This window comes from Lygodium microphyllum, chromosome 4, assembly GCF_053477565.2.
Source record: "Lygodium microphyllum isolate KBCC chromosome 4, Lygodium_microphyllum_v1.1.10, whole genome shotgun sequence".
NCBI classification, from domain to species: Eukaryota; Viridiplantae; Streptophyta; class Polypodiopsida; order Schizaeales; family Lygodiaceae; genus Lygodium; species Lygodium microphyllum.
In genome coordinates this window covers 73,714,733-73,786,821 of record NC_141138.1, presented here as the reverse complement: position 1 = coordinate 73,786,821, position 72,089 = coordinate 73,714,733, and the positions used below count along the sequence as shown (strand labels likewise).

The following is a 72,089-nucleotide window of genomic DNA, read 5'->3' as shown; positions in this document are numbered from 1 at the left end:
AGGCCAATCTGGAGGCCGTGGTAGAAATCAAAATATGCAGCAAACTCAAGAAAACCAGTCCTATGGAGGAGGACATGGTAACTCTAGAGGCAGGGGGAGCCAAAGAGGTCGTGGTGGATGGCAAAGAGGCCAAAATGCAAACAACAATGTTGAATGCTACTACTGTGGTAAAATGGGTCATATGGCTAAGGACTGCTATAAAAAGCAGAATGGCATCATGAATGGAAAATTGCAACAAGGGAATTATGCATCTTCTAGTAGACAGGGTGATGACATAAATGAGCATTTGTTTATGGTGCAGCACATGAACAATTCTGTGACAAGTGTAGAAGAAAGCAACGATGTATGGTATGTTGACTCGGGTGCATCAAACCACATGACAGGTCATGCAGAATGGATGGAGGATGCAAGAAAAATGGAAAAACCAGGATTTGTGGAGACTGGTGATGATACTGCACATCCTATTGTGCAGATTGGAAAAATTCATTTGTCTATGCATGATGGGAAAAAGAAATATCTGTCTGAGGTATTTCATGTCCCGAATATCACCAAGAATCTGGTTTCAATTGGTCAAATGGTTGAGCAGGGATTGCAGGTCAGATTTAATCCTCATGGATGCTTTGTTGAGGATATGAAAAATAAAGGTCGCTTGATAACAAAAGGAAAGAAGAAGGGCAGAATGTTTACGTTGGATGCAGACATGCCTGAATTGAGTGCAGCAATGTTTGCACATGGGACCGGTGTAGTTGCAGATATTGATATCTGGCATAAACGCATTGGTCATGTTAATGTACAACGACTTAAATCAATGCAGGCCCAAAATATTGTTGCAGGATTGCCTAAATTCAAGGTTGCAGAAATGCATAAGATATTTGAAGCCGGTCAATTTGGAAAACAGGCAAGGAAACCATTTCCTAGACATGTTCAAGAGAGTAAGAAGCCATTGGAATTAATCCACTCTGATGTGTGGACTACTAAAGCTACATCTCTTGGAGGCTGTCATTATTTTGTCACTTTTATTGATGACTATAGCAGAAAAGTTTGGGTGTATTTTATGAAAAAGAAAAGTGAAGTTTTTGGGCATTTCAAAACTCTTAAAGCTATGGTTGAAAAAGAAACAGGCTTGCAAATAAAATGCCTAAGGTCAGATGGAGGGGGAGAGTATCTCTCAAATGAGTTTGCAAGGTTCCTGCACGAGCATGGCATAAAGAAGCAATATTCATGCAGTCATACCCCACAACAAAATGGAATTGCAGAAAGGAAAAACAGGCATATTGGAGAGGTATCTCGTGCCATGCTCAACGAAAAAGGCTTGCCAGATTTTTACTGGGCTGAAGCAGTTGCTACAGCAGTCTACATAATGAACAGGATTCCCACTGCAGCAATACATGGAATGACTCCAGAGGAGAGGTATACTGGTAGGAAACTCGATATTTCTCATTTGAAGATTTTTGGTTGCATTACCTATGTTCATGTGCTAGATGAGTTGAGATCCAAGTTGGATCCAAAAGCTGAGAAGTGCATCTTTATTGGTTACTCTCTACAACAGCAGAAAGGGTATAAATGCTATAACCCTTCTACTCGTAAGTTTACAGTGAGCAGAGATGTTGTTTTTTATGAGATGAGTAGTTGGTATAAACTAGTAAATGTGATTGATGATGTAGATGCACAAAATGGTAATGCTACACAGAATTCACAGCAGCAGTCACAAAATATTAGTGGACCTGGAGTGTCCTCTAGCAGTGGTTCACATTCTTTGCCATGGACAGGCAGATTGAGATTAGAAGAATCTCCTCAAAACAATGTAGATAGTGGTATGCAGGTTTCACGAAAAGGAAAAAAGAAGGTAGATCAGCCCATGTTTGATGTGAATGCAGGTCACTCTTATGTAGATGGTGAATCCAGTGGCTCAAAACATAGCATTGATGATGAGTTGGGTATTCCTTCTATTGTTACACCTGGAGTAAGGAAGACCAGGGATGTTTTGAGAGCACCTGGGAGTGAACCTACTTTGCGCAGGTCTACCGGAGCTAGGTATCCTATGGATAGGTTGAAATATGATGGATTTACAGCCATTCACTATGCATATATGGTCAAAGTGATACAGGAACCAGAACCCACTTCTTTTAAGCAAGCCATGGGAAAAGAAAAATGGGAGAAAGCCATGGATGAAGAAATGGATGCCTTGGAAGCAAATGCTACATGGGAATTGGTACATTTCCCTAAAGATAAGCATGCAATTGGTTGTAAGTGGGTTTATAAGGTGAAACACAATGCAGATGGTTCTGTGAATAGATACAAGGCAAGATTAGTAGTCAAGGGGTATGCACAAACATATGGCATTGATTATGAAGAAACATTCAGTCCGGTTGCAAGGATGGCAACCGTAAGAGCAGTCATTGCTATGGATGCATCAAAGGAATGGTCTTTACATCAGATGGATGTAAAGAATGCCTTCTTGCATGGTGATTTGCAAGAAGAGGTATATATGGAGCAGCCACCAGGTTATGTGCATGTTGTTCATCCTGAGTTTGTTTGCAAGTTGAAGAAAGCATTGTATGGCTTGAAGCAAGCACCTAGAGCATGGTCTGACAAGATAGGACAGTATCTTGTCACTATTGGCTTTCAGATTTCCAAGGCAGATTTCTCACTTTATTTGAGAAAAACAGAGAAATGTATTATGCTACTTGTCATTTATGTTGATGATTTGATTATGACAGGTGACAGTGATGAAGATATCCTTCATGTGAAAATGCTATTGAAGCAGAAGTTTGAGATGAAGGATTTGGGAGAGCTGCGTTATTTCTTGGGCATTGAGGTGATTAGATCACCAAGTGGGATATGGCTCTTGCAGAGGCAGTATGGATTGGACATGCTGTCCAAATATGGGATGACATGCTGTAAGCCTATTTCAGTTCCTTTGGAGCAGAATGTGAAGCTGAGCACAGATGCAGGTGAGCTTCTGGAAGACCCTACTATGTACAGACGCATAGTAGGAAGTTTGATTTATATGACTATTACCAGGCTATATTTGAGCTATGCTGTTGGATTGGTAAGTCAGTTTATGCAGGCTCCAAGGAAACCGCATTTGGATGCGGCTAGACGCATACTCAGGTATGTGAAGTCCACATTGCAGTATGGACTATTTTATGAGACTGGGGTTCAGATACAGTTGCATGGATACACTGATGCTCATTGGGCTGATAGTATTTCTGATAGACGATCTACCAGTGGATATGTATTCTCTTTTGGGAGTGCTACAGTCACTTGGAGCAGCAAGAAACAGCCTACAGTTGCCTTGTCAAGCACAGATGCCGAGTACAGGGGTGCAGCAATGGTTGCATGTGAGGTAGCTTGGTTGCATAAGCTACTTTATGATATGCATCAGCCTACAAATGGGCCAGTTGTCATTTATTGTGACAACATGAGCAGTATACACTTGGCAAATAACCCAGTCTATCATGCTAGAACAAAGCACATTGAGGTGTATTATTACTATGTGCGAGAGAGGGTTTTACTAGGTCTTATTGATCTAGTTTATGTCAGCACAGAGGATCAGGTAGCTGACATATTTACGAAGGCATTGGGCGCAGAGAAGCTGTGCAAGTTTAGAGACCTGCTTGGTATGCACGAATTGGGATTGAGCTCGAGGGGGAGTGTTGAGATATCGAGCTCCACTCGTGATATGCCAGGGTGACCGTTGTGCATTTATGTCACCGACTTGTCAGTTGCAGATGCGGTTGGCACACCGCCCATGAATAATAGCTAGATGACAGCTATCCTTATCTACTCTAGTTCGTGGCTCAGTTAGTATGCCACCTTAGTTAGTTGAGTTTGGTTTGAGACCCATATATAGGGTTCTTCTATTTCTATGTACTTGTGTTCCCCCATTGTGCAAGCAAGAAAGCTACAAGTGAGACTCCTTCCTTCTCTCCCACAATCTTGACATATGAAACCCTATCTATTTCAATGTATTTCTAAAAAAATTTGGGATAATCATAAGTATTAAGTTTCACATATGGAAGAAATGGAGTAATAATTGCCTTTTCCCTCCATATTAAATTGTTGCAAGATTTTGCTAACATAATCGTTTTGACAGAGATAAAGCAATCTCTTTGTTTTATCCTTGACTATGCGTATGCTAAGAATATGATTTTCATATCCCAAATCCTTAACTTCAAGGTTTTCGTTAACATTTTTTTCAAGGCATTAATCTCATACTTGTTTTTCCTGGCTATCAATATATCATCCACATCAAGAATTAACACTATCAAGCTATAATGCTAATATATCACTATTCCGTAGAGGGGGGACTTGCTTAAGCTATTGCACCAAACTAAATACACATAAAACATACAAGAATAAACTCACTCAAGAATACAAGAGAGATTAAGGGTAAAACATTTTCTTGCTAATTTTTCATCCTTATTCCTTACACAATACAATGTGTACAAAGTATAGATAAGATACAATACAAAGGAAAGTGGCCTATTAAGTCAAATAGTGCATAATTGATTATCCTAACTAATTGCTTTTATAACTATATTAGCTATAGGTAGGTGTATTTAACCAAATATTATAACTGACAAGTCAATGGCCACATGAGGATCATAATACTAATGTACTAAGTGTAGATGTATGAACCCATCTAACTAGCCATTGCATCATCAATGTCCACATCTATTGAGTGTGGCATCTCAATACTCCCTCTTAAGCTCAATTGTATCTCTATAACTCTAAGTAACCTTCAAAATCCTTTTCTATACCCAATGCCTTTATGAAAATTTCACTATCTAGTCCTGTGTGCTAATGTATACCAAGTCAATCTCACTTGCAAATACCTTCTCTCTCACAAAATGGTACCTTAATGTGTTTTGTCCTGATATGGAACATTGGGTTCCTAGCCAGTTGTATATTGGTCATGTTGTCACAATGAATTATAAATTGGCCATCTCCTTACACATTTAGTCACCTATTAACTCTTGTAGCTATACAATCTCTCATATTGCCATATTACATCTCTATACTTAGTCTTTGTACTCAATAAAGCAAATATTGATTCCTTTTTGCTACTTTAAGTAACCACTACACTACCAAGAGAAAATATGAATATGCTAGTAGACTTATTAGGCATGCCCAATTTGCATCTATATTGAAACGCATGTATATCCTTACTTATCTCATAAAGAAGTCCACAATGCAAGGTGAACTTTATATATCTCAATATACATCTAATTGTATCTAAATTAGGCTTCCTAGATATCTACATAAACTAACTCAAAAGTCTAGTCTTATGATAGTCATATAGATCAAACTCCCTAGGTTCTTCTATCGCATCCCCAACATCAGTAATCATACATGCTATCATACAATACTTTGATAATATATCTAAGCCATACTCCCCTTGAGACAATCATATACCATCAATACATATGATCAACTCAATACTAAGAAAGTACCTCAACTTACCCAAATCTTTCATCTCAAACTTTTGCTTCAAAATTCCCTTATGTTAATAATTCCACTATCGCTACCATTTGTAATAATCAAGGCAACTAAACCTACATCAACCTTTCTCAAGTAAAGTGAGTAATTTGCATCAAAAACATAAAATCCAATGTTGACAAGATACTCTTTGATCTTATCATACCATACTCTAAGTGCTTATTTTAGCCCATAGAGCTCCTTCTTTAACTTGCATGCATATGTGGAATGCTCTAAATTCTCATAACCTAGTAGCTACTTCATATATACCTCTTCTTGCAAACCACCATGTAGAAAGATATTATTAACATCCATCTATTGTAAATTTCAATCTTTGGCTGTTGCCAAAGCAATTACACATTTGATCATTGTCATCCTAGCAATCAAATGGAATGTCTCTTCATAGTCTATGCCATATGTCTATGTATAGTCTTTCACAACTAGCTTGGCCTTATATATACTACTAAAACTATCTGCATTATGCTTTATTCTATAGACCCACTTATACCCAATAGATTTCTTGCCTTTAGCCAATGATACTAGATCCCAAGTCTTATTGGCCTCTAATGTTGCCATCTCCTCATCCATTGTTGCATCCCAATAAGTATGACCAAGAACCTCCTCCTCAAAACAAGTAGGCTTAACATCCTCAACTACCTTTACCATATAGGCATAATGGTGAATTACATAACCCTCAAAACCAAATCTTCTAATAGGGTATCTCACCTTGCTAGATGTGTGTACCACTAGATCACTCAATGGGTCTTTACATTACCATGTACTCTCTATACAACTAATGTTCTAACTGAAGAAATAAAGCTTGTCATCTAAAGTCTTTGACTCACTAAAGTCTCCATCATTCATTATCATCTAATGCTTTCTTATTTTCTTTGTTATTATCTACATCACTAGTAGATATTGCTCATCTAAAAAAAATAACATCCCTGCTCACTTCAAACTCACCCTTGATAAGGTTATAACAATGATACCCTTTCTATGCAATACATTATCCAATGAAGATACATCTTTTAGTCATTGGTCTAATTTCTTCCTCAACTCATCACACACATGAACCTATGTAATACAACTAAACACTTTCAAGTGTGATGCAATACGTTTCTTGCTTGTAAACATTCTTCAGGTATCATACCATGAATTATAGTTGTTGGAGTTTTACTTATAATATAGACAGTTGTATGGACAACCTTAGATAAAAAATAATTGGATATATTCTTTTCAACCACCATCAATACCCATGCAAATTCTACAATATGCCTATTTTTCATTTTTACAGACCCATTTTGTTGTGGGATATGTTTGCGTCTAAATTACCACTTTATCACATGAGACTTTAAAAATTAACAAACTCATTAGATAGATATTATGCCCCTCCATCTAGCCTCAAGCACTTAACTTTGAAGCCTATTTTATTTCAACAACAGCCTTGAAAGTTTTAAAGCACTCAAACACTTTACTCTTTTCCTTCATGAAATATACACGTAACTTTCTAGAGTGATCATCAATAAAGGTAATAAAATACTTACTACCGACAAGAGATACATCCTGTGTAGGCCTCGAAACATCTATATGTACAACGTCAAGTATATTCCTACTTACATCTCTATTATATGTAAAAGAGGTTTACCTAATTTTTAAATTGACATGCTTCACAAAACTTATGTAATTCTAAATGCAAGCAAACCTATAACCAATTATTAGGATTGCATTAATTTCAACCTTTGCACATTTTCATATCCAATATGTTTGTGCCATATTTTAATGTTTGTCAAATGCACCTTTACTTTCCTTTAGTATATCTAGCAACATCTATAATAGAATATTCTGCATCCAAAGTAAACATGTGGCCAAATCTACTTCTTTTTCTAGAGTTAGCTTGCACTTATTGTTAAAATATTCAACAAAATAACTTGTTGCATTAAATCTAACCTATAACCCTTGCTCTTCCATTTGATCAACAGATGCCATATTCTTTGTGATTGATAGCACACATAATAGATCTGATAATAAACACTTTATCTCACCATTATGCAAGGATAAAGAAACTTTCCCAATATGTAAGACTAAGTGGCATAAATCATCACCTATCTTTAGATAAGTTAGAGTTTGCAAATCATACATTTCTCCAAACCAGTCAGCATGGCTGCCATATGAATAGATACATCTGAATTAACATATTAGGCATCATCAAAGGCCCTCTTTTCTATAACAATATTCATCATATACTATTGCATAAATAAATAATCATTTTTTACATTATTCTATCTAGAGGATAATGCATAATTTCCTTGCTATAATTTACACTACGAATACCATCCTTCTTATCATAACTATGAGTTGTAATATGGTCTTTTTTTCACAATAATATTAAATAATAACAGATTTTGAAACCTTTGTTTTACCATCTATCTTTTTGTCTAAATCTCTCCTTGCCCCTCCAGAATTACCATGGCCTCTTGAAATCTATATATCATCAAAATTTTGATTTAACCTATTTTGTTGGTTACTACTAGTACGACCCATACCATGGCCGCTTGAAGAGGATCTATCATGTCCACTTTCTAAGCTTGAGTAAAATGTTTGGATATGCTCATCACTTTTTTCAGATGATTCACCCTACAGATTGATTTGTTCATTGATCATGAGAGAGACCAACTCATCAAAATCTAGAAATGACTCTCACACATGCACAGAAGTAATAAATATTTTCCTATGCCTCTTATTATTAACGCCATCCAAAGTAGAAGAATCCAAATCATCATTTGGTATTGTGTTAATAACTCCTAAGCATTTATAATACTCCTCACCTTCAAAACATACTCATTTATATACATCTTTCCTTTTTTCAAAGTATTCAACTCTTGCTTGAGTTGAATCCTTTGTACCTTTACATTTATTGAAAATATATTTTCAAATGTTATCCTAGCTATATGTGAATTCTATGCATTTTTTGTATATTCCAACATAGTGTTATAAATAAATACAGAGATAACTAATACAATACTTTTTTATCATTTATATTCCATTCTTTTCATACCTTTAATTCATTTGTAGTCACATAAGATCACTTAGCTTTGGTTTCTTTTCTCTACATAAAACAAACTCATAGAAATCTTTTCTAATAAGAAAGTTTATCACACTGAACTTCTATGATGGGTAGTTGTTCTTGTCTAGCTTATCAATTATAGAATTTTCACTATTCTCAACCATTATGAAAAAACTTAATATCAGTAGCAAGCAAGTATTCTACAATCTTTAATAAGATATGCATAAGAATAAACTAGGAAGCCTTTTTCACTAATTACTAAAATATATATGCAATTTGCAACCAATTTGTAGATAAATCTTGTGTTTGCTTCTTGATAAATACCTTGGAACTTATAGATTTGAAATCTATAACCTATGTTTTTAAGAATGGCTAATATAGCAAAATTACAATATGTCTTAAAAAGTACTATCCAAAATTATAGTGTACCAAATCTTATAGCAATCTAAGTTTTTGATTTGTATTGCTCCTAATGCCTTCACAGCAGGTACTATCCAAGGGGAAAAGTGAGAGAATGAAAGAGCTCCTTACAAATTGCTTGCTTGTTTAAATCCTTACTCCTTCTCCTTCACTTGAACCTCCAAAATCAATTTATCTCAATGGTGACACTCTAATATCATATAACAAATCGTGTGGTAAGGGAACTTGCTTAAGCTATTATATCAAACCTGTGTAATACTTGCAATAAGAATCTTCATGAATATATAAAGAGAGATGGAGTGAAAAATGTTATCTTTTTTGTTTTACTTTCTTCTTTCTTATACAATACAATATACTCAAAGTATAAATAAGATATAATATAAAGAAAAGTGGTCTACTAACTCAAACTGTGCATAACTAACTATATGAATATATTAGTACCATAACTATGCTAGCTATAGGTGAGTGTAATTGACCAAATATAATAAGTAATAAGTTAGTGGCCATGTGAGAATCATGATAATAATCAATATGCTAAGTGTAGATGTGTGGACCCATCTAAGTAGGTGGACCATCATCAAAATTGGCATGTATTGGGCTTGCCATCTCAATATAATATACACATACCCAATCTAACCCTAAACCCCATGTTAGAAACTTTACAAGTTAACACCTTCTCGAAGGGAATAGAGATGCACAAAATTCTCCTCATCATTGCATTTTGGTGACATACTCAACAAGGAATTACTGAGATGGGGATAGCATAGGGATAGAAGTTAGCATTCTTAGCTATAAAATTTTGCAAGCTTGGGATAATCCGCATATAGAAACTACATATTTTAATGTTACATTGGCCAATGGAACAAAATCCAAGTCTTTTGGAATACTCAAATATTTTCCAATCAAGATTTTAGGATTTCAATTCTTAGTGAACTTCATTGTCATAAAGGAAGTGGATTGTGATATCTTGCTTAGATGTCCATGGATGAGAAACACGTGCAATCGAGGATTGGAGCAACATCCTTATATTCTTTGGCAATGGTATAGAGGTAGTCCTAACACATGGGACTCACCTATCGACCTAGATGCCATTTCCACTCTATTGAAAGGTGGTAGCAAAATTGTATCAAACTATAGCCCACTCACAAAATACATCCCTTGTCTAGACGATGAGCAAGATTGTATGCATATTCTTGCAATCATAAACTTATTGTTATCAAACAACGAGGATGACTATAAACAAGCAACCTAAGCAATGCAAAAAAGTAAACAAATATTATGGAATCCATTACTCAAGCCCTACCCTCAATCCCAATTTGTATGATGGTAAGAAGTATAGAAGTAGCCCCTTACATGACCTATTATGTGCCTACAAACAGATTGAAGCTGATAAAGACTTTAAAATTTCTAAAACACAAAATATGAAACAAACTTGATGCAAACTTGAAATTTCTTGAGGAGCTCTTGGAAACTTGTTGGTGGAAGTTAACCAAACTATATAATCTAATCCTGCTCTATAGCTAGCCCTTCTAGAAAGGAGTCTATTAAGAAACCTCAGTTATACAATCAACTATGACACTGATGGACACATAATAGAGCAAATTATTATTCACTTCAAGCCTAGGGGGACATATATTTGCTCAAAGATAGTGTAATCAAAATGATTAATATAAAATCTAACTATAATACCTTAAAGTATTAGATTATGAGTGAATAAAAATCAAACAATCAGATACATAGGCATTGTTGAAATTGGGGTCGAATCTAAGCTGCGACCATTGGGATAAATATCCTTCTCTAGTTGGGAAAGAAACTTCAACTCTAAATCAAAGATCATCTTTGATAGCAACCCCAAAATTCCATCCCCACCTAAGATCCAATGTAGCAAAGGGGATCTTTCAATCCACCTATAACACAAAAGGTTGAAGGAGGAATGAAAATAACTACCAAGAATTCAAACATTAAATGACAAAAAAAAAAAACTCGAAGATATCCCTAAATGTATTGCATGATAAATTATAAAAATTGGCATGAATGTCGTATTGATAAATGATACTATTACATGAATAGTAGACAATTGCGAGGAAATGTTAGTCAAAGTACTTCCATAAAGGGTCTACTAGAACCCTACCTCTCCTTATCCTACCAAATTATACTATCTCAAATAATTGTTAAGAATTGCATCCAAGGATATTGGGCTCACAATATTAAAATTAAGCACTTATTGAGTGAATTCTAAGATAAAGACATGAGTTATCTTTGTCAAGTCTTTGACTAAGGGGAAAGAAAGTATTGTTAATCCTATCTAGATCTTAGTAAGGAAGAGGAAACAAATCTTGTGATTTCTTAATAGGATTCAAAGACATATCTATTTGGTCAATAGAAGAGCTCAAAGGAATAGATCCTAGCATCATCCCATAATATTCCCATAGTGCCAAATTCAATACCAATAAGACAATGCCCTTATATAATGAATCCTATTGCATGCACATGCTATCAAAGGGGAAATAGATAAACTCATAAATACAAGATTTATTTATGAAACCAAGCACATGGATTGGGTTTCACATATCATCATTGCATTGAAGAAAAATGAAAAAACAAGTGTGCATGAACTACAAAAAGGTACATGCAACAACAAAGAGAGCCAATTATCCCCTAATGCCCTACATGGAACACATGTTGAAAAGGGTTGCAAGAAAGGAAGCTTATAATTTCCTTGATGATTTTTTGGGCTACAACCAAGTGCAAGTTCATCCAAACAATAGGTAAAATATGCAATTGAATGGGGAGTGTTTTGCATACATAGTCATGCCCTTTAGCCTACTAATCAACACTCTTGCCACTTTGTAACCTGATTGATGTGAAATATCTTCAAGGACATGTTCTAAAAGTGATTGCAAGTGTTAGTGGATAATCTCAGTATATGCACCAATTGGATTGAAAATATGGAAAAGCTTTAAGTTGTATTTGAACTTTGTAGACAATATGGTCTCTCCCCAAATCCCTTGAAGTGCTAGTTCTAGGTAAACTATGGATCTAACCTAGGACATGTGGTTTCTAAGAATGGAATTACAACTAACTTCTCAAATGTTAGAGTTATTGTTGATTGTCCACCATCGATGAAATACAATGGAATTCAACGTTTACTTGGTCATATGAGATATTATCGACAATTTGTACTAAAGTAGACACTAAATCTCTCGACCTTTGTATAAGTTGCTAATTGTTTTTTGGTGGACCAAGGAATGCTAACATGCCTACAAGTCACTAAAAATGTTAGCACTAATTTTACAATCCCTAGGTTAGAATGTGACCTTCCATGTGCACATTCACGCCTCAAATTTTGCTTTATTGGGAGTAGTGCTATGCCAACATGGAGAGGAGAATTTTGATTACTTGATGAGCTTCACTAGTCAACCACAAATGTGGAGATGAACTACTCAAAAGGACTAGCAATGGTGTTTATCGTTAAGAAGTTTTACAATTACTTATTAGCAACACCATTCACTTTATGGACAACCAAACTCTACCGTATCTAGTGAGCAAGCCATGCACAACAGGATGCATGGCCCATTTGCCACTATTTTTATTCAAATTTTATTTCTTAATGGTTGTGATGTAAGGGAAACAACACTACATTGTTGATCACTTATCTTAGACACTCAATGGAGAAACCTACATAAAATGTCATTGTTGACAAACTTCCTCATACATAATTGCTTCAAAATTTCTAGAGAGGAGGATCTTATAAAGCAAACCTTGCCCCATATTGGGCTAATGACATTGCAAAGTTTTAGAAAAGAAATATTGGATTGCCCAATAGAGAAGGCTTGATTTCATCACCTCATAATCAAAGTGCAACCCTATCAGTTGATTATTGGGCGGTTATTCTAGCTAGGCCAAGATAGCTTATTGATAAGGTGCATCTAAAAGCATGAGATGCATGGATTTTTAGCCTACATGAGGTCATTTTAATGGAGGCCCATTCTCTTTTGCAATGCTACTAAATTTGTGAAACATTGCAATGAGTGCCAACACACGAAAGTGTGAGTGAGGAAAGACAAAATATGAAATGTACACCAATAATAATAGCATGCCAACCTTTTGAAAGGAGGGGAATTAAATTTGTTGGATTGAGAATCTTACAACTCAGTATGCACATGCTAAGTCTATCATTGTTGCAACCAATTACCTGACCAAGTGGACTGAGGCCAGATCTACTCAAAAGAATGGCGCTCAGATGACAATGAAATTCTTGTGGGAGAAGGTAATCTCCCGATTCAACTATCCCATTGAGATTGTGAGTAACCATGGCACACATTTTATCAATGAGGTTGTTGAGACCTAAAATGGGCCCGACACTGGCTCTCTAGCACTAGCCGAACCTCTAAAACATACAAGACACCCCACATGGCCTCGTGGCTAGGAGTGTCTAGGGCTCACACTACACTAACTGCTAATATCGATTTTGCATTTGTAATAGGACATAGTCCAACATTTACCTTCCCCTACTCCTCGGAGGGAGATCCCATAACATATAGGTGTAATACCTCGTATCACATGCACAGGAGGCAACCTCTTGACTAAAACATTGTTGCCTCACTGCAACTCTCCTGCATCTCGGGGATTGGCCCCAAGATGCGTTGCCTCAACATAAAGAAAAAGTGTACAAGCTCTACTCTTTGATTTATCGAACGATCCAGGAGTTGATGTTTCCTCACTGAACTTATCCTAAGGAACCGCTCGTCTAGCCTACAACAATGACCTCCTCACACTCTTAGTGTTGGTCAATATTAGCATACAGATGCTATGCATCCAGGATTTTATACCATGTGGCATGCAAAGTGCAGAGGTGGATGCTTATTGTGCACAAACATTTTAATTTAAAACAAATAAGCAAAGTGGAGTGAAAAAAACAGCCCTTCGTGATTTTCAATCTATTCGTTATTGCTGTGTTGCTAGAGACTAGCACCGAAACTTAATCCTGCTACTAGTTTCTTTTGACTTAAACAAAAGATCATCCTATATGACGTGCACAAACAAAAGATCAGCCTTTACTTCATGTTTTGCACTTAAACGCTTCCACAACTCATTTTTTCCCCTAGCGCTTATGTGTTACATCCTTGCATAGGCGTAGGGTTTTATTTTTTGCCATTTTCAATGTATAAAGCAATAAAAATGCATAAAACATACAAACAAAGGTGAGCTGAGGCTATACCTCATGCCTCAACCTTGCCAAACATGCACACACCTTATCCATATTTTTTGCATTTTTATATCTCAAAACCCCTTATTTCCCCCTTTTTTCTATTTTTCACTATTTATTTATCAAGAAAATAGAGCATTTATTGGTCATTCTATTTTTTCTGATTATGAAAACTGAGAATCACTCATTTTCCACATTTCATCCCTCATGCATCATTTTTATCTAACCCAAAATGACAAAAATCCCATTTTCTTTGTAAAATGCTTGTTTTTCGGGTTTTAAGTAATTAGTTATGACCATAAAATATTATGGGTTCTACATTTTCCCATGTGCAACTCTCAAACATGATGCAAGCAAGGCTGAAACAAATTTCTAGCCCATGTGCACATTTTTTTCTCACCTCAAACATGCAAAATTCCATTTTTCCTTTTTAAAATGCAGTTTTCGAGTTTTAGAAAATTATTTTCAGCATTATGGCAGTATGTATTCTGATTTTTCTGACATAGAATCATCAAACATATAGCAAACAAAATTCCTACCAATTTTCATCCAATATGAACATCATTTGGCCAACCAAACTTGAAAAATAAGTATTTTCCCTTTATAAAATAAAATTACCAATTTTTTTGTGGTTGCAGGTTTCTAAAAACAGATTCAAGACAGGAGAACAGTCCACCATTAATGCTCAACCCATCTCCAATCATCCATCTCTAGCGCCAAGTCAACTCAGAAGAAATCAAGTACCACGCTGGACAAGCATTCACCACCCGGGTTTCATCTCCCTTCACACACAGGAACTGCCCCTTGCAGGAGAGAGAAAGACTAAAAATTTAGATTTCTCATTTCTCAATCATATAATACGTGGTGCTTACAATTAAAACGGAGAGTTCTCTGTGTGGATGAGTAATCCATCTTCATCTCTCTCACCCAGCCAGCCAACAGAGAGACACCAATCATCGGAGCGTCATGAAAAAATGTGTCCCCTTCTATCTTGACAGTTTCATGAGTTTTTTTCCTTTTTAATCCTTCATTAAGGTTTAAAGATTAAAATAACCGGTTCAGCCTTTCTTTTTCACACTGCTCGGCGATTTTGAAGGCCCAAATAAGCTCCGATTTGCAATCCAACTGGACAGCGGCTTCATGGCATCAAACTCCATCAACCTGGCCTCTCCCACGTACTTTATAGCTTACCGATCCGGTAGCTACTTTATAACGTCGAACCTGGCAAGGATTAAATGAGGGGTCAAATGACCTCCGATTGACAAACCGAGACTTGCATTGGGTTCCTAATGTCGAAATGCATCGAAGAAAACTCTAGCTTGGCCATCCACCACTATTTGATTTCTCATGAAAATTGGCTCTTTAACACCTCTCGGGCACTTTCCAACACCAAAACGGGTCCAGCGCTTCAAAAACAGGTCCAAATTGGGTCCTAAAATCTAGCTCTCATTAGCAACCACGGGATAGAGCAACTCAGCCCGTCGAATTGCACGAACAGATATACACATGCACAATCATAAAGAGCATTAAGCTGATACAAAATAGATACATAACAAAACACATCACAGCTCTCACCCTACCCTGTATCAAAACCAAGGCATGAAATCCACAAGGAGTAGGCCTAGCATAATCGGATAGAAATCCCAAAGCTAGTTACTAACCAATTGCTCCAACACAACCAAGCTAAAAAGAACTATCAAAGAGGTGATCCTAAGTGGTGGTATGAACTACCTTCTGAACTGAGGATAACTCAATCAAGAGCTCCTATTAGGCAAGGACTCCTATAGCCTAATCAAGAAATATTATCTTTTAGCACATTCTCCTTTTAGGCTTTAATTGTTCCACACTCGAGCATGTAAAAAGGAGGGAGATGAGCATAGTGACCCAAGGAGAACAGGGCATCGGCCTCAGGTCCTGTCTCAGTATCCAAGAGCCTACCAAGCCCTCACAAGGCGACACTTAATCCTTTTTTAACGCTCACTTTTCTTTTCGCTCCAATCTTCTCTTATTCTTATTCTTTCAGCTAGATGCTACCCCTAGGAAGACAAGGCATGGACTCATCCCAAGGAACCTACCAGGCCTTCATAAGGCAATGAACAACTGCTCAAGGATTTTTCTTTCTTTCCTTTTCTATTTTTATAGGGGTTAGAACCCCTTTTTACACACCTCTGTATATTTTCTTCTTTCAGACATTCATGGTTTTTATCCTGGTTATTTTTAGCAGGCTTCTCTAACTGCCTCACAACTAATAGAAACTCCTAGAACGGTCGCCTAGCAGGTCAGCAGAACATGGTCACTAGGATTGCCTTCTAGAACAGGTCTTTCAGTGCTTGACAATGCCTTTGCAAGAGGCAACAACTACTCAGACCTCCCTCAAACATACCTAACCTAAACTTGGGACTTCATGCCTTGATTGCCGGTCCCCAACAAAAAAAGAAATCCCTCACAAGTAACCAGACATATATAGTATTAAAACAAGGTACTCATAAAGGAAAGGTATCACCTAGATTGGTGGGCCATGAGAAGCACCAGCACAACAAAGGCTCCCCCCTAGGTTCCATGTAATCTATCTAGCACAACACTAAAACAAAACCCATAAAATGCATCTGCACTAAATAGACACATGGCCCTCTTGGCCTAAAATGGATAGGTCATTCTAATCCATGCAATACATGGTCTTCTTGGCATATACACCACATCCTATCAAACTAACCAAGGTACCAAAGATAACATAAAATATGAGGACTAGCCTCATGCTGCTCATGTGAGTCAGCTAAAAGCTTGATCTACGCCCTTTGTAGATCCACTAGCCCAAGCCTTTCTACTAATATCTCAGTAATAATGGCCATCTCTTCTTGGGTACTATGGGCTGAATGAATGACATCATTAGGTTGATATATCTCATCTTCTTGGTCATCATTCAAACAGATCGCTTGTCCCAACTTTCCAGTAACTCCTCCTACAGGGAGAATCATGGATTTATGATCATTCAACTCTTCTCTAATTGGACCCTTACATATGTCAATGATACGATCCAAACTAGATAGAGCTTCAGGCCTAGACCCATCACATAGATGCATCTCAGGGCGGTCCCTATTGTCAAATGTAGCATTATGGCCTTTAGTCACATCCTCTTGGGAATCTATCAAAGCATGTCCACATGCAATTCCTGGCCCTTCATCTGACACACCAATAGTATTTTTAAGGGTTTTGGGCCTCTAAACCCATCTTACATTTCTCGTTATACGCTTATACATTCTCAATTTGCCACATTGGTCTAATGGACTCAATGTGGACTTATTGCTATAGCCAAATGGCCTCACATCCTTAGGGCTTCTACTCAGCATAGGTGGACCTTGGGCATGGTACATCTTCTTCATATGAGATGCCTTCCCTTTCCTTTGTCCACTCTGTAACTTTTTAGCCATAGGAACCATGCTTTTACTAAAAGGAATAACATCTACTCGAAAGCATGATTCATCCATAAATTGAAAAGGCTTCTCAAGAGCCTTACTTGCATCACAACTAGAACCACTCATAGCATGCTTATCCATACTCATAGGCCTGATGGTCCTATCAATGCCGCCATTGCAACTACCTCTCATGGAACTGTTGCAAGCCTTGATGGGACTTGGTGGGCATGGAATCTTTTTATCCCCAAGAGGCATCTTATCACTGGTCATAGGATTTTCCCTTCCTACTTGGAGATTTTGACCACCAAGATCTCCCCCTAAGGTTGTCTTGGTATTAACGAAAGGATTTTCTATTTGCAAAATTGGCTAGATATTTGGATGCACTTGCAACAAGTGGGGGAAACTCCAAAATTTTTCCCAATACCTTTGAATATGCTACTCATTGTCAATTGCGTGCCTCTTAGCCTCATTTAATGACTTAGGATCTCACATCCTCACTTGGTTTTGTATATTAACCTCTAAACCGCTCATAAAGAGCTCACATAGCATATCCTAATGCAACATAGTAGCTCTTCTTGGCCAAAGTCTCAGGATATCATCAAAGGCTCTAGCGTTTTCTTTAGGAGAAGGGTATGACTCTTGTCTTATCTGCATAAGTTGCCCTAAGACTGGGTCATAGGCACCTTGTTTTCATATTCATCTAACAATTTATCGTGTAGCTCCTCGAATGATTTAATTGACCCTCTTGGGAGGCTCCAATACCATTCCCTAGCTTCTCCCTTCAAGGTACTTGAGAATATGAGTATCTGATGAATATTATCGAACCCACTTGCAAGGCAAGCTAGGCCATATTCTTTTACGTGCAACATCATGTCCTCATTTACCAACCCATGAAATACTATGAGATCCCTATAAGGAGGAGGGGATTTAGTCCTCTTTCTTGGGATCAACATTGGATCATTAAAATCTTCATATTTTTCATGACCTAGTTCTAGCCTTTTAGGGTCTCTGACCTCTTCCGTTTCCACCTCTACTAGTGTAGGAAGGTTAACACTATCCTTAATGTCCCTTTCTACCAACTCATAAAGTGGTCTAGGGAGGCCTATAGCTCTTAGCATGTCATTCAGATCCTTTCTTAGAGGATCTTCCATATCTTGCCCCTTCTTAGGAAGTTCCATGATGCCTTTATCTAGGAGATTTTGCCCCTTATCAAAAGAAAACTTATCCTTAGAACTTAGGACATGGGGACTATGTTTTTTAAGCAACAGTTTTGTCCAAAAATATTAGATTTTGGGCAAAACTAATATACTTTAAATATTTTAGATATTATCCTAAAAAGATATGGAGATTTCTAGAACTGGATGTCATTTTAAAAAAAGACAAGTGACGTTTTAGTTAGTTTTGGATATTTTATAAAAAGAAAAATAAAGAAAAGTGACTGGTAAAATCGTGTGCGTCGTGATCGCAATCTACAGACAGAAAACAACACTTCGAACAGAGAAAAGAAGAAGGAGTGAACTAAGAGCTTTCTAAACAAGTGTCTTGGAGTTTTACCCCCCTTTCGGGGCCAATGGAACCATCAGATTTATGATCTGAGCGTCAAATAACTTATCTTTCCAAGATCCCCCTCCACAAAGAGCTCCACTTCTCAGCCACAAGCCCTCTTCTCTAATTCACTATAAATATGTGACATGGGGAGGCACAATAAAGCATAAGGAGACCCCGAGAGGCTACGAGAGAGAGAATGATACCCCTCCAAGAGATTGTGAAAGAAAGCTTGAGAGAGAGAGAGAGAGAGAGAGAGAGAGAGAGAGTAGTTACCCTGAGAGGATGCAAGGGAAAGAGTTTGCTCAATTCCCTCTATCTCGATCCTCGACTTAACCATCTTCTCTTACACTCTCCCATCTCGAATCTATTCTTCCTTCTTTATCTCTTGAATCTACTTGCGGATGATGGCCCCCCAAGCGAAGAATGTCACGTGCAGATGGCAATCCCACAACCAGAAATGAAGCTTTGGGCAAAGACATCACTGTCAATCCAACTGCAGTTCTGGTCGTAAGTAATGTATTTCCAAATTGATAGATGCTTGTTTTGATTCTCGTATGAGATACGTTAGGCCCCATACTGTGATGCATACGTATAGGTCATCGAAAGGGATAAATTTCATCTCACGTATTCAAAAGATCAAACTTGCAAAGTGCATGTATTAAGGAAAGTTAATTGCACCTAGTTGCATATGGCTTATTCGTTGATAGAGCAATTACACGGAGGAATCAGTCAAGGATTATGAATGGCATAATCATGACATTAAAAATTGTGCATACAAGAGTTAAGTAAATTTTACATAGAATCGCACTTTGATCCTAAGGGGAAGAACATATATGCGATGATAATGTTATCATGACTATTATTGCATTGTTTAGCAAGAATACAATTGGTTTTTTTTTTGTTGATCTAACAACATCCTAAATGCTTTTACATTCAACTGGTCGGTAGTTTGTTGTTTTGATGATTGTTCCAAGTGCTTGTGATTTATGCTAAATGCATGGCAAGGGTCTGTGATGACAAGTCGCCATGGTAATAAAGGAATGTTTTATTAGAAAATGATATTAGGGTTGAATGCCTTGTTTGTGCTTGATTATTAAAGGATTTATTAAGGAAGGATATATTGCATGGGTGGATCTCCTCCATGATCGCACCGCGGATTAACCCAAAGAGGGCACTGATCGATTCATGGGCCGAAGGTCGAGTGGTGAGAAGGCCAACAACAAGAATGATGTTTTACTCCTAGACAACTTGTGAGTCAGGTGGAGCTCTGGACACCCCTTGCTAGGTCTAGAATGGAGTTGAAGACCTCCATGGCCCCCAACATCTGAGCATGTTGGGAGATCCTATTCTAGATAAAGGATTAAATTTGTGGTGCCATGTGACTTAGACCAATTACTTCTACAGGGGAAAAGGGATACTTTTGTTGGACAGAAGCGATACATAATTTCTCTTGTATGGGCGGGAGACAAAGATTAACTTGAAGATAAGGAACTTGTTTGAACTTGTTTGTCAATAGATTGCTTTACTCTGTTTTCGTGTCTGTGCCGTAAGTTATGTGAACGAACCATGTTCCCTAAAAGGATTAATTAATGAAGCTGACTTTGAATGTCACACATAAATGTGGTAGGACCTAATTAGAAAACTAAAGCTACTAAGGGAAGCGGGTGGGCGGAACCCCCAACGGTTCCGTTCTATGGCAGGGTGGTCCCAGAGATTTGGGAGGCTTCTCACAAGATTTTTACCATCATTCGACCTTTAGGTATTGTTAGGTTAGAACCCGATTCATGTCATTTTAGGGGACCAGAATGAGACTATGCCCTACGGGCAAAGAGGTTAAGCATCGCATCCCTCTTGTTTCCCATTCTCTTCGAACCAAGTGCGACATGGGTCTACTTCGACTTGGGTATCTCTGCGTAAAGTAGGATGTCCAAGATCCGATGCTAAAATTCTGTTAGGAGACCTTGACGACTAGAAGCTCAAATTTCAGGTCGATCCTAGTGGGTTCGACCGTGAACGTTCTGTTGCGAGGCAATTTTGAAAAACCCTAGGCAATAAAACTCGAAACATTCCATAGGAGTGCCAGGCAGTGACACTTAGATTCATTTCTCGATAGACTACTGAAGAGTGGCAATTCTCGAGAAGATATAGTCCAAAGGTGATGACGTGTTTAGGGTTTGTCCTATCTAGATTTTATATGCAATAACTAATTGATTGTTTCAATGTACTGTACAAAATACACATTTCGACTGGTCACGCGGATGGCATTTTTACGTGGAGCGTATCGACAAAATGAGCTTCACAACAGATTGTGGTATCATGGCAAAGTTCGAGCAAGAGAGACAATGATGAGCAATGGATCCAAACACCGTTATAGATAAGATTGAGTATTTTGGAAACTTGCAAAGTATTATCACGGTGGATTACCGTAGCTTCTCCATGATCCTATTCGATGTGCAATGGTTCAAAGTGGTACTTGAAGGAGTTGGGGCAACAGTTCGACGAGGTCCATCTGGATTTCTCGAAATAGATTCTGAAAAAAGATAGACGAATTTGCGAACACGTTTGTATTGCCAGTCCATTGTGAACAGGTGCATGAACTCATTTTTTTAATTTTATTATAACATGGTACATGTCACAAAAGTTAAATCTCTCTTGTACGTAATTTTAAACATGTAATTTTCTATCCAAACCCCCGACAACCTCAATGGTGGTATGTTGTATCTTCAACGCCCCGAAGTATGAGAGTATATGATCAAAGCAATGTTCCCAGTGTAGATGAAAACAATATGCAAATAGAGGGGTCGATATTGTAAGAAATGGTGGAGACCGCTAAAAGCTTGGAGCATGTAGAGGAGCCAAAATTAGATAACAATGATGGAAATACAGGAGTCCAAGAATTCTTTGAGAACGAGGTCGACTCATCCTTTTGTGGTGACCTGTCTATCGACCTTCCCGTATATGCGGAGTTGTGTCAGGAGATTGACATGGGACCATAGGGTACTTCATACTTGGAGCATCCACCTACTCAATTCGTTGACGAATCACTTATAAAGGTACATAAGATATATATTTTAAGTAAGATCTTTTTTTGAAAATTTATATTACCGTGCTTTGCTTGATTTATATTGATTATGCTAACATCAATTTTTGTCTATGTAGGTGACCTTTGGGGATATTTGGATCCGTACGATGAGTCGTGGGATGAGCGAAGAGGAGATACTACAGAAGATCTTCACACGTATGTCTCCAGATCAGATGGCTCGATTCAGAGATATGGCAAACCAAGAGCTGTCTTGGATGCCATCAGGCCGTTCTATTAGATCTACTTCGGTGCACTCTGATGTTTCAATTCCCAGTAGACGAAGTCGATGCTCCAGACTTGGGCCGGATGGAGGGAGTGGTTCTTGGGGATGTTGCGGAGACGTGGATGCAGTGACCCGCGGTCGGCTCGGGATACATGTGCTACTCCTTACTCTCATGCAGATTCGAGAGAGCATGGCTCAGGTGGTAGTTGTGGAGGTACTGATGTAGTATCTCCGTCTCGTCGCTCTACCGAAGTTGCGTCACCTATGGGATTTGTCACACCTGTGGGGACGTCTACTCCAGCCACTCTAGATTTTTCTCAGCCGTCTGTAGGTGGCACCCCTATGGGTGCTATTCTGAGAGATACTACCCCCGTAGGTACACCAGATATATAGGGGTCTCTTGGATATGCCCAGGAGGGTAGTCACAGGTGGGAGAGGACACATCTTAGGCATACCCCAGAGGGATATGGATACCTTGTAGATGATAGGACAGGAGCATCATCATGAATGATGAGGGGAGGAGGGTGATAGCTCGTATGAGAGAGTTGTGCCAACAAGTTTTTCGATACGTCTTGGATCATTGGAAGAACATACTAGAGGGGAGCAAGGACTACATAGTAGCATCCTTGCATGAGGAGTTTCCGGTACCCGCCACAATAGATAGGTTTTCCACAGGCTGGATGATAGAGTGTATGCGTGCGTACATGTCACACATATGATCGGATGTACGCAAGGCACTAGTGGGGCCTCAAAGCCCGAGTGGCTAGACGCAGATGATTGCGCCGACTCAGGGAGAAGACTACAAATTCTCCAGGACGTTGGAGACAACAGCGTGAGGCGGTGAGGGCATGACTGGAGGTAGGAGTGGTGGCCACAAGACTTATCTGAAGGACTTTGTAAGTTTTTCTTTTGTTCTACTTACTTATTTTTTGCAATATCCCTTGTACTAACAATCGTATTTCTAACAGTTGTATTTTGTTTTCTTTGCAGCAATCCATTACAAACCGCGATCCCACCATCCTAGAGACTCAATATGCAGAGAGACACAGTCTCACTGCATTGATCGGTGGATTGCATGGACATGGCAGCCCAGTAATTTGGAGACTCAATGTCTTCTGGACTTAGATCAGGGTAGTCTGCTTGGATGTATCCTAGCTCATTTCAATGGCAGCATTGACAGTAGGGACATCTCCTACGGATGTGCCCTATCTCTCCCCACGTATGGCATCTCTTACCCTGATCTCAGAAGTCATCTTTGCTACAATTGCCTAATTTAAGTTCTTGGACAATTGGATTCACTCAGATAATGCATCTTGCAAGTCCGTTGGACGCATTGCTTCAAGAAGGTGGTTGGGGGCTGTCTTTTTATTGGCCCCCTTGCCCTAGAAGGCCTTCTTAAAACTTAGACCCGTGTATATTTGCATGCCAAGCATGCGGATGAAAATTGAGTGCCTACTCGTAAGACCCAAGAGGCATGTGCTCCCATTCTCAAGCATAATAGAGTGCAGGATGGCTGCTCATCAATCTTCACAAATATAGTATTCATGGCAGATCAAAACTTGACATCACAAACGTCGGAGATTTCCGGGGTCCAAATATCTGAGCTTCATATTGCAGGAAAAACGAAAGACTGATGTAATCGAAGACGGGCACAAGAGAACAGAAGACGTGTAACAGCGCCAGCTCTAATGGCCGCCTTGAGACTGATGGAGTCTGATCTTCGTCTGTTGTTGCGTGTCTGCTTTTTGGACCCATCCAAATTAGATGAGGAGGAGGAAGGAGAAGTTCTGCTAAATAATTCATTGGCCGAGATTGATATCTGTCATGTCATCGCAAAATCAAGAGGAGCGGAAGATGAGAGCATTCTGGGCGATCGTTTCCTGCATGAGAGATCTATGATGATCCGAGAGGAACAAATTATTACCAGCTAGCCAGACGTGGGTGGTGAGGAACAAGGGAGTACTCTCGAAGGCTAGCTGGAGGCGATGGCCTACTCCGATGATACACTGTGAGTACAGCAGAAGGTGGTGGTGGGCATGCATCCAGTGAATACGAATTTGATGATATGATTGTGGATGCATATGAGCTTGATGATGCCAATGATTTTGCATCTCTTAATCACGCGAGTTAAGCCTACTGATCATTTGGCATGCAAATTCATTCGTTGTATGCTTCCTTGCGCGATGCTGCTTGGATTTCCTGCCCATCCATTATAAGATTTCCTGCCCTCCTGCCCCACATCTGTACGCTTGACAGGCGGCGGCCTTCTTCTATTGCTGAGATGTTGCTTTTCAGGGATGACTACAAAGCTGATGGCCCTGCCTGGTAAAATTGATTACTAGCTGCTGCCGGACTTCTGTCTTGATCTAATCATATAGGAGGATCCCTTAATAAGTCGTATCGTGGTTGTCATTCACAGTACTACATTGTTGTAGCACGGATGGAGTGTGGCATCTCTTCCATCACATCTATGGGTGAGGTGTTTACTGATAGGCAGGCACATAAGCCTTATCTTTTGTAAGTCTATACAATTGGAACATGTGCTTGAGGAATAGAATATCATCATTGAGGTACTATGGATGCTCTCAAATCAAAGCTTTAATGTAGGTTAAGGCAAATGTCATTACAACAAGGGCCTAAAGATGTATGCAAATTAAAATCTGCTTACTTGTAAAAGTACATTGATATATATCAGTCCATAGCTTCATGATGTTCCGGTGTTCAGGATGTTTTCATGTTTTGCAAAAATTTAGATGCATGCATCATGCATAATAAAGCATGGACATGAAACAAGAATACTACCTCTCTCTTATAGTCCACATGTGTTACAACCATAATAAATAGGTCATGATCACATGAAATATTAAGTCCATTCACATATCCAAGCCTATGAGCAAATAGAGACTAGGGCTAAAGCATACTATCAACTATCATGATTGAAGTAATCCCTAGGTGAAGGTATTTTGGCAAGCTTAGAGCGTAGTCAAGAGATTCAATTTTGAATGTTCACCTCGTGGTTGAGGGAACTAATCAATATGATAAGAATTTTCATGTGTCAATTGGGATTTCTTTAGAGTTTCAAACAAAGAGAAAACCTTTGCTACTAAGACAACGTCGGTTCTAATGAGGCTATAGGTACAAAAGAAAAAAAAAACATGTTAAGCTATCAATGCCCAATCCTAAAACAAAGGCAACATTAGATTTACCCTTGCAATCTTCGTAACTCACTCTTCAAGCACCATGAATACATGCAATATAGAATTGATAGCAATATCCATACAATAAACATTGATGATGGCTATGAAGGCATCCTCTTAGCACTCTATGGCAATCTAGTAAACACTAGAAGTTAGTAGATCCTCAATAAGGATAACCCTTATAATTCTAACTAATTGTCATACCCATATACTACGACATATCTAGTATAGTCACAATACTATAAATATTAGTTGCATGATATTAATGATTATAAAACTTGTCTAACATAAAACCCAGAAGGGTCCATCGAGGGAATAATTGTGCATCCAAACATGCACTTCTTATTTGAATTTCTGAAAATCTTGAAACTGAAAATTTGTACCTTGAACCTTTGTAGGTTCTCAATAAGAATGTATGTGATTTAGTGAGACCCTCTAATTGCATGGGAGAAGAACCTATTGCACTTCATTAGCTAGTAATTCCATTGCTACACTTTCGGTCCATGATCAACAAGTATGTTGATAAATTCTTCAAATATGAAATTTAAAAGTGAATACAGTCATAAATGGCCAAAACAAATTGAAGGAATCTATATATTGGACAAATCTTCTAATATCAAAACTGTAAATCATATACAATCATCAATCATAAAAAAAATATCAAGCAATTTGAATATTGAAAGGCCTATTAGCTATGGAACGATAAATGACTGGAATCCTTAATTCCACTTGAAACATAGAATCATTTGAAATGTTGATAACCCATGTTTGCAATAAAGTACAAAATATGTTGTTATCAACTATACAAAAACTAATGCTTGCCCTCCAAAAATATTAACAATGGCTTTTAAAAAAGGGGGACTAGCTAGGGCCCTACACTTTAAACATAGTGCATTTAAGTAAATTAATTTTGATTTCAAATAGTAACATGTTTCTCCAATCAAGAGTGCATCACAAGCATGCAATTAGTTTTAAGTCTTAGGTTTTCTAATAACCATAACTAGGATTCTATACATATTTGAAGATGTAAATAAGGTTTCAACAACAAGAATAAGTAGAGGCACATTTACAATTTTGCCTAGATTGGGTGTCCTCGTTGAAGGTACATACCCTCGAATTGTAGGCAAACTAGCAAACCATGATGGGGTGACAGAAAATGATCATGCTCGTGAAGCCATCTTGTTTGTCAGAAGTATTTCAAAGTGCTACAAATCTTCAATAATTTGTGTGAATGCACCAACAAGTCTACCTATAACTAAACAGGCTAAGTTAGTAGGCTTGGGACAGGTACAATCTGGTATGCTTGTTTTGAGAGTGTCTTGAGGCCCCTTAGTTAGATCTAGGAAACGTTTCTTACCAAGTCTCTTGGAAAACATGTATATAAGGCAACAACCTTCGTAACCTGCAACCGCAAGCACCTGACCAGAACACAGTTTAATGGCTCCTTTAGCAACGAGGCCTCTGATTGTAAGCCCTTAGATGAACTGATAACACAGGCATAGGATAGCTTCTCATTGATATCTACTATTTGAGTTATGTTTTCGTGCCATTGCATGGCATGATCAACAAACTCATGCCCTCTAGTAGATCCACCCATGGCCATTTAAGTATAGCTTGAGTGAAATTTGGATTGAATGATCTCTATTTGAGAACTTGGAATAGACTAGGAGCTTTATTTCAATATCATTGCATAGCATGTTCAATGATATCATGTAATGCACTCCTACTTGCCGAATCCATTCACAAGCCATGGTTTAGTGTCAAGATTGTTTTTATGCCATTGTAGAGCACGTCTAATGAGTGCACGCCCTATTGCACTCACTGAATCCACTCACTCATACAAGTTTAGAGTTTAGTTATGCTTTTGTACTATCGCATAGCCAATCAACTCACTCATTGATTGGATCCACCGATGTTGGGCTTATTGCTTACAACAAATGGGTGGATTTAAGCACAATAATGCCACATGGTTAAAAGACCCTAAAGGCAATTACATGTCTAATTTTTTTGTTGGATTTGCTTAGATTTTCTCAAGCTCAAATGACAAGGGAAAATCTATTACATAATTGTCTTTGGACTAATGAAAAAGCTATTTGATTTAAAATTTTTGACAATAAGTACATCAAATATAATCATCCCCACAATCAAGGTATTCTCTCATTTTGTAAGATGATATTTAACCTTTCCATCCCTTCCTTCTAAGTTCAAAAGAAATGTTGGAGAAGCTTATAATCCTCCTCCTCTATAAGCTTCTATTAGAAGTTTTTGTTGTGAAACATAAGGACTAAATACGACTATTGTTTTTAATGGTAAAATGAGGTTTTTGAACTGAGATAAGATTTAGTTTGGTAGGTTTTCTCACACAAGGACCAATTTGTGAAGAAAGAGAGAGAGGGGATTCTCTATGAAGCTGCACAAAGTATCCAATGAGAAATTTAAGGCACCCTTTCCAAGGAAAATTTCAAGGTTCCAAAGGATGCACAAATCCCCCACATATGTCTATATTCATAATAAAGACACTAGTCTAGTAAAATAGACTATCTCTAAGTGTGATACTAAAGCCTAGGTTTTGTCAATTATCATGTATTATACTTGGCTTTGAAGAAAACTTTAGCCAATTTTGAATGTATATATGATAATAATAGTTATTCCTTCTCTAAAAATAAGATACTAGGATGCTCCAATAAACATTGCTTCTTAAAATGTATAAGGCCACACTTGCTATAAATATTTAATGGTTATAAATCTCTCTTCTCAATATATCTTACTACTATATTATTTTGATTGTAGGTTCGAAAAGCCCCAAACCTCCCTTCTTTTCCAAACCTCCCTTTTTCTATTAAAACCCCCTCCTCTCCCCTCTCTCACGTCTAATCTCTTCTTTTCTCTTCCCCCTTGCGTTTTCAATTAAAAGCCCCTCTCCTCCCCCTCCCCCTCATTGTAAGGCCTAGGCTCTCTCTCTCTCTCTCTCTCTCTCTCTCTCACAATTAAAACCCCCTCCCCTCTCATGTAAGGCCTAGTCTCTCTCTCTCTCTCTCTCTCTCTCTCTCTCTCTCTCTCTCTCTCTCTAAATTAAAACCCCCTCCCCTCTCACGTATAATCTCTCTCTTTTCCCTCCCCTTTTTATTTAAATTCCACCCCCCTCCCCTCTCTCTCTCATGTATAGAACCTAGGTTCTCTCTCTCTCTCTCTCTCTCTCTCTCTCTCTCTCTCTCTCTCTCTCTCTCTCTCTCTCTCTCTCTCAGATTAAACTTTTTTCTTTTAAAGAAACATTTTTAAACACTTTTATTATTTAAAATTCTTTTGACATAGTTTTTCACACTTTGAAACGGATATTTTTTTTAAAAAAAAGATAGAGAGAGAGAGAGAGAGAGAGAGAAATATTAAAAAATAAAAAAAAGAAAAAATATTTTTTAAACTAAACATTTTTCTCCCCTCTCTCTCATATATAGGGCCTAGACACACACACGCACACACACACACACACACTCTCTCTCTCTCTCTCTCTCTCTCTCTCTCTCAATTAAATCAAACTTCTTTTTAAATCAAAAGTCTCTCTCTCTCTCTCTCTCTCTCTCTCTCTCTCTCTCTCTCTCTCTCTCTCTCAATTAGATTAAACTTTTTAATTTAAACTTTGTTTGATTAAATATTTTTTAAAATTAATTTAAAATCTTTTAACATAGTTTCTTACATACTTGAAGAGGGAGATTTTTAAAAAAATAGAGAGAGAGAGAGAGAGAGAGAAATTAAAATAAGAATAAGAATAAGGATTAAAAAAGACAAAAAGAGAGAAGAAAAAATAGAATAGTCTTTTTTAAATCAAACCTTTTTTATATAGTTTTTGACTTAGAAAAAAAGAAAGAAAATATATAATTTAAAAGAAAAAATAAAAAAGAAAGGAAAAGAGAGAAAATAGAAAAATAGAAAGAAGAAAAAATATATAAACAGAGCAAGAGAAAAAAACATTGAAAGAGAAAAATAAAAATAAAAATAGTGAGAGAGAGAGAGAGAGAGAGAGAGAGAGAGAAACCAAGAGAAAAATAATAAGAGAGCAAAAAAGAAATAATAGAAAGAGAGTGAAAGAGAGGGAACCTAAAGAGAGAATTATAGAGAAAGAAAATATAAAACTTGAGAGAGACAGAGACAGAGAGAAAGGAAAAGAAAAAAAAAAGAGGAGAGGGGAGAGAAGAAAAAGGAAGAGAGAGACAAAGAAGAAAAAAGAAAAAAAAGGAAAATTTGAACATTGAGAGAATATAGAGAGAGAAAAGATAATTTAAAAGAAAGAGAAAAGAAAAAACTTTCAAGAGAATGAATAGAGAAGAAGAAAAAAAAGAAATAAAGAGAAGAGGGAAAGAGAAGGAAAACAAAGAGAAGTAGGAAGAGAGATAAAGAGAGAAGAATAAGAAGAAGAAAGAGGACAAGGGGAAGAGAGACGAGGAAAGAGAGAGAAGAATGAGAGAGAGAGAGAAGATAATTTTTTTTAAAGAAAAAAAATTAGGAGAGAGGAAAGAGAAGAAAAGAGAGAATGTGAATATAAAGAGAATTATACACAAGGAAAAAATAAAATGTACATATTTTAAGAGAGACTAAGGGGAGGGAAAGTGAAAAAAGGAGAGAGAGAGAGAGAGAGAGAGAGAGAGAGAGGGGGGGGAGAGAAATATGGAGAATTTTAAAAATAAAATGAAGAGAAAAAAAGGATAAAAGAAGAGTGGGAGGGAAGGAAAAGAGATGAGAGAGAGAGAGAAAGAGAAAGAGGGTGAAGAAATAAATTAGAAACAGAGAGGAAAAAGAGGAGAGAGAAAGAGGAGAAATAGATTGTAGAGCAAAGTTGCCATGCTTTGCTTGCCGCTTCAGGGCACTATCGTTCTCTTCAAGGGGAACGCTAGTCAGAGATTATTAACCATAAAAAATATTGGCTTTTCCAATGTAGTGTTCTCTTCAAGGACTTGTTTGGTAAGCTTGACCTTATTAAGACTTAATATTGTTATGGACTTAGCTAGCTGATGCATAATAACGTATCTAAACAAAAAGTTTAGACTTTATGGGCATTGAATCAATCTTTATTTAAAGAATTTGGTTTACTTTTACAAAAAATAAGACCTTTTGTCTTGAATTGAGAAGGCATTTTAGAGGCATGTTATGTACACTACTTCACATTCTCAGGGGATTCTGCCATAGTACTTTGTGTTTGATCATAGTCACCCCACATACAGACAAAAAATTAAGCACAATGCCACCAGAAGCCCTGCAGCTGCATCTTTCAATCAATCTTGTGATTTTCACTGCTTGTGAAAAATCATGCACAGCAGAGCAATTATGTACACAGGAAGCATAGCTAGTATAGATACATGGTGCATGGGTTATGCCTACCATATTATGGCTCACTGTTTTTATGCACCTGCTGCTAAATCTGTCAGACTTGTTTGTTGCTTACGTGCAGCAGCCTGAACAGCTGTGATAGCAACTGTGGAAACAATGTCCTCAACTGTGCATCCTCTGCTCAGATCATTGACGGGCCTCCTCAATCCCTGAATGACAGGCCCCATTGCAATCGCCCCAGTTGACTGCCATGAAACAAGAACAGACAATTCATCAAATAGGGCTTACAATTAAAGAGGCAATCAGGAACAAGTCTCAGTCAACATCAAAACTTGAACAGAATCACATCCTGAAAAGACATCCTTCCTTTCTTTTTTATTTGTCTTCTGCAACTCATAGCAGGAAGCGCACGACACGGGCAGAAGATCATTGAAATTCATTTTGCGTAATATGGATAATCTTGACATCTGTAGGTAATGTTCCATCACTAGTCTTCCAATTTTGAGTTGATTTCCATTTTCAAGCAAGCTGAACCAAAGTTCTAATCTTCAAGCCACCTGAACTTATTGGGATCATAACCTCCTGAACCCCAGGGCAATGACTACAAAGAATAGTGGGTATCATGTCTGTCAAGTACCCTTTGTATGTACACTTTTAGAGATGATCTCATGTGCATTCTTGCTTGAAATTATCATGCATTATGCATCTCTCCGTCTGTGTGTCCCTGACCGCTTCCATCAACCCACACTGAGCATACCTAGTGTTCATCATAGTTTACATGACATATAGGATTGCAGGTCAAACTAGGAAATACAGACACCTAAACAGAATGCATCTATCAAGTCTAAGACTTATGTATCAGGGTTTTAGTTAGACATTTATAGCATCAACAACAGGAGTATTGATTGCTGTACTTTAATCAAGTTCTACAAAACCGATGAGGATAAATAACTTGTGGTTCATTTTGTCTTTTGTCCAGTGTGGCGGTGGGGGACCGCTGGGAGCCGGTTCTGGGGGCGCCTGCATACAATATTGTTTCAAATTGAAATTAAGAAACAATCTAATGTTGAATGAAGGCTTGGTGTGTTGGTAACACCATTGCAATACGTGTGCAGGGATTCTGGGTTCAATTCCTGGACCCAAGGTTCACCAAATCGTATTTGGGTTTTATTAGTTCGTTTCTTTTTAAAGGTAACTTCAAATTTTTTTTTAAGGGGCTCCTGGTCACGCCTCAGAAAGGACAAAATGGAGCGCAAGTTATTTATCCTCGTCCCTATAAAACACTCCAAAGAGTCCAATGCCCCTATGAAATTAAGAAATAGAAAAGAAGAAATTTCTAAAATAGTTTCATGGGAAATGGCAACTATGTTATGCTGAACAACTTCCTTCATGCGTCATCAGCCACCCTCCTCAATAGTTTGTAAAGTTTCAGCCACTTGGCAGCTGGCCATAGCAGCTCTATTAGTGATATAGTCTAGATCAGCTATGCCCCTAAGGGTATGGAATTAGATCAGAAACAGGTCTGTAGCCTAGAAAGAAGATGACACGTGGGACTCATGCTCTAAACCCTTTAAACAGGACCTGGACAAAGGAACTTCAATAGAAAGTCCAATTGACTGGCTAAGCTATGTGTGCAGTACCCTGCCTAAAGGGAGGCATAACTTGAAGGAATTGAACAAAAGTAGACACTCCAATAGAAAATCCAATTTAGTGGCTCAACTATGTGCACAGCATCCCGCCTAGAGGGAGATATGATAGATATACCAACAGATGGTCAAATTTAAATATCAAAAGAAAGAACATAATTTAAAAACTCACACAACCTTGCAGATCATGGTTATAATATGAGCTGCTATTGCATCTAATTAAACAAGATAACCAGAAGTCCAGTGCATTTGATGCATGTTTTTTAATAAGGCATTGCAATGATGCTATACAACCAGCTGGGAAGATATGACACTACGACTACAAAAGCACTAACAACAACCAGTTCCATGGCAAGAATAGATGTTTACAGAAAAGCTTTCAATGTGCTCTTACCTGTTGTACAGCTTTATAAGTAGTGTTCCCAGTGTTGAGATCTGGAAAAACGAGTACAGTGGCCTGAAAATGCAAGTCAAGGTATGAAGTCACGACAAGAAACAAGATTAAGAGCAGTATACATTTTGTAAAACTACACAACCAGCGAAAAAAAAATTATCGCTCAGCAAAATGCAATTATTTAGCAAACCTTTCCAGCAACTGGACTGGATTTGCCTTTCAGCTTTATTTTAGCTGTTTCAGGATTCACAGCAGCATCATACTGTAACAACAATACAACAGCATATAGCTCAGTACCCACATTTGAGATTTCTTAATAGCACTTGTAGACCATGAATAGAAATTCCTATGTTTGTTTTAACAAGTGACATGCTTGCCTGCAACGGTCCTTCGATTGCTAAATCAGGTTGCTGTTTTTTTGCAATAGCAGCAGCATCTGCAACTTTCTGAATAATAGGTCCTGAAAGAGATTCTCTCAGTTAATAGTGGTAGTTTAGAAAATGCAATTTCAAGGATGGGTATAGATAAATAACTTCTATTACCAGAATTTGAATCTCCTGTTGCGTAAGATAACATTGCCACTCGAGGCTCAATACCAAAAGCAGCTGCAGTATTTGCAGAGGCAATTGCAATTGCTGCAAGTTCTTCACTGGATGGATCTGCATTTATCGCGCAGTCACCGAAGACTAACACTTTGCCCTGAAGGCACATAAAAAATACACTGGATGCAATTTTCAAGCCCGGATCTGTCTGTATACAGGACAAAACACCAGATTAAATCCCAAGTGCATTTGTCAGTAACAAGACATAAAATAGCTCTCTTTTTTCTTTTGGTAATTTTTTGGATCTTTGAGGGTTTTGGGGAAAAGGGGAAGGGAGAAGCAGGAGTTTAAAGGAGAGTGGTGGGTGGGTGGGAATGTTGGGGCTCCAAGGGATTGGAGTGAGACCTTTCACTTTTAGAGATGCAATACAATATGTGCACATACCCCTGCCTCCCTCTCTTCCTTCTCTCTGCTTCCTCCCTATTCCATGAGACCTTCCTCCCTGGACCTTTCTCCTTTTCCTCTCCTCTTATTCTCTCTCAGTTGTCACTCTCATGCCCTCTTCCTCTTTGTAGGTTTGGCACATGTGCAAGCACAAGTAGATGTGCATATTGCATCTCCTTCATACAAAGATATTGCTCTTGAATGTTGACTAATTGGTGTATGATCTGTTCCAGAATCTGGTGCTTGAAGCAATCCAGCCAATGCAAATGGAATTACCCGTAAATATAGATCAGAGAAGAATTTGTATGCAAAAGTAGTTTAGTGACAGACAATTACTCAAGCCCAGCAAATGTAGCTTGATTTAACAAAAGCTTATTGAAAGAATCAGAGAAGTAAAACCTTTTGCAAGCATACACTATTATTTGTGGAATGATGAGGACAAACTTCAAAATGGCAAGCCAGAAAACCACCTTTGTTGGATAAAGGTTGTTCATTGAAATTCTTCTACACGATAATTACAAGCTTGCATGATTTGTTTGCTGCTCTGTCACAACCCTCTCAATGACTAATGCATGAGATCTCTTGCTTCAAAATGCAGTTCCCATAGTTGCTTCACATCAAGCTGAAATGGAGTCTGATTTAACTGTTATTTAACTTGAAACTGCATTGAATACATCAGGTAAATGGAAGTCTACAGGTTGAAATGAGCTTACATTTGACTTTTAATTGCTTTTTGGGATCTATTGAAAGACCATATACTTTGTATAATCAATGATGGTTCACAGAAATAACCACTGGAAAGATGAGTTGTTAGATTGACCCCCAAAAGAAGTTGTGTGACAAATTTGCAAATTGGTTTCTCCCTCTTTCTCAGCTATGAGCCATGCTTGTGGCCTTCATTGCCACATCCTACACCACTGATCCCAAGTACCTACCTCACATGTCACTATTACCTTTATCTTCTTCATCAACACCCTTGCAGGTGGTATTCTCTTTGGTGTATATGTATATAAACTTGTCACAAGGACGTGTATTTTTAATGCTTAGCTTTGGCATTAATAATTTGTGCACATGTGAGGTGCAAGCCAATTAAGTCATAGTGACAACTTAAGGAATCCAAGTGAATAGTGGGTAGAATTGGCAAAAGTTGTACAAAGTTATGCGGAGTACTTAAGGGTACTTGGTGTCAATTTGGAGTCTAGACCATTAATTGTAGCATTAAATGTCTAGTGGGGTGACATTGTGGGACTAGACATTAATTAATAAAGTAATGCTAGTCCAAGGCCAATTAATATTGGGAACATTAAATGTCCCACAAGGGTTAACGCATTAATTGTGAATGGGCACAAGCTAATTCTTGGGTAGGGTCAAATGGATGATTCATTGATTTTCAATATTTAAATTCTGAAAATTAATTAATTAAAGATGAAAATCGTGATTAAAAGGTTGCCAAGTGGCAAAAGAGGTTGCCACTTTTGTCAAAATTACCCATGCATAAGAGAATGTTGTTTGGGGGCTGGCTAAGGATCATTCCAGCATTCAGAGACCGAGGGATGAAGGAGCCGTTGTCAGATGAGCTCAGAGAGAGGTGATAGCTAATCATGCAGTGCAACAAGACAAGGATGAAAGGTTTGCTTCTCCGCCTCAATGAGAGGCAGCAATAGAAGAGAAGGGCTCACCAATCGCACTTCAGTTTTATCCCCTTTCAAAGCTATTAGTGCCATCAGAATTGCCATCAGAATTATCACTACGCTTGCCAAGAAGGAAGGCTAGTTTCATACTGATACTAGCAAAAACTAAAGGGGTGCATGCCTGACTCATCTCTAAATCATATTGAAGATGGGCATTGTGCACAGTGTATTGACTGTCCCCACTGAGCTAGGAGCTCGACTATTGGATATGTCCATCCAACCATCTATAGCCTTTTTTAGCATCCCATACCAACCTATAGGTGCTTAAGAGGGCCCAAGGTGGATATGTCCATCCAACCATCCATAGCCTTTTTAGCATTCCATACCCACCTATAGGTGCTTAAGAGTGCTCGAGGGGAATACAAATTTTGGCTAGTGTTGTAGCAAGGATGCATCTACACTAGATATGGCTTCGAACATGAGAGCTTTCTCCAAATTGGAACTCTAAATGACATATTGATGCAATTACATGGCACCTCATCTTCTAAAGTGAGTACCTACCCATCATGTGAACAACCGAACTCATCAATCTACGTACTTAGCTTCAAATTGTAAGGTAGTCTCCTATGCCACAATGCAACAAGATGGAGTATATCAAAGACACTCAACCAACACCTTTGAGGCTTCAAAGCACTGTTTTTTGCATATTAAAAGGCATGTAACTGTTTGGAGAGTTGCTTGCAAGGTTCTTTGTGAGAGGAGCTTAGCTTGTACTGAATTATCTAGGGGGACTTTCTATTGGCATCGAGCAATGGTCATACTCCATGGCCAATTAGTACTTTCTATACACAGGAGCTAGAGCACCTATCCCTCGCGGAGATTTGGAAGCTAACCAAAAATCTCATGGGGTTGCAAAGATGAGGCCATGTTGCCAGTTGCCCTTCCATGGAGAGCAATCCTCCAATGTCTACCATATTGGCAAAGCCTTGCTGCTCCATTATTCACATATTAAGAGGATGGTGGGACCAAGTTCAAGGAAGCTCGCATCATCAACAAGAGCTTTCAAGCAGCTCTAACTTTGTCAAAGTCCGGGATGATTTTCACCCACTGGATATATACCCTACCATGGCTTCCTTCTACCATTTACAATTGCACTAAGAGACTTCATATGGATCTAATGCATGTCCAATCCTACTATTAGAATTCCCCTTTTGGCAACAACTATACTATTGAGTTTATGTAATTTCACAATTTTCAATAGGAAATACATATGGCCACTTTTTCCAAATGAAAATAGTTGTGCCATTGAAACTGGCTTTGGAAAGCCCAAAAGGTAGTAGGCCACATTTTCGCAAACACTTAATTCAACTTAACAATAAATTCAGCAAGAAAAATCCATATACAATTGGAGTTGGAGTGCTCTTAAGTCAGACATGACACATGTTGGCCCCAAAGCTTGGCGCCCCTTTCAATATTTTGGAGATTACTAACGTATGCTCAACATTGGTTACAAATGGCTAGATTTCAACGATTTGTCACAACACACTGATCCATGGATGCACAATGACCATGTCACCTTCACTGTTGGTCTCCAATCATTTGTAGAGTGTTCAAAAATGTAAACGTACACCTAAGCCTACCAAACTCTAAAACTTACAGCCAACATTTGAACCCTATTTCATGGACCATTCAATATATTGCTGATTTGAAATTTGCAAATATATATGATTAGCTCTACAATGGCCAAAGGCATGAGTACTTAGTGCTAAAAGATGGTTTTCTAATGATGTATGAATAGCTATGTGTCACAAAGAAACTGAGACCTAAGGTGATCAATGAGCACAGAGAGATTGATGCTACAGTTAAAGCAATGGAGCATTTCTTTTATTGGCCTTCTTTGAGACACGACATTGAGCAGTTTGTCAAGGCATGCATTGTACAATATAAATTGAAGTATGACAAAATATGTTAGGTTTATTACAACCCTTCCCTATTCCTGATAGGCTTTGGCAAAGCATTGCTATGGACTTAATCTTTGAGGTTTCTGGGACACCTACAAGGAATGATGGGATATGGACCACTATTTGCAGCCATAGTTGGATTCAAACGAGCATGATTCAGCATACCAAACGTTTGCAAACATCTTATATGAAGACGTATGAAAAGCCATTTCATACCTATCCATTTTTTGGGTTTTAATAAAATCGCTCCCAACTTGTCAAAATTGTTGCTTTTTGCTTGGTGACATTTTTTGCTGCAGCCTCAATATTTTCCCTTATAGATTCCCGCGTGTGCAGCCTATGCGCCTCAACTTGTTCATGTGCAACCAGCAAGATCAATCGTCAACCTGTGCACTGCGCAGAACCAGGGCGGCATTTGCAAAAATTCAGATTTAGGGCAGTGTGATCGGCATGTGCAAAAACAGGGTAGCATGTGCTCAACCCATGCATATTGTAGTGTGCTCATTGTTGAATGCTCTCTCTCTCTCTCTCTCTCTCTCTCTCTCTCTCTCTCTCTCTCTCTCTCTCTCGTGCTGTAGTTCTAATTGCTCTATAGCCTACACTCTCTCAAAATTCATACAGTTCCCTTGTCAAATTTCATTGTCTTTTATACTTGTTTTTTAGAGTGCAAGCTTTGTTGAAATATTCACAATTCCTACCAAGGTTCAACTTATCATTCTTACATATTTCTAGTTTTTAAAGCAAAAATTAGGACAACGTATGATTCAACCCAAGGGTCTGAATCATACTTTAATTATACTTTCATACCCGTACACGTATGGAAGTATGAAACATATGTTATCGACTATGTTTACAGCTTTAACAAGCAAGCCAATTTCATTCCTATGAGGAAGAAGATAAAGGTTGATCATATGGCATACTTATCTTTGCAACGAGTATTTAAGTATCATGGCATGCCAAAGTCAATCATCAATGGTTAAAACTCTCAAATGACCAGTTTGTTTTGGAAGGGGCTGTTTGAAAACATGCGTACCACGTTGACATTTTCTTCGTCCTTCCATGCATGAAGAAATAGTCAATCAAAACCGGCAAATTGTACAATTCATGACCTCTTGAGATGCTATGTATCTAAGTGTAAGTCACAATGGAAGCAATATTTTCCTTGGGTAGAGTTTACATACAATAACACAATGCATAGTTCTACTAGCAAAGCTCCATCTAAGGTTGTGGGAAGTGGCAAGAAAGTACCCTCTATTTTGCACACAAAGAACAAGATCTTTGAGGCTGATTGGTATGTGGAAAACATAAATGCAGCCTATGCAAAGGTTAAGTATACTCTTCAAAGGTCTTCAAAAAAGCAAAAGAAGACATCTAATCTCCATAGACATGCTTTGTAATTTGCAAAGGGTGATTATGTGTTGCTACCCTTTCAAAAGGCAAGGCTAGAAAATATGAAAGGTAGAGAGAGGTTGTATCCAAAGCTGAGTACAAGATATTATGGCCCTTCCAAGTGTGAGAGGATCAATGATGTTGCTTATAGGGTGAAATTACCTCACACTTGGGGATATACATTGTCTTTTCATGGTGATATTCCTAAGAATATATTTAGTAAAATTCGACTAGAGGTTGAGGAGTTGGATGAGATATTGATATCTAAGCTCAAAGGTAAAGCTTCTAGAAGATGAATGCTAAGTAGATGGAAGAGAATGACTCAGCAGACCGTCCTCGGTTGTTACAGAGCTTTACGTCCAAGCCTTTCAGTTAGAGCTGACTTTGGATCGGGCTCAATTAGGTTTAGTATCGAAAGAGTCCACAGCATTCCTTGATGCTCAAGGGGGAGGTAGCACTTTCACTTCTCCCATGATGGACAACTCTCATGTAGAGTGGATCTTGGATGTCTTCAGCACACATCCAAGGTACTGTGCTGACAGTTTGTCTACCATGAGGTCACTATTCAATGTACTAGTCACTACACTTTGATATGTATATTAGTATGGTTTTCACAATAGCTCTAAAACTATACATTTACATCAATATGCATCAATTTATGATCATCACAGATTGATTATCAATTGTTGCTAGCTTTCAATAGATAATCATCAATTGTGGTTAGTGGTCTTCACTTGGCTTTGTAGAAAGCATTGTGTTTTATGAATGCCATTGAAAGTTCAACCATGCTTTATGCTCAATTTCAGCTTTGCTATGCTTATTTGGCTAAAATAGTTGAGATATGCTAATGAGAGATGCATTCTATGGGTTTGTGGCAAAGTTTTGGGTTCTTTTTAAGTATTATGTTATGGGTTTTTCTGGCTATAAAATTTTCAGCAAGTGTTTTGCATTAGTATGGTTGAGCAATAGCAATCAATATTGTTTTGACTAGTATGCCTTTTGAGAAATACCAATGCAGTGCACTTTGCTTTGTATATTGCAACGCAATCGAGGATGATTGCAAGGAACATAAAAAAAACATGAAAATTTGATGCTTTGCTTAGCATTTGATTGAAGAGTTAATCAAATGTGAAAATGTGACCTGCACATGTGAAGTGTAAGTTAGTAATTTCACAATGTGGGACTGACCCCAAGATATCAATTGGTGCCAAAGGCAAATGTTGTAATAAGTTATATCTGATAATACTAGGTGGTAGCTAGTATGAGAATTTGGCCTAGAACACTAGATTAGCCATAACTGTCAATGGTGATACTACAAATTGACATTAATTAATTAATTATTAGCAATTTTGAAGCTAATGAGTGCTTCGAATTACTTGGGTGATATATTGACCTGGCCAATTTAATTGTTGGCTAATCGGATTTTTTTGAGCCATAAATAATTATTTAATTAATTCAAAATTAATATTTTAATAATTAACTTAACAATACAAGAAATGCTAGTAATTGGATTTGGAAGGTTGCCACTTAGCAAAAGTTACCCATGCAAGTTGCACAGACGCTATGGGCGACTAACAGAGGATCATTCCAACCTTGTGCAAGTTGAGAGAGAGAGAGAGAGAGAGAGAGAGAGAGAGAGAGAGAGAGGAGGTTGTCATTGCTACTACAATAGTTGACAGGTCATTTCCAACCAAAAGGACTCTCCAAGAATTAGCGACCTACCTACAAGAGATCACGGCAATAGGGAACAACCTCAAAAGGCTGCTTGACAGCTAACGACAGCATTTTGGGCTGGAGACAACCCATTTTGGGCTCCCATGTAGTAAGTGACAATAGCAAATGCCCTTTGGAACAAGGCAACAACTAATTTGAAGAGATTCTTGTAATAAAACTTTGAAATTTCTCTCTACAACATTCTTTATCATCCTCCAACCATTTCTCATCCTTCCTCAATAATTTCTAGAAAATTCAGCCATTGGAGGAGGTGGAGATTTTGGTGAAACTCTGATGTAAATTCTAATTTACAACAAAAATTAAGACTTGACAGTCACCTCAGGAAGCATACTAAAAAATTGAAGGCCTAGAGACTTAAATTTCAGTCACTGAATTTGAGTCAATTTCAAGAGATTCCAATGGCCATTCAGCCAATAAACATTTAGGGCTGAATTTATCACTCAAGGAACACAATTGAACAATTGAAAGCCAATCCCCAAGTAAACCAAGAAAAAATTTGGTTTAAAGGATTACTAGTCATCTATGACAACAAGAGACACTTGGATTAGTGATCTCGTTTTTTATTAAGGTTTAATTAATAACTTAGCCATTAATCATGAGTGAACTGCTCACTGGACCAAACTTAAGCTCGGGGCCTACTTTATAACTCAAGTGCCCTAAGTGAGCTACTCATTGGGTGAAACTTTTAATGTAACTAAATTCTAAGGTACAAGCTTTCAATTTAATGAAAGTTCAACATAGCACCTTGTCACTTTTACCTTCTCATACCACATAGCCTATACACTTGTCCACTGTAAGCCCAATGTTAAATCCTTCATTGCTTGTGCAATGCTCACCAAATCGAGAGCTACACATACCGCAATTAAAGTTCATTTTAACTAAAAATCTTCCTAAAGTTTAATAGATCATTAAGTTCATTCGTCACTCTGGTGACAACCACAGCCTAAAGCCACATTGATACACATTTGTTTAATCAAAATACTACTTTGCTATCATGAGCTTTTGTATGTGTGTCACAAGCAAGCTTGTTTTACTGTGCGCATGCATGATGCTTCACACAAGGGCTCAACACCCCTCACACCATTCTCAGACCAATATGCAGCCTCTGTAACCCTTTCATTCTATCAGAAAGCTTTACCTTTAAGGTTAATACCCTTTCAACAATCCAACCTTGCCTACCCCAGCCCTAGTTTTTGCTTTGTAAACCTAACTTGTGGGCAAACAGCCCTCATCCAGGATATAGCTGATCACAAGGAGTTGGTTCTCTCATGGTCATTAGATATACATTTTGGGAATGCACAAAGATGTCCTTAGAATTAAAACCCTACCCTAGCCTTTTGAGCCAGTTCCTATGCTGTATTCTGAAGATCGTCTGAAGGGCTGGAAGTTTGATCTGCAGCACCAGCAAGGATATATAGGCAGCACCAGTGAGGATATCCAGTCATCTCCCTTGATGGACTAGCCCTCTTGATTCTCATACGGTCATAAAATAATAGTTAGTGCATTTTTTGGAAATGTGTAACGATGGACTTGGAAGCAGATTACAATCTCGCTCTAGCCTTTTGAGCCAGTTCCTACACTGTATTCTGAAGATTGTATGAAGGACTGGAAGCTCGATATGCAGTACCAGCAATGATATAAAGGCAGGCACTGGTGAGGATATCCAGTCATCTCCCTTGATATACTAGTGGCCAGTAGTGTTACTGTTTCCTTCAGTTTGCTCCTTGGTATGCTGATCATGCAATTCAGGGTTTGGGCATGTTCAAAACTAGAAACAGAACACTTATCTGACTTCAGAAGAACAAGTTGCCTGAACCCTTATTCAAGGCGTTCTCTATGGAGATCCATGCCCCATAGCCCACCTGTCATTATTAGAGGGTTCCTCACATGCTTTGGTTTTACCTCTTCTCTTGCTCATTTTTAACCAGCAACTTTAGACATTGGCAACTACATTTCTGAGGCTGAAAGGTTCCTAAACTGACCTAAATTTGTGCTACAAATTTCCTTGACCTGCCTGATTATGCTCAGTTTCTATCATGGAAAAGTTATGGGGGTCTATACATGTTTTCAAACTTGTGCTTATGCTGCAAAGGCCATAGATGCTTTTACCTTCTTCTAGTGTTCTCTGTAGCCAACCCTTGATATCAACAGGCCACTTTCAAAAAGCTACCAGTGTTTTCAACTTTGTGATTTGCATTCTCAGTATCCTCTACCAGAGAATAACCAGCCTTGTACAGTAATGTTTGAGAGCAGTTCACCAAAAGAGTTGTGTTGAGAGAGTGTTCTGTCTTGTAGCACACATTTAAGTAACTATCATAAAGAAAGAAAGCATGCATGTATGGGTGATTTTTACTTTAGTTCAAGCAGACAGTTCAATATATGGACAGTAAATGTGATTGGCATTTTTCCTCTCTCAGTTGTCACAGCAGCTGGCTGCTTGCAGCTTCTTGGCATCCTTTGCACCAAATCTGTTTGTAAGTTAGTAAATATTTATTTCTACTCAATCAATATGTATCTTTCTTTGCTTGGACTCACTTTGAGCTCTCTGAACCATCTAAACAGTAAAATTTAACTATACCGATTAATGAAGTATCAATAGTTTTACTATTCAATGCAGTAGTCCTTGGTCAACAGTACAAAGCTTCACAACCGACCCAAACAAAAACAAAACAAATGCAGAAAACAACCTGTAAAACCAAAAAGATATTTGAAACAAAGATTGAATCTGTGATGTCCTTTTGGTTTTTTATTTTTTCTTTTGGGTTTTTTCTATTGTGGGAGATGGGGCGGGCAAACATTTTGATATATTGAAATCACAACTAAGATTTCTTACTTTTATTATCTGCAAAGCAGGTCGTACGGTATCAGCTGTAGTATGGATTGCACCAGACACCATACCATCTGCATCTCCAGCAGCAACCATGCATGTCCCAAAGTAATTGACATCGCATGCAACCTTTTTTTGTGCTTCATCATATGTCATGCCCTGAAAACATATCTTAATGAGATAAAGAGCCACAGGAAGATGGTTGTACAACACAACTTAACATGCCTGAACATAACCTTATGTTTGCGCCCTTCAAAAAGAATCTGGGCATATTTTGCTCTATCAGGAGCATTGGAAGGATCAATCAGCTTTGCAAGACTAAGGTCAACATGGAACTCTTTGGCAAGGTCCTCAATTTTCTTGGGGTCACCTAACATAGTTAGTTTGCATATACCTTGTTTTAATAGAATGCCTGCTGCTTTGACTGTTCTTGGTTCATCCCCCTGAAATACAAGTGGTTCCAATCATTTTGAAAAACCACAACTCTTCATGTAGTTAGAATGTAGCAAATTTACCTCAGGAAGGACAATAGTTTGAATAGAGCTCTTTGCACGAGAAAATATCTTTAGCTGGAAAACTTTTGGATGTATGGGCACAGCTCTATCCTATAAGGGAAGTTAGAAAATAAGAAAGAAATTTGAACACCTTTGGAAACATCAACAGCAAATATCCATGCGACTTTTAAGCTTTTACCTGTGCCAAACCCGCTTCTATAAGATCAATGTTAACATGCTGATTGAACAAGATCTGTGATATAAAAATTAAAATAACATTTAGGGCTTCCTTCTTGACCTCTGTGTGTAAATAAAGAAGTGCATTGGAGTATTCAAGAGCTTTATGCTTCCAAATATAGAGAAAAATGTTGTAACCAATATGAGTACATTAGTATGAAGCAACAAAAATCCCAAGTAGTACATTCTCAAAAAGCTTGAAAGCAAGCACTCAACAATGAATATATAAACAACAAGGGAATTCTCAATCAAGACAAACACAAAGCATTAAGAGGTACATCACCTAAAAACTAGGGTATCAAGAGAAGTAATTGTTACAAAACATGGTAGAGCACAAGAAATATAGGAGATTAAGAAGAGAAGAAGAAGAATGAGGTTTGTATAGAGCCTTGGGTTTTCTCCTTAATTTTACTTTCTTACTCATATTAAACAACTTCAATTGCATCGAGTTTTCAAGTAATTCCTTAATGTTGCTACCACCTACTCATAACCTTTGTTAGATTTATGCACACTATTGAGTAGCACAGAATGGCTTCATCTTCTTCAATATCTTTGCCTATTGAAGATATTTGTGCTTTCAAGCTTTTAAATTTGTTTATCAATGATGTTAGGAAATCATATTGGTTTAGAGCAAGCCTGAAATTTTTCATTAATAGATTGATTTTAGGGTTATTTGCTTGAGAGCCGAATATCTCATCCATCTCATCCCACGCCTCCTTTGCGCTTTGAAATCTAGAAATGTGGTATACGACATCATCAGACAAACCCCAACAAACTTTGTTATTTTTCCTCTTCCACATCAGATCTTTAGGATCTTTAGGATCTTCAAGAATCTCCCAAAGGTCTTTCCTCATCAAATAATACATGTCTTTCATTTTCCAAGTGTGGAAACTGTTGCCGTTGAATTTTTCCACTGCTTCTATTTCTTACTTTTTTGAAGTGGAGAGGTCTTATGGGTGACTCACACGACAATGTCTAGCTCTAGTTACAACAAGATATTTATGTGAGAGTTACAAGGAGTTTTTGTAGGATTTAATTATGAGTTCGGTTCTAGATGGCAATTTTTGTGGGGATTTAAAAAGTCAAGAGAACCCACATACACTATAAACCTTCGATTGCTTACAAGTGTGAACTACCCTTTATAGTGATTGCATGGACCAATTTATAATAGCATGGAGTGTGATGCATATTTTGAAGTAATCCGTGTGAATGGGGTCTCAATAGAACCAGTTTATGAATTCTTTGTGTATACAGAGCTTTGTGTCAAACCAGTTTGAAAAGGAAGTGAATGTGAAAGAGAGTTTTTCAAACCTTAAGAGTTTAAGAGGATAAGGTAGGGGAGAAGATTGACGAACGAATGCCGCCGTTTTCAAAAACAGCATGAATAGGCTGGGACTTCAAGATGTCTTGGCAGCCGACGACTAGTTGGAACGTCCTCGCACAGCATACGACCAGTCTCAAAGCTTTAAGCTCTCGCCTTGTCTCTTCCTCTTCTCTGTGTTTTCTCTCTCTCTCACAGAGAGAGCAGGCCCCTTGCTTTTGGAAGCTTCTCTTGAGCTTCTGAAGGAAGTAAGCCCTCAACTTATGCCTTCAAGCTACCCGTATGCTTGATGCAAGCAATCCCCCAGCTCTTGGCCACAACCAGGGCCCTTAAAGCAACCCCTTTTTAGTTGCTGGAAAATAGAGAGAAGAACCTGCAAAATAGACCTAATACCTCTTTCATAATGGCTGCCCCTCCGCTTCTTCTTGGTAGTGAAGGCCTTCAAGGCAAACCAAGCTTCAATCTCTACTCCAAAGACTAGCAGAATCTTCAATACTTAGACTTCTGAACCTTGAGATGCAGCTACAAAAGCTTCCCACAACCTCACCTCTTGGAAGAAGGCTCTAATACCATGTAAGAAAACATGGTAGAGCACAAGAAAAATAGGAGATTAAAGAGGGAAGAAGAAGAACGAAAATGAGACCATAATGAAATGGTGAAGGACTTGATTCATTCATGGTTGAGCAAGTACATCTTTTTATAGGTTTTCAGCTTGGGTACACACCGCTCTCTTTGCTATGGGATTTGGTTACACATGCCTTTAGCTCCTGTACCTCTAGTACCATACATTCCAACAGTAATCAAGTCTAGAACCAACTCCAAAACATTCAGCTGCATGTTTGCCTAAAGTGACACAAGGAGTGACAATTATCACAATTCCCAACATTTGTATTTAATGCCTTGAACTCAGAAGTCTCTAGAAGAGTTGGTACAGTCTATTAGATTTGTGTGGTGATGTACATGGTGCTTATTGAGTAGACCCTCACATTGCCAAATGATTTGCATTAATTGTATCTTCAAGGTAAAGATTCAGTTTTGGATAGGTGCAACACCACAACTCTGCAGATAGGTACAAGACCCAACTTGTGACCAACAGTTATGTTCAACAAGAGGGCATACACTACACAAAGGCATTTGCTCCTGCAACCTACATGACTACCATTCATCTTGTATTGGCTGTAGTGCAAAAGCATCAATGACTCGTGTTACCAAATGGGCAAACATTTAGTTGCACCTTCACCTGAATGTGGCAAAAGAAACAATGATTAGCAGGATTTCTTGAAAAAGCAATAAGTAGAAGGATTTCTTGTTCTTGCTTGTTACCTTGGACTCAAAAGTCTCTGGCAGAGTTTCGTGCAGCATATTAGACTTACATAGTGCTTGATGGATAGATCCTCACATTGCACATGATCAGCATCCAGTGGATTTTCAAGGTAAAGTCCCAGTATTGGATAGATACAAGGCACAGCTTGTACCCAATGGTTATATTCAACGATATGAGACATTGCTCCTACAACCTGTAGCCTATCGTTCCCCTTGTCTTGGCTCTGGCATCCCACACTCAATCAGGCACATGTCTACAATGGACAAAACAGGGCAATTATGCAGGCCAAGTTTGGGTCTCATGGCAGAATATCACTAACCCTTGGCCCTATTGCAAGTTTTGTGTGGGACAGCAGCAGCCTAGGTCTTACTACGGATGATATGATGCAACACCATAAGATTGCCCATGGCAAATGTTTTTTTTGTGCCACATGTGATGGGACTTCCCTCATCTCTCATTTCAAGTCTAAAGCAGCAGATCTGCAGAAGCAGTCATGTGCAGAGTCAACAGCAACAGATCAGATAACTATTGCAGATGTTAGGTCAGTGATTTTAACAATGTTTAATGACATGGCACTTGACTAAAGTTGGCCCATTCCATTCAATAAAGTGACGAACAAAGGGAGCCAGCTACATTGCGAACAGAAAAGGTTTGTCAGCTGCACAATGTTCTAAAAGGGAATAAAAGCTGATCATGAAGACTACATCTACATCATGGTTGGAACAAGTTCAGCAAACACAATCTTCTCCTTCACTTTTTGTTTGTACCTATTGCAAGGAACAATGAAGAGAAGCCTAGCTGGCAAGCTGAAGTGTTCAAGAGATGACAACTGAAGACTTCATCAAAGACGAGTATGTAGTGTGTAAGAGCTGTCCCGTATTGGACAATGAGGCAGCTTTCAGGGATCAAAGTGAAGAGTGTTGGTTGATGCTTGGGCTCCTGGAGCTGATACTTGTAAAAGCCTCCATTAACTTGCTATAATAAAGATTTGAGGATCTCTTCCACCTTTGGGTTTCGTCATCTACTGTTGAGTTGTGCAAATAAGGCTATAAGTCTTGCACATTCCCACTCTATTTGCAATTCCTTCACAATTTATTTGTTCTCCATGTCTCCATTGTCCAAGATCAAGCTCCAACATGTTCCTCTTCCTTGGTAATTGGCAGGTCACACACTAGGCTTTTTTCTTACCTATGCATATTGACCTTATTCCTGGCTGGATATTCCCTTGTACATCTAATTATTCTTACTGTTAACAAATATACCCACAGAGAGAGGTAGGGGGGATGGTGCTAAATAATTATTTTAAATCCAATGGCTATGCTCATTGGATCCACAAATAGGTCCTTTGTCCATGACCCAACTACTACTCCCTAGGTTACTATCATCTCTCTATGGGTCCCATCAAAGACTAGTCAGTTCCTAGGCTTTATAATAGTCCCAAATGCAACATCGTTGAATATCCTCTGCTGCTCCACATCTCAAGAATACTCTTAAGAGTCAAGACTTTACCAATTCCTAGCCAACAGAAGCTCATCCTTCAATTTCCTCTATAAATCTATCAAGAATTTCATGTCTGAATGCTGAGTGGCTGCAGGAATCATTCCTCTTTCCTATCTTGGTTGTGGACTGAAAAAAGGAGATATCTAAAACCTTCTCTTGGAAGGGGTCACTCCGAATCCCACTTGAGTTAAGCACTAGTCTCCTCTAGTATGCTAAAACCTTTCCTCAGCACGGCAAGCTCTATCGCCATCAATTTTATCACTTCAAATCACAATGCACTATTATGCTGATCCTCTTTGCTACAGCCTATATACTCGGTCAACCCTACCACCTCACTTATGAGTCTACAGTTCTCATGTACTATGAAATGAAAGGACCCGTCTCCTTGCGAGCCGTGGCCATTGGTAAGCACCTGGAACAACATAGAATGCTCGACAATTATGGTATCTGCTTGGTATCAAGAAATACTATTTCAAGAAAATGGAGAAAAACCAACACTTAAAGTTGAATATGACAATAATTCAGAAAATTACAATCATGGAAACTTAAAAGAAATGGAGATAAGATTGAGGGCTGAAGATGTGCTTGTTTTCTAGACTTCATATTTCAAGAAAAAGGAGAAACGTACATTTGAAGGTGAATATGACAATTATTCAGAAAATTACAGCCATGGAAACGTAACAGAAATGGAGACAAGATCGAGGGTTGAAGACAAGCAAACCCCTCTCTCCCCACCCCCCGAAAAAAAACCAAAGCACCTCAAAGGAATGCATTTCTGCTAAACCCAAGTCTCTTAGGGATAAGCTTAGTTACGATCAACCTAAAAGTGAGAAGAAGTAAGTCTCACTCCCACAAGATCATGCGAAAGATGTACACACACACATCTAATAAAAGACTTATGTGCATCTACCATCATAGAATGATAGGTCATAGAACATGGATGATGGCACTGTGGCACATGTCAATGCATCATCTAAGGGTCCGTCCTTCATCTCCTCATCCTAGAACTCCCTCTTTGACTAAGAGAATGATGAAGTAGCATTTGTCTTCAACTCTAGCTCTAGCTTTAGCTTTATTGCATGTATAGTCCTCCATTTAACCCTCCTTTGTCCACGAGTCTCGTGAAATGGTGTTGATAGGTCTGTCCAGAGCACAACAGTGCAAGAGAGAGAAAGACTAAAAACGTAGATACCTAAGAGGAGAAAACTAGAAACTGTGTAGAACAAGTAATTGCAAGCTAACTGTGTTGGGCGACAAGTGGAAACTGATGGCAATAGTACAGATATTGATAGCGACAAACATTAAAAATCAAGAGTATTGCAGAAACTCTCGGATCTGTCAATGTAGTAGTTGATGATGATAATGTTGTGTGTAAATGCTCATATGGACTTGGAGATGAGCTTAAGAGCTTTAGGCTATCAATGAATACCAAGGATGATATCCCTAATTTTGCACATTTGATTTCTATATTGATACTTGAGGAGAAAAATCTTAGCTTGGATTTCTTTTCTTCTCAACATAAGAACAAGTCTTTAAATAGGTATTTTACTCTGCTAGCATAGGTAGAGATCATAATCAATGCTAAGGTGGTGGTTGTGGCAAAAGTTATGATGCATAGCAAAATAGAGGAGAACGGTCTCCAGAAAGGGCAAGCCAAATAGGGTAATTTGCATGTTGTAATAAGTAATAAAATTTTAGTGATTACAAGGAATGTTGGCATTGTGGTGAGAGAGGCCACATTTCTAAGAACTACTTCCAAAAGAAGGCTGAAATTAAAAATGGAAAAAACCAGCAAGGAAATTATGCATCCATTAGCAAAAACAATGATTATAAAATTGAACCTAGGTTGTCATGTACGATGGCATCCGATACTAGTAGATACTAATCAAACTAATAAATCTTAGAGGTACATCCAATGCTATATCTGATAGAAAAAAGAGTATGCATAGAATTTAAAGTCTATACTCAATGTTTGGACTTAAAACACAATATTGAGGAAGTAGAGTGAGCTTTAGAGATTAGAGACTCTAGAGATTGAGGAAGTAGAGAGAGCTTGAGGAAGTAGAAAGGGTAGAGAAGTTGAGAGAGTAGAGAGAGCTTAAGGGAGTAGAGAGCTCGAGCAAGTAGAGAGAGTGTAAAGCTCAAGTGGGTGGATAGGATGAATGAAAAGGGGAAGGAGAAGAGATTTTTATGGAAAAAGGGAGTGTGTTTTGTATGGGATGTGTGCATGTAGTATGTATCATAAAAGAGAGAACGAGTGGGCACGGGGAAAAAAAGGAGAGGGGTGTTATATTTGTGTTGAGAAACCATATCATTCCGTATAGTTTCCCTTCTTCATTCCCATTTTTAGTTTCCGCTTCTAGCCCCAAAAAGACTTTCGAAGGCCTTCCGAGAGAGTCGAAGCACCTCTCCACAGACTTCAGTGGGAGAGACTCGAGACTCTTAGCGTCTATATATTTGGCACCACCCATTCATTCCATACTCGCTTCTTTCCATGAGACCATCATCTCTCTCCCTCTCCTCTCCTTCCACCATCATCATCTCTTGTTACCACGCACCAACCTCCACCATCATCTGGGTTGCGTTTTGGTGGAACCCTCCCTCCTCCTCAACTAGTGCTTCCCTTCCATCCTTGGTGACAATTCCTATGTGCTCCTACACCTTGTGTTTTGAGTCTACACCCACCTCGCGTTGGCTTCCACCTACTTTGGCATCATCTTCCACCTATCAAGCATCATCCCTCACCTTGTGTTTGGCATCTTGGAGGTGTCTTTTGCATCTAGCATTGTCATCCATCATCAAGCGTCATCATTAGAGGTAGCTGGAGTTTGCCTTTTGGCGTCACACTTCTAACTAGTGTCATCATCATCAAAGGTCGTCTTCATTTGCGTTTTTAGCTTCTAACTCATCCTCCTCCACCTAGCATCACATCCAACAGTTGGCATCAGCTCATCAGGCCTACATTTGCAAACTCTAAGGCTTCTTTGGCTGTCTCCTTGCTCCAAGCATCAGTCTTCATCCCTGCGTTGCAGATTCAAAGGCTTCTTCAGCGGTCTCCCTACTCCAAGCGATACCTCATCATCCCTGCGTTTGCAGACTCAAAGGCTTCTTCGACAGTCTTCTTGCTCCAAGGCATCTTTCATGCTACGACACCCTTGTATCGAATTCGCTTCATTATTTCATTCCTTCATCATCTTATTTATCTAAGTTTCTCTTCTCTTATTAGTGTTTGTCATACACACTCTCCATTTCTCCCAAGAAACCCTATTGTGTCTCTGGTTGCTTAGTCATTTCTTAACATGATATCAAAGCCAAAGGTGCACAGTGAGCCGCGAAGATCCTCTGCATCAAAGAAGGCAAAGACAGGTTGCAAATTCGGTATCAATATTTGATTATTACTCTACTTCCGCTACGTCACAAGGAGATATCCTTCTTCTCCCTCCCACCCTCCCTTTTCCAAGTTGCCACTCCGACACCATGGCATCTCCACTGATAGATGGCAAGTCTACTAGGTGCTTCTATTGCAACAAGAACAATCACCCCCCTGAAGCTTGTCAATATCAACATTTGCTCTCCCTACCCCACCGAAGTATATGCATTTTCCACAAGACACTCCTTGTGCTACCTCTCCTTTTTGGGCCACCAAGATTGTTTTGCATTAGCTCTCAGCTTACTATGCTCAAGGTAATAAGATGCATCTGACGTGCACTAAGTCCTCATGAGTGGCTGGAGGCTCCAAGACCTCACGAGGCGATCAATCCTCGTATAGACCACCATATCAAAGAGCAACGAATGCAGAAGCATATGGACAAGACTGAAAGAAAATGAACACGAGAGAAAGGGAGAGAGAAAAGAGAGAAAAACACAGATATTTGCAATCAACAAATGCTGAGATAAAGAGGGCAGTTATACAAGGGCTGTAGACGTATCTCCTCGAGCCATATCTCCCACCAACACCTAGAAAACAAGTGTGTGGAGCAGGCTGCCAATTGGGCCTAAATAGGAGAAAAGAATGCAATCGGCCAGCAAAAGCTGGCCGACATGATCAAAAAGTTGCCGACTACAACATAAATGAATAAAATACTCAGTGATCAGTCCTCAAGCTGCCACATGGCATCATCACCTACCTAACAAATTGCCCATACACTGTGTATGCTGAAAATGCCCACTAACTGACAAGAATAATGAATAATGAATAATGCCCTCCGAGAGAACTGATTGCAGCAATGGTGACCTGAGAAATGCTAGTCTAGGGGATGACTAAATCTCTTATACCCCCTCTCAAATCCTTGACGTGGCGTAAGGCTCAAGGGTTTGGAGTGCTATTGTAGAAGAAGTTGAGGAAGTGCCTTTGTAAACAAATCTGCAAGATTATCCTCTATCTTGCAATAAACCAAATCAATGGTCTCATCCAAGACCTTCTCCCGAATGAAATGGTACTAAATCTCAATGTGCTTCGAACTAGAATGAAACACAGGGTTCCATGTCAAAGCAATGCAGCTCGCATTGTCACATTGAAGTGTTGTAGGACCTATCTAAGGACAGCCAAGCTCTCCTAGTAACCTTGGAACCCATACCGTCTCACATGTGGTAGAAGACGGTACTCTATACTCTACCTTTATGGAAGAAAAAGCAACAATGGGCTACTTCTTGCTATTCCACAAGATAACACTTGCACCCAAAGCAAAACAATATCATGTCGTTGACCTCTGGTGGTCAACATCTCCGGCCCAATCTGAATCCATCCAACCTATAAGAACCAAAGGGGAATCTCGAGTACCTGCTAGATAATGAATACCAAGATCAGGTGATCCCCCTCAAGAACCACAAAATCTTCATAGCAGCCTACCAATGTACCATCTTGAGTTCACTCATAAACCTAGTCAATAGACCTATAGGAAAGCACAAATCAACCAAAGTGTTAAGAAGCCAAATCAAGGACCTAATCAACTGCCTATAGCAGGTAGCATCCACTACCAAAGAAGCTACATGGATTATAGCCTTCCAGTTCCGATCCATAGGAGTAGAAATGGCCTTACATCCCTTCATCTCAAACGTGGCCAAAAGCTCCTACATATACCGTTGCTAAGAGATGAAAATCTCCCTTGAAGTTTGCATGGCCTAAAAAGAAATGAAGAAGGCCAATATCCATCATCTCAAACACCTCGTGTAGCACCACCCTAGTCTTCTTGATCTTTTGGGCATAGTCACCTACCAAAATAAAATCATCCACATAAAGCACGAACAATGCATGCCCTCCAACTGAGGTGTGGACATAACTAGGGATAGATAGAGAAATGTCGATACCCCAACTTCCCTTGGAGGAACAAGTCTATCTTCTCGTTCCAAGCACGCAAAGCCTGTTTGAGGCTGTAAAGGGCCTTCTTCAATCTGTACACCTGTCTACCTAATGAGGAAAAACCAATAGGCTGCTCAACATAGATCTCCTCCAAATCACCATTTATAAAGGTAAACTTCACATCAAGCTAATAAACCAACTATCTCCTATGGCTTGCGAAGGCAAGAATGGCTCTAATGGTATCCATCTGAGCTGCAGATGCAAAGGTGTATGGAAATCCACCCCTAGCCGTTGTGCGAAGCCCTTTGCAAAACAAGCCGTGCCTTGTGTAGAGTACCATCACTGTGATATTTGGTCTTGAAGACCCATTTTACACCAATCACTTTCCTATAATCGGGCTGAGGCACAAGATCCCAAGTGTCATTCCACTCAATAGTATCCAACTTCTACTCCATAGCCTTCTTCCAATGCTGGGACCGCAAGCCTCCTTCATAGAGGTAGGCTCCCTATCCTATATGGCACACGTCATCAAACAATAGTTAGTACAAACAAGCTCGGTAGCATGTGCATGGTTCCTCTGAGACCACCGCAGTCCCCATCCTGCGGTTGCCACTCCTCAGGGACTCCTTCAATCCCTAAAGGAGTGGGTCTCATGTCCAGCGAGGAGGAGGCCAGATCTCTTCATCTGCTAATGTCTCTGAAACATCCATCGGCGGTCGTAAAGTCCAAGAAGCCATTGGGGAAGTAGTGTCCTCATCCAAAGAGGAAGCATCTTCATGAGACGTGTACTCTAAGGGACAATCGTCACTGGCGCCCAACTATCCCCTGGATCTCCAAGTACGCAGTGCTCATCACCCCCCATTGAGACTAAAACCTCCACGAACTGAACATCTCGGCTCATGTAGACATCCCCCTTAATGGCAACATACAATCGGTAACCTTGGGACTACGAGCTGTAGGCTACAAACACCTATCTTCGAGAAGCCAGTTCAAATTTATCACGCTATGTCTTCAAGATGGGGACATAGGCGTCAAACCTAAACACCCTGAAATAAGAAACATCAAGCTTAGATCCAAAATACGCCTCATAGACTGTCATACCAACAATGGCCAAACTGTGGGATCGATTAAGGATGTGGACTACAATAGCCACAGCCTCGGCCCAAAGACATTGAGGTGTTTGTCTATACTCCATCATAATGCGAAAGCCACCTCAATCACATTTCAATCCGATGCTGAAGAAAAAGGAGATGTCCCCTTTGAGGGTGAAGGAAGACGATCCCCCTTTGAGAGATAGAGGGACTCTGACTCATGGATCACGGACCCCGAGGTATTTGATGACAAAGGAAGTACCAGTGGTCATGCGGAAGTAGGTATCTAGAGCTTAGGAGCAAAAGCCGGAGAGCACCTTGAGGTGTCTTCTTGAATGTGAGTAGAAGAGGGTGGGAGAGGAGGTGGCTTAGGGTGAGCCAAGGGTGGGGAACAGTCGCGGGTTCGCAATGGAGTGGATTGTGGAGGAGATGTGGGCTGTGGTAACCACTAGACTTGAAAACGGGTGGGGGAAATCTCCACGTAGTGTGGTGTGTTAGAGATTAGTCATCCCCTGGACTAGCATTTCTCAAGTTACCATTGGTCGAGTCAGTTCTCTTGGAGGGCATTATTCATTATTCATTATTCTTGTCAGTTAGTGGGCATTTTCAGCAGACACGGGGTACGGGCAGTTTGTCAAGTAGGTGATGATGCCATGTGGCAGCTGGAGGACTAACTGCTGATTATTTTATTCATTTATGTTGTAGTTGGCAGCTTTTTAATCAGATTGACTGCATTATTTTATTGCATTCTTTTCTCTTGTTTAGGCCCAATTGGCAGCCTGCCCCGCACACTTGTTTTCCAGGTGTTGGTGGGAGAGAGACGGCTTGAGGAGATACGTCTACAACCCTTCTATATCTACCGTCAAGTTGAGGAATTACTAAATAGAGGATTGATTAGACCTAGTAGTTCTCCATTTGGTGCACCTGTTCTGTTAGTAAAGAAGAAAAATAATACCTATCGTATGTGCATTGACTATCGTGCTTTAAATAAGCGGCAATTGCAAATGCAGGTCCAAAACGTAGGGAAGGCGATTATCTCGGAGGACATGGCGATAACTCTTCTTTCTCAATTACCACCGTGATTCAGTGCATTGTACTTTGCCTCAATTGCTTCAGGACGGACAAAGACTCTTTGTTGGAAAGAGGGTTTCTATGATTTTGGACCAGGAGGAGCAATTGAAAGGATAGAACAAAGAGAAGGATTCCACTTGTCACATCTGTGGGAAGATAGGTTGTTGGAAGAAGGATTGCCCCGACAAGGAGAAGAAGGACAAAGAGAAGAAGAAGTCTTCAAAGGATTCAAGAGCGGTGGTTGCTCCCTCATGAGTTGCCTTCCTTCACTTGGAGGTGATTGTAGCATTGATGTGACAAGGGCTTTTGATGCTACGGCCCCACACCATCATGAGTGGATTGTTGCAGTGGTGTCTCTTGGCACTTTACTCCTTTTGCAACAAGTGTTGCACATTTGCAACCTTCGCATGGATAGATTCTCATTGGCGATAGCTCTTCTATCCCTATTCAAAGGAGGGGTAATATGTAGCTTATTCCAAATGGGAAAGGTGGTGCTCATACTTCAGAGGTGCTTTATGTGCCAAGCTTGGGTTACCACTTGCTTTTGGTAAACAAGATTTGTACCCTTAGCCTCTTGGTTGAGTTTGACAAGGATTCCTTTCGGATTCTTGATCGTGGATCGAGATAGGTGCTTACTTTTGGTTATGAGAAGAATGGAGTCTACAAGCTAAGATCTCTTTCTGCCTTGATCTCTCTTCTTCTTACCTCTCAGACATAGTCCAAGATTTGGCATGCTCGGTTTGGCCACCAAAATTATGATTACCATCGGAAGGCTTCTAGGGGACAGCTTGTTCGAGGTATGCTAGACATTGTGGTGAGCCAACAGTCGTGTGTATCTTGCATTCGTAGAAAACAACATTGTAGTGCCATTCCCAACAAGACTTTGAGGCGGTCTTCTGTGCCCTTGGAGCTTGTATCTATAGATCTATGTGGACCTATGTGGATGGAATCCCTTAAGGGGAGCTTGTATTTCATGCTGATTGTGGATGATTATAGTAGGATGACATGGGCTTACTTTTTGCGGTTGAAGTCAGAGGCGTTCTCCATTTCAAGGATTGGTTGCTCTTTGAGGAGAACTGATCAGGCTAAAAATTTCTGACACTATGATCAGATAAGGGTGAAGAATTTGTTTCTAATGAGCTTGCTAGGTTTTGTGCAGATTTGGTTTCCACCAGAAGTTTGCAAACACAAATACACCTCAAGAGAATGGCCCTACTCCTCTGGTTTCAAAGGGGGACCCTACTACTCTCGAAGTTCTTCCCACACCATTTTTTTACTTCCAATGTTTGGCTCTCTTTCAAGTAGTTTTATCTCCACTGAAACCCAACATCTAGAGGATCTATCTTCAATCGGGGCCCTTGGATTTTCAAGGCCAACTTTATGACTAGGCCTTCGTATTCCTTCCAACATGGTGTAATGGAGCTAGTGACTTCTCACACAAGGTTGTGTTTCAAGTTCTACTGCTCATCTGGTCTCTTAACTATCTTCATACATCTCCTTGCAAGTGGTATTCTCATACTACAAGGTGGATCTTCTTCTCTTCACCTCACTCCTCTTTTGTGCTCCTTTTTGGGCCTGAGAGGGGGTGTTGAGAAACCACATCATTCCATACAATCTCTTCATTCCCATTTTTGGTTTTTGTTTCCAGCCCCAAAAAGGCTTTCAAAGGCCTTCCAAGAGAGTCAGCTCAAGAGACTTCAATGGGCAAGACTCTGAGACACTTTATGCCTATATATTCGGCGCCACCCATTCATTCCACACTCACTTCTTTCCATGAGACCATCATCTCTCTCTCTCCTCTCCTTCCACTATCATCATCTCCTGCTCCCAAGCACCAACCTCCACCATCATCCAGGCTGTGTTTTGATGGCAGCCTCCCTCCTCCTCAACTAGCACTCCCCTTCCATCATTATGCTTCTACACCTTGCATTTGGAGTCTACACCCACCTAGCGTCATCTTCCACCTATCACGCATCATCTCTCACCTTGCGTTTGGTAGGCTAGAGGTGTCTTCTGCATCTAGCGTCATCATCCATCATCAGGCGTCATCATCAGAGACAACTTGAGTTTGTGTTTTGCAGCTTGGCTGCTCCCCTTTCATTAGGCATCACACTTGCAACAAGCATCATCATCATCAGAGGCTATCTTCATTTGCATTTTCAGTAGAAGGACAGCTAGTAGGTGCATAAGCACGGGAGATGGCACAAGTAAGGGGGAGTCCAGATAACTAGAAATGTGAGGACGGACAAGAGGACAAGAAGACCTCGAAAACATCCTGAATTCATGCAGGTTTGCAAGAGGCAAGCAAAGAAAAGAACTCTCAAAACATTTTAGATAAATGCAAATTTGCTTTCATGTGGATAGGTCAGAACAATGTTGGCATTCCATTCCTGCAAAACACTCACCCCATTTCGGGCTGCCCGAAGCAGCATTTTGAGACACTATGATATGTGAGTTTGCTAAGACTATTAGACATATGGTGACATTCCAATCTTACTGGAGGAGAATTTTGAGAAACACAAGGAAAAGTAAGCTTTCTTTGGTGGTCTAATCTATCACTACTACAATGCACATGGAAACAACCCTCATATCTAATGGCCTTTCCCTTCAATCTATAGCTTTCCAAGTAGATTATAGGCTCGACTCCATCCCCACAAACTCTGCACAAACTTCTAGATCTTTGGGATCTTGTCTCCTATTTTGAGAAGCTCTTTTCAATTCTCTACTTTGATCAGGTTCTAAGCTCTTTGGACCATTTGGAAATCTCAAAATCAAATGGCATTTGGAGACTCCTTTGTTGGTCTTTTCACCTTCTTTAGGATAGCTTTGCAACAATCATTGTATGACTGCCTTAGACTCCATAATATTGATCAGGGTTTGTACTACCTCTTTTATCGATATTTTTTACATAGGCCATGTTTACATTAACTATCGCCTTCTTTGTACAATCATATAATATAATTCAATCATTTCCACCATAAAAATGTATGTGCATATGCATATGTGTCTCTATGAGTGCACGTGCGCGCATGCATGTGTACACGTGTCCACAAGCAAGATAGCACAATTTTAACTTGTTCATGGGATCAAACAGAAAAATACCATTGAGCAGACAATATCTGCCATTTTGGGATGACCATTGCCTTGAAAAGCACATCATATATGTGCATGTGAATTGAGTGCATGAAAATAGGCCCTAATGGCCAACGATTTACTTTTTCTCCACATGATAACATTGTTGCTTCATCAATACATCTCTCATGTACAATATTCTATTTGAATCAGGTTGGAAGGACTGCTATTTTAAGTACATTACACAATGTTCTACATGAATGAGGTTGTAGTGAATACTATTTCAGCTAGACTCTTCTTTGCACAAGCAAGTATGAAGTGCAACATTTTCACAACAGTATGCAGATACATTCCCAAAAAATATGGTGCAAAGTACCTTTGCTTGATCAATTTTTTTAGTAGATTCAGAAAATATTCTTCCTTCCATGTCACCTAACGTGGCCGCAGTTTCAAAAGCAGTCTCAGGGCTAAGTAAAATGGGGGGCAGCTTTTCAGATGGCTTTTCCTGCATTTAATAAATGTGATCAAGCCATGATCAAAAACTACACTAAAAAAGAAAAAAAAAGACCTGGTAGTTGAAACTTGGAATGAATCAGATCAGACAGATTTAACTGCATAAACTTCATTGTGAGAACTGCATTATTGCTAGATAGTATGACCATCCATTACAGTAACTGCATAAGCTTTCATGACACTTCCATATTTTTAATACTGATGCTCCATCTATGTTTAGAATGTAGAAAATATCACTGAATTGCATTTCCAATTAACAATCATAGCTTGTGAGATGCACCCCCCCCCCCCCCCAAAAAGTAGTGTCCATCAATGTCATGAATTTCTTTCTACAACTGTTTCACATGGACCATTGTGTATCTTTTGTAGCATCTGGTGATTCTTTCTCAATTCCTCTCATTTCTCCTTATCACACAGACCATTGTGATCTTTTGTACTATCTGGTGATTCTTTCTCAATTTCTCTCATTTCTCCTTGTCATTCTTCTTTATCATATTTCTTTTTCTTGTTATTAGATTCTTATCTGTTATATGTATTACTAAATAAGGCTGTCTTCGCAGCACTTGTGAACTGAAAACTTGCCCAAACAAAGTACAAGTGCGATGAGCCCTTATGATAATCAAGAACAGGATTTCTTTAGAGAAAGAAAAAAATAAACTTTGTATTCAGCGAACGCTAGAAGATACAACTATTCCCTAGTCTTCCTCTGAAAAGAATTGAACACAGATTTAAAACCTGCAACAATCATTGAAATACTTATGAAACATTCAGAGAGCCATATCAAATTTGGATTTTAAAGCTTTCGTGCTGATTTTAAAATTTGCACAAATAAAAAGGATGGTCCATACTTTTATTAAAAGCTCCACCTCTTTTGGCAACGGTTTACCACCAGCAACAACAATTGCTGTCACATTAGGGTAAGATTCACATTGGTGCACCTCAACCAAGCCAAGCAATATATCAGGCCGCCCTGCATCTAAGATTACAACTACACTTTCTGTTACTTCCTTTAGACGTTTTAATTGTAATAGAAAATCTGATAGTTGTGGTGTTGCAGTAACAAACTGGCTGGACTCCTTTGCATATGGCATAGCACCATGAGTACCATACAAAATATCTGCCCCTAATGCCACCACAATATCATCAACCTGAAATTCAAGAGTACAAGCAGTTACTTTGCATAGCCCTGAAAGGGTATAGGCGTGCATTCTGCTTAAGGATTTAAAGCCTTATGTAATAGAGAAATTCAGCCTTACTGACATAGCAATGCCTATCTGTGAAATTAAGTATGTGATTTGGGATCCTGCCTTAATGGACTTCAGAACTCCATCTTCTGGTATCGCTCCCAAGTATGGAATTTTCAGCTCTTGGAAATGCTTCTGTAGAGACATCTCACCTCGTTTTGTTGCTGGAAGTCGGTGAACTATTAATCCAAGCACATCAGCAAAGTTCCTTTTCATAACTGAGTCACTCACTTTGGCACTAAGGGCTATGTCTCTCTCCCATTCAAGCTTATCCCACATTACAATCTTTCTCTCTCCCACACCAGTTACTTTCCTGGTATTTGTAACCATGATCACTGGCAGACCTAAGGTTGAAGCAAGCCTAGAGTTGAAAAGTGTGGCATCATCCCCTCCTCTTTTCAAGCTTGTGCCTTCTACCACCACAAAGTCGTGATTGGCTTTGTATGCATCGTAAGCTGCAAATCGCATGCAAAGTGATTATTTGAATCGTGTTCTAGGCAACTGCAAACCTCCCGAAGGGACCGGAAATTTTTAACCGAGACCCGACCATTTGCACAGAGACTACTACCGGAATCCTTATGGAAAAAAGAAATTGCTTAGAAACAGCCTCCCAAACAAACATACTTATACCGGAAGGTTTAATGAATAGATTCTAGAACCAACTATTCTACAGAATATGTACTTTTCAGAACTAGCGGTAACCTGGTAAAGAAGAAAGAATCCCTTCCTAGCAAAGATGTTTACCTATGAACACCTCTTCAATAAGATCATCCATCTTGTCAAGTTCGATGAGCTCAAATGCTCGGTCCTGTGTGACGCCGGTCATAGCCTGCAAGTCCCCTGGAAGTTTAAAGGCTTCCTTGATGACTTTGGCCCTGCTGCGTCCGCCTGTCGTGACATCAATGGGGCTGAAGAAGCCTAAGCCCGGTTTCGATTTCTGCAAAGCATCGAAAAGGCCAATCGTGACAGCAATGGAGCCTTGACTGGGAAGGCCGGTTGTGTGGTGCACATAGACGCCATTGGTGTGCACTGCCCGCCGGGGTGGGAAGATGGAAGGGCGCAAGCGGCTTCCCGAATGCGCAGAAGGCCACGAATTCGAAAGGAGAAGGGGAAGCCCGAGGCTGTTCCATGGCAGTCTGCGGCGCGATCGGCGGAGCGTTTGCAACAACATGGCGGAGCAGAGACCAGCTCTAGGGTTTGGAGGCGTGGAGATGCGGATGCGCAGGTTCGAAAGATGGATTTAAGAGAGAGCGAGAGAGAGAGAGAGAAGTACAGACAGACAGACAAGCAGACAGAGACAGACGGACTCCCTGCCGGAGAGAAGCGTAAACTGCCACCTTTCGCAGCCAGCAGTTATATTCCCACTTGGCGACTGCGGAATACACTCGGCACACAGGAGATGCGGCACATTTCAACTTGTCCTGAAGTGTGCCACGTAAGGATCAGCAGCGGTACAGTCAACATTTCACAAAACTCAAAACCCTTTGACGCACTAGATGCCACTTGCCACACCAGTCACCATACTAGTGTGTATGGTAGCGTATATATAATGTGAATGAAGGTGATTGGCTCCCTCCGGCAACACCTGAAGGCCTCTAGGCTTTCAAATTGGGCTTCACGTGATTAGCATCATTGTGACCAGAGGGAAGCAGTCCTGTTATCACCTCTCTCCCTTTGCATTTTGACAAGTTAAGGGACACACAAGTGCTTCCCTTTGCTCACAAAATATTAAAATAACGTGCTTTGCACATTGAACACACTTACACACATGCAGAACACGATAACAAATTGCCCTTGGAGACTTTAAATTTATATTTTCTTGCATGGTTTTTCTTCTAAATATGTCACCTTCATCTATCTCTATGAATTAAAGCTATAATTGAAGCCCTAGAATTTGATTCAAGCTCACATCACACTTTGTACAATGATCCAAGCTCTATAAAGTTAAACAAATTTTTATAAAACTTGGAGAAAGTCGTAGCATACACGCATGCACACACACACACTCTCTCTCTCTCTCTCTCTCAAACGCATGCTGTCGTTTTCTTTGTTAGCCTCTTTTATGCCTTTCGAATCCCACCATACCCTTCATGAACTTTTGATAGTATATTCTAACCAAATACTAAAAGTTTACATATTCAATTACATCTTGTTTATGCTTAATTTAACTTAACTCAAAGGTCGACTAAAGTAAGTAATTAATTGAATTACATGTTGTCGTCGAGGGGAAGCTTTGGTATTTAATAGTTGGTCTCTCTTCATAATTTTTCCATGGCCCTGTTTTTGGGGCCAAAATGACTCAAGACTGTAACTAGTGTAATCAATTTTCATGGTATCATTTTGTCTATTTCTTACATCTACATACCAATATTACATGTCTCCTTGTCTCATTGACCAAAGTTAGCTACTCTTGTGTAAGTTGTTCTTACTGATCTAAATAGCAATATTACTTGTCTCATTGGCCAATGTTTACTAGTCTTGTATAAGTTGTTCTTACACATTGACTTGGCCCTACAAATGTGGTATTGAATTACTTGAATATAGTATGCAACAACTATTCTTCAAAATGCAATCTATATTTTTCCAACTTGTTGAGTTGATGACAAAAAAAACCTTTAATTACTTGAACATGAACACATCTCTCTCTCTCTCTCTCTCTCTCTCTCTCTCTCTCTCTCTCTCTCTCTCTCTCTCTCTCTCTCTCTCTCTCTCTCTCTCTCTCTCTCTCTCTCTCTCTCTCTCTCTCTCTCTCTCTCTCTCTCTCTCTCTCTCTCTCTCTCTCTCTCTCTCTCTCATCAAAATTCACAATTTGGAATACACATGCAAAGACACCATTTTGCAAATGAATAACAATCGATTTCAAAGCCATCCATTATTTCTTTGTTCAACAGAGACCAAATTAGATATCCATGAGGCTACACATGCACACTTATGTAGATAGACAATTATTTTGGGCATAAAGAAGGGTTTCTAATTGCCACCCAACACCATAAAACATTCCAAGTAGATTCCATCTATTACACACATGTCGAATTGGCATAATAGCAAAAAGTTGCAAAATAATGAAAATGATTTGGCCATGAGTTTGGAGATGAAGCTAGGAAAAAACATCTCCACAAATGGCTTTGGTCTTGCTCAATAAGGAACATAAAAATTTGTAAAAAAGTAGCCCTAAGAAGAAGGCTAAGGTACAAGAGAGGATGTTGCACTCAACATGTTAAAACTTGCATGAGCAACCACTTGAGCTCCATGCTCAACGAAAATAGTTGAGGAAGGTGTTGATTGGGCTTGATCCATGAGGAATACAAAGAGGAATACAAAATGATGTATCGGTGCACATTAAGGCCTTCTCCATTTTGATGTGCTTTGTCTAGCCATGTAAAGCCAAAAGAGACTCTCTAATCCCAATCATAATCAAATGGGCAATACCCATGGGATTGTGGTAGGAAGTTGAAGTGTGGCCATTCATCCTAGCTACAAATCATCTCCCACCACCAGGGAACACAATCTTTGGCACCCTACCCAAGATGGAGGGGGAGCAATCCTCATAAATGAAAACTTGATCCACACACTCATGACCACTTGTTGATGGCACCTCTACCAGTCCTCAACTCTAATCATTGAAGACCTTAAAAACTCTTTTTATGAATATATTTTTTATACGTGTGAAATTGAAAACAGATTTCCAATAGGAGACAATAATGTGAAAACTATAAAGATGAGCCTTTTTTCAAAGGCATAACACACATTGAGTAGTGTGAAGTAGAAAATGATCATAATCAACAAGCTAAAGAAATAGAGATGTCCAAAGTTTTTGGAATCCAAACTTACTTTTCCATCATTGCCCTAAACCCAAAAACAATTTGTAAATATATCATATAAGTTTGGAGCATCAATCCAATCCATATACAAAGCTAAAAGCTTTTTAACCATCCATTGATCGGGATCTTTAGGTGATCAACAACCAGAGCATTTTGTAACCCTAGTACAATTGAAGAAATACAATTGAAAACACAAAGACCGCAATTAATAGATCAAATAGCTACTTAATCAAGGTGATTCTATTAAAGAAATATTAAAGGTACATGTTAAAATACTACCTTAACACATCTCCATTGGAAAAGTTATAGGCTAAAGTAGTAAACTTCTCAAAAGCAATAATATTCTCTTCAAACCATGAGAAAAACCTAGGGCATTAAACTTTCAGTAAAGAATATCCCCTTTGAGAAACCCAAGCAAATCTATGGAAGAATTCAAAGTTGGTTGCATGACATTTTCTTAAGTCAATGGTACAATGTGACATTTGTCAAAGTTATGGATTCTTGACACCATAGAACCTATTGATGGTTGCTTCTAGGGCATCTTCAAAAGCCTAATTTTCATTAGTGCATCTGTACTTCAAAAGAAGGGATACATGCTAGGAAAAATGTGGGCAAAGCTCTATAATCAATTGTGCATTTCTTCACTTTTTTTGTGATCATGAGCAAGTATTTTTTTGTACTTCTTATTGTGCAGAATTATTGATTGAAAAAGTATTTACTATTAAAAGGTGATTGGTGCACAAATCAGATGCCGGATATGAACATAGCGAGCACCGAAAGGTCCCCAAGAACAAAGAATTCTACTTAAGCTCAAAAAACAAGAAAGAAGATTTGCACTACATGAGGCAAAAAGACAAATTTGGTACAATATTCCCCCATGCCTTGTGTGAGTGCTTCACAAGGCATGTATTTATAAATTTATTCATCTCAAAGCTATAAAAAAAACCAATTTTACAATAACCATGCCTTAGCTTTTGTGTTTGCTTTTGTCCAAATAAAGAATAAAGCGGTTGGACAGTCCAAAAGTCGGGATGTGCCCAAATACAATGTCCCATAATGAAATATTTAAACAGTGAATCCATGCACATACAAAATAATAAATATTTGTCAAGCGCTTCAATAAATAAGCGCGCCTAAATAAATATCAGCGCCACGCTTTTAATGATAAGATGTGCGCCCATAAAAAATGATATTTTTTCTAGATAATTTGAATACACGCTATCGCCTAGTGCTTCCCAACGCCACCATGGCCTACTCTACACATCAACTAAAGCATTCATAATTGTTAGAAAATAATAAAATTAAATCGAAAAAATAAATACCTAGCAATCTTCAGCTACAAAATAAATAAATAGGTTGAAACTCTGTCTAACTTTAATTTAATACGAGTGCACTCTAAACTCATAAACGTCCATTAATTTAAATATGTATTTTATGGAATCACCCACTATGGAATCACCCACATGCACATTAAATTAACATGAAGCCTGAAAAGGGCAGGCGTCCCTGTCAACTTCTCGCACAAGGAATCCACCTTGTGTACGAGCCCTGGCAAATAAATATAGTTTTACGGAAACCATCACAAAACCTCACTGAATCCACCGTGGAATATGCCTTCTGGTATCATACCCCCGAGGTGGGATTGCAATTGACCTCAATTGCTATTAACTCAATGTGGAGCGAACACTGAGGGGTAAGCACTTAGATCGCGGGCGTGTATCCATTGGGCCTCTTCAACAGGATGATTTTTAAAATTAACCAAATATCTAGAATATCTATGGCCAGTTCTAGTGGTCATAAAATCAGTGTCTAGAATAGTTTCGGGCTCAAAGATTTTAGTTTCTTCCTCTAACAAAGGAGGGTTTTCATAGACAAGGTGAATAGATGATTGGCCTCCAAAAGGTCGTAACAAACTGATATGAAAAGTATTGTGGATTTTCCAGTGTTGGGGTAGTTCTAATTTAAATGCATTGTCATTGATTTTGTGAATGATCTTGAAAGGTTCATAATGTCTAGGGGCTAATTTAGCAATAGGGTGTTTCTCAACACTTTGTAATCTTCTCTTTTCAATGCGTAACCAAACATAATCATCAATTTTGAAACTCATAGCTTTTCTTTTCTTGTTAGCTTGGTTAGTGTATGATTGCTGGGCTTTAGCAATCATGTCTTTGACTTCATCAAAAATAGTAGCATGCATATTGGCAATATCATCAGCAGCTTTAACTTTGTTTGACAATGATGTAACAGGTGTAGGTAATCTATGTCCATAAATGATTTCAAAATGTGCTTTCTGTGTAGCTGTATGGGGTGTATTATTGTATGCAAACTGAAGTAAATGCAAGTGTGTATCCCATGTTTGTGGTTTTGAAATTGTGTATGCACGTAAAAGATCTAAAATTGTAATGTTAGTAGCTTCTATTTGCCCATTTGTTTTAGGATGAAATGCAAATGAGAAATCGATCTTTGTACGTATATTAGCAAAACAAAGTAGTCCAAGAATTATTGTAAAATCTAGAATCACGATAAGAAATAATAACTTTTGACAAACCATGGTTAGTGAAACAGCTCTCAAAAACAATTGAGCAACTTGAGATGCAGTTAATGTTTTCTTGCATGGAAGGAAATATACTTATTTGCTAAATCGATCTACAATAGTCCAAATCATGTCATGATTAGCTTGGGTGTTAGGCAAACCAGTTATAAAATCCATTGAAATATGTTCCCATGGTCGTTCAGGAATCGATAAAGGCATTAATAAACCATACTGCTTACCATGGTGTCACTTAAATCTTTAACAAATTAAACACTCAGATACAAAGTTAGAAACATCAGATTCCATCTATGGCCAGTAAAAATCTTCAACCAATGTACGTAAAGTAGAAATAATACCTTTATGACCTTAATATGGGGGACAATGAATTTCATGCAACACAAATGATCTAAATGGAACAGTTACACACAACCTTTTCTTATAAAAAATAAATCCATAAGAATAAGACAATGAATCTATTGGAATCCAGTTATTTGCAACTAATTTATTCCAATCAGCTTCAAAACTAGGATCTTGATCATAGGTATTTTTCATAGGAATAAGGGAATCAAAAGATATAACGGAGATGTTATGGATGCTTGGTCTTCTACTTAAGGCATCGGCAACAACATTCTCTTTTCCAAGTTGATATTGGATAAGTGGATGAAAACTTTGAATAAAAGCAACCCATTTAATATGATGGTCAGAGATTTGTGGGGCTGGCTAAGGAGATGTTTGATACTTTGTTGGTCACTTTTGATCATGAATTCAGATCCCATTAGATAGTGTTTCCTAGAATGCTTGAGTTCAGATGGTTTAAGTTTGCAGCTCGAGTAGGCTATAGGATGTTAATCTTGCATAAGGACAGCTCCTATTCTAGATCCGCTAGCTTCAGAGACCAATGATATACAATACCTTTCTTTAATAATTTTGTCAAAGGCAATGCAAGTAATGAAAAATTTCTCACAAATTTTATATAAAAGCTAGCAAGACCTAAGAAAAAATGTAATTCATGCACATTTTTAGGATTTGGCCAATTCAAAATTACTTCTATCTTTTTAGGATCAACTTTAATACCATCAGAAGAAACAATATGTCCTAAGTATTTAATTTGGGTTTGGAAAATTTCACTCTTTTCAAGATTAGCATAGAATTGATTCTCTTTCAACCATTTGAAAACCAAAGATAAATGTTCATAACGTTCATTCTCATTCTTACTGAAAACCAATATGTCATCAAAGAAAACAATTATACAATGCTGATGCTTCAAAAATATGTGATTCATCATACAACCGAATGTGCCTAGTGCATTAGTTAAATCAAAAGGCATAACAAGGAATTCATAATGACCAAATTAAGTTCTAAATGCAATTTTGAAAATATCAGGTGTATCCAGTCGTACTTGATGATATCCAAATTTAATATCTATCTTGCTAAATATTGTGGCCCCTTGTAATTCATCCATGAGGTCGTCCTCCCTAGGAATCGGATATCTATTCTTGACAGTAATCTTGTTTAGGATACGATAATCAATGCACACCCTATAAGTGTTATTCTTCTTCTTGACTAACAAGACAGGTGCACCAAAAGGAGAACTATTAGGCCTAATGAGTCTGCATGTTAACAATTCTTCAACTTGGGTTTGAATTTCTTTTTGTTCAATTTGATTATGTCTATAAGGTGCTTTACACGGTGGTTATGAACCAACAATTAAGTCTATTTTGTGATTTTCAGGACGTGTAGGTGGTAAGTCAGCAACAAAACAATCTTTAAATTTTGAAAGAAATTGTGCATGTCTAGGATGCATCTAATTTTCCCTAGCTTCAATTTCATTCACCCATACTAAATATGATTTGCTACCTTTTCTTAATGCGCATTTCATGAACTTCTTGTGTGCCATTGTATCTAGTACTTAAGAATGCAGCCTTTATGTGATAATGAGTTGGAATAGTATGTAAATTCAATTCTTTGACCAATTTTGCAGAAATAAAATCATGTGTGCTCCCATCATCATGCAAAACAATTTTTTCTTTACTATGCACAAGACATTTCATCATTAATAAAGAATGAGGATTTGGCATACTTGGTAAAGTATCTGAAGTAGTACCGATATCGTTATCATCTTCTGTGAAATCTGGCATTTCTTCATAGTCTTCATCTTCAGTCGCTCCCAAGTAGTTGATGTGAACAATCAACTTTTTGGATTGACAATTCACCGCTAGGTGTCGAGGTCAGTGGCACTTGTAGTAGACTATAGGTTTGGCTTTGGAAACATTATTGGTAATGGCTGGGAGTTTAGGTATGTCACGATTTGGTTGGAAAGATGGCTTATGATTTGAATTTGTATTTGATGGTAAAGGAAGAGGTTGTGTCCAGGATTTACAGAAAGAAGAAGGAACAAAGCGATTTTGATTGAATCTTCGAAAGTTATAATTGAATTGCTTTGTACCAAAGTTACCGTTAGTTGGAAATTGTTGTGGTTGCTTCTCTCGTCCACGAATTTTGTCTTCAGCGTCATGGGCTAAAGAAATCGCATCATTGAGAGTCGTTGGCTTGAACATGTTCACCTCCACATAGAAGTGACCAAGCATACCAGACATAAACTTGCGCTTGTGGATCGCCTCAGGTACGTCTTCAAGCATTCGAAGTTGCAATAAGGCATTCCAGAAACGCTCAGTATATTGTGAAATAGGCTCATGATCTCTTTGTTGCAGAAGATCCCACTGCTTGATTGCTTTTTCGTGGAATTGAGGTGGAAGAAAATTCTGCAAAAAATTCTTTTGAAAAGCCTCCCAAGTAGTAGGACAATCAATACTTTTGTGAACAACATTCTGCCATAATGATGCTCTGTCCACTAAATGGTTAGTGACACACTTGAGTTTGTCTTTTTTGGCATACTATTTTTCATGAAAATAATCATCCAACTATTTAATAAAAGCGAGAATAGTCTTTCTGTCATGTAGCCCATTAAAAGTACGGAATTTGAAATTTCTTTTACTTATCTTAGCTTCTTTCCTGATAGATTGTGCTTTGAGTGTCACATCAATCGTACGTCGTATAACATTTTCGGGTTTCGGTCCATCTTGATCAACAGTAGATCGTTGAAGAGTAGCCAGTTGAGCTTGCAAAGTTTGACGTGCTCTTCGTTCCTCTTGAAGCTGCATCATAATTAGGTCCAATTTTTGCTCCATCGTTAGTTTCGGTAAATCACCTTCGGCCATAAAATCTTCCATGATTTGATCAGACATCCTGCAAAATCTCAAACAACCTCAGACACTCGAAATCTTGTTAGTGGGATGAGCGTAGCTCAAAGTTGGGTTTACAAAGCTTGATTCTTTTCTTTAATATGGCTTTTTGCGATCTTTCTTCTTTTTACGAATACGAAAATTGATGAAGTCCTTCTTCCAATGAGTACTTCGTCTGTGTAGATTGCGTATAGCAATCTGTTTGCTAGAAATTGGCTCTATCAGAGTACAAATATGAATAGGGACTTGTTGAAGCTTTTGAGAGTAGTTCGGGAAGAGTTTGGTGTGAATGCCCACTGAGAAGAAGATTTAAGAGTAAGGTCTTTAAGCTTTAATAAAGCTTAACCTTAAGCTTTTTAAATAAAAGCTTTGACTATTTGATTGCCAGCGCGTAGGACGGAAGCATGTCGTCATCAATTCCGGCGGCGATCAACTCATACTTTCGCCGAAGATGCTGAATTTTAAGGCCTTAAGATTCTTTTTTAAAGATTATTAAACTTTTAAGCTTCAATCGACTTATCTCCTTTCTTTGCTAACTCTGAGAAAAAACCTGTTGATAAAGGAGCTTTGAAAGTGGTCCTCCGTCATTAGAGAGTGGTCCTTCGCGATCCAACAACACAGCAAGGGGTTCTTCACCGCTAAGAACATGCTAGTATTGACGGTTCTAACTATAGAGCCTGTTCGTTCCAAGAGCTTTGCCTTCGCGCAAGATGCTAAGCGATTGGAAGCTCTTGATCTCAGCTTTGCTGTGATACTACTAGTGCACAAATCGGATGCCAGATGTGTATGTAGCGAGCGCCGAAAGGTCCTCAAGAATAAAGAACTCTACTTAAGCTCAAAAAACAAGAAAGAAGATTTGCACAACATGAGACAAAAAGAAAAATTGGGTACAATCTCCCCCCATGCCATGTGTGAGTGCTTCACAAGGCATGTATTTATAAATTTATTCATCCCAAAGCTCAAAAAATAGCCCAATTTTACAATAAGCATGCTTTAGCTTTTGTGTTTGCTTTTGTCTAAATAAAGAATAAAGCAGTTGGGCGGCTCAAAAGTCGAGTTGTGCCCAAATAAAATGTCCCATGATGAAATATTTAAACCGTGCATCCATGCGCATACAAAATAATAAATATTTGTTAAGCACTTTAATAAATAAGCGCACCTAAATAAATATTAGTGCCATGCCTTTAATGATAAGATGTGCACCCATAAAAAATAATAATTTCTTCTAGATAGTTTGAATACACGTTATCACCCAGTGCTTCCCAACACCACCACCACCTGCTCTACACATCAACTAAAGCATTCACAATTGTTAGAAAATAATAAAATTCAATCGACAAAAGTGAATACCTAGCAGTCTTCAGGTACAAAATAAATAAATAGGTTGGAACCTTGTCTAGCCATAATTTAATATGAGTGCACTCTAAACTCATAAATGTCCATTAATTTAAATATGTATTTTGCGGAATCACTCACTATGGAATCACCCACATGCACATTATATTAACATGACTCCCGAAAAGGACATGCGTCCCCGTCAACTTCTCGCACATGGAATCCACCTCGTGTACGAGCCTCGAAAAATAAATATAGTTTTATGGAATCCGCGGAAATACCTCACGGAATCCACTGTGGTCTCATAGAATCCACCGTGGAATATGCCTCCTGGCATCAGTGATGCATGGCAACAACTAGTGGAAAGGGTGGCCTTATACAATATCTACATCAATTGTTGGTGACCTCTCAGTTCCTGACAACATCTCGACCTTCTTGGAAGGATCTAGAGTCCTTGATAGAGTT

The 72,089-nt window shown here is 38.8% G+C and overlaps 1 protein-coding gene across 1 annotated transcript; it reads right to left on the bottom strand.

Moving 5' to 3' along the window:
• Positions 1 to 30,687: 30,687 nt before the first annotated feature.
• LOC148037179 (uncharacterized) lies at positions 30,688 to 62,104 on the bottom strand. The gene is made up of 13 exons (XM_087676101.1): positions 61,438 to 62,104; positions 60,757 to 61,148; positions 60,298 to 60,597; positions 59,313 to 59,441; positions 44,221 to 44,274; positions 44,043 to 44,132; positions 43,764 to 43,970; positions 43,534 to 43,686; positions 33,542 to 33,749; positions 33,377 to 33,459; positions 33,190 to 33,261; positions 33,000 to 33,062; positions 30,688 to 31,204 (listed from the first exon to the last, which is right to left on the bottom strand). Exons 1-13 carry the CDS (start codon positions 61,862 to 61,864, stop codon positions 31,031 to 31,033), a joined length of 2,352 nt encoding a protein of 783 aa, XP_087532227.1. The 5' UTR covers positions 61,865 to 62,104; the 3' UTR covers positions 30,688 to 31,030.
• Positions 62,105 to 72,089: the final 9,985 nt, after the last annotated feature.

What these genes read in the sequence shown, in the direction of transcription:
- LOC148037179 (XM_087676101.1), bottom strand. Translation starts at nt 61,864, where the DNA reads ATGTTGTTGCAAACGCTCCGCCGATCGCGCCGCAGACTGCCATGGAAC. An exon ending in GAGTTCTGAAGTCCATTAAG is followed by an intron (nt 60,598 to 60,756) that starts GCAGGATCCCAA and finishes CTTGAATTTCAG; the next exon opens with GTTGATGATATTGTGGTGGC. An exon ending in CAATCGAAGGACCGTTGCAG is followed by an intron (nt 33,262 to 33,376) that starts GCAAGCATGTCA and finishes TTGTTGTTACAG; the next exon opens with TATGATGCTGCTGTGAATCC.